General features: G+C 31.0%; 3 protein-coding genes, 2 long non-coding RNA genes and 1 other non-coding gene across 7 annotated transcripts; 1 reads left to right on the forward strand and 5 right to left on the reverse strand.

The window, feature by feature from the left end:
- Positions 1-8,042: 8,042 nt before the first annotated feature.
- Positions 8,043-8,669, reverse strand: LOC107953627 (uncharacterized). The gene is made up of 2 exons (XR_001699253.2): positions 8,513-8,669; positions 8,043-8,413 (listed from the first exon to the last, which is right to left on the reverse strand). It is a non-coding gene; the product is annotated as an uncharacterized lncRNA (long non-coding RNA).
- Positions 8,670-36,364: 27,695 nt separating this feature from the next.
- Positions 36,365-38,422, reverse strand: LOC121204930 (glycine-rich cell wall structural protein-like). Its single transcript, XM_041075770.1, has 2 exons — positions 38,263-38,422; positions 36,365-37,900 (listed from the first exon to the last, which is right to left on the reverse strand). The coding sequence occupies exons 1-2, from the start codon at positions 38,360-38,362 to the stop codon at positions 36,501-36,503; spliced, it is 1,500 nt and encodes a 499-aa protein (XP_040931704.1). The 5' UTR covers positions 38,363-38,422; the 3' UTR covers positions 36,365-36,500.
- A 4,234-nt stretch (positions 38,423-42,656) lies between these two features.
- On the reverse strand, positions 42,657-44,637 carry LOC107950009 (eukaryotic translation initiation factor 1A). 2 transcript variants are annotated; one of them, XM_016884761.2, is made up of 3 exons: positions 44,403-44,637; positions 43,456-43,894; positions 42,657-43,034 (listed from the first exon to the last, which is right to left on the reverse strand). In XM_016884761.2, exon 2 carries the CDS (start codon positions 43,883-43,885, stop codon positions 43,457-43,459), a length of 429 nt encoding a protein of 142 aa, XP_016740250.1. In that variant the 5' UTR covers positions 43,886-43,894; positions 44,403-44,637; the 3' UTR covers positions 42,657-43,034; position 43,456. The 2 variants fall into 2 exon arrangements, with proteins under 2 accessions (XP_016740250.1, XP_040931705.1); XM_041075771.1 differs by having other exon boundaries at positions 42,657-43,162.
- A 2,880-nt stretch (positions 44,638-47,517) lies between these two features.
- Positions 47,518-48,455, forward strand: LOC121204931 (uncharacterized). The gene is made up of 2 exons (XR_005900071.1): positions 47,518-47,719; positions 48,171-48,455. It is a non-coding gene; the product is annotated as an uncharacterized lncRNA (long non-coding RNA).
- Positions 48,456-50,883: 2,428 nt separating this feature from the next.
- Positions 50,884-50,990, reverse strand: LOC121205769 (small nucleolar RNA R71). Its single transcript, XR_005900844.1, has one exon. It is a non-coding gene; the product is annotated as a small nucleolar RNA R71 (small nucleolar RNA).
- A 15,250-nt stretch (positions 50,991-66,240) lies between these two features.
- Positions 66,241-67,239, reverse strand: LOC121204932 (mitochondrial pyruvate carrier 3). Its single transcript, XM_041075773.1, has 5 exons — positions 67,132-67,239; positions 66,893-66,994; positions 66,754-66,806; positions 66,611-66,684; positions 66,241-66,526 (listed from the first exon to the last, which is right to left on the reverse strand). The coding sequence occupies exons 1-5, from the start codon at positions 67,184-67,186 to the stop codon at positions 66,484-66,486; spliced, it is 327 nt and encodes a 108-aa protein (XP_040931707.1). The 5' UTR covers positions 67,187-67,239; the 3' UTR covers positions 66,241-66,483.
- Positions 67,240-72,089: the final 4,850 nt, after the last annotated feature.

The following is a 72,089-nucleotide window of genomic DNA, read 5'->3' on the forward strand; positions in this document are numbered from 1 at the left end:
AAAATTTTGACAAAATGCGTTTAATTCCAGACACGACTCTCAACAAGGTGCTCCCCAGTGGAGTCGCCAGCTGTAGCGACGTAAAAATTTTGGTTCGGGGTCGCTAATTGTGGTGATCTAGTGAAAAAGTTTGGAAACTGAAGTTCGATTTTAAAATAAACAGGGAGTCGCCACCGATCTTTTTTAGGTGTGATCGGACATCAAATAAAATCTTTTTTAGAAATTTTTTTTAAAACTTTTCTAAAAAAGAGGCAATTTTAGGTCCACGTCAAAATCCAGAGAAAATTAGGGTTCGGGAGTCGGTTACGCGCGAGGAAGGTATTAGCACCCTCGCGATGCCCAAAATTGGTATCTCATAAACACATGTTGTCTTAATTTTCAAAAATGCGAATTCAATGTAAAGTTTAGTTATGATCCGAGAAATTTTAGTTTATTCCGGTTTTTGAGAAGGGTATGCCGTTTTAACACGAGTCAATTGACGTTCACCCAACATAGCGATGAACTCGATGACTTAATGTTAAATCGGTACATTTCCTTGTTTATTGAAATTAATTAGCAAAACAAGTATATGATTTTCGAAATAATGCAAAGTAAAATAATATGAAATAAAAATCAATAAATGAAAGAGCTAGGAATATATTGAAACAAATAATCGAGGTGACAATAATATTAGAAAATAATAACCGTGCATGCAAGATCAAATGCAATGTTAGCATTGAATACGAGAACGTAATAAGAATACAATGAATACACATATGAAGATAATTAAGAGTATATACGTAAAATATTTATATAAATAGTAGTAGTGTTAGAAATATACTATACGTATAGTGTTTGAAGTACACATGAGATAGTAAAAAAAGGTACATAACTAGCAACAATAAAATAAAATATATACATATATGTGTAAAAAATAATATTATAAAAAGGGTACGTATACATGTATAAAATAAATAAATGTATTAACAATGAATATAATAGGGGTAAGAAAACAAGTATATACACAATATATATGTAACGTGGTACTAAGGATATATATATATACAATACAGTATTTAAAATAATATTTACGTAATACAAAATATAATATTAAAAGGTATATGTACATACGTAATATATAAATACATATATAATATAATGCTAAAATATTTACATAATATATATCATAATAATGTGGAAAACGAATATTAATAATGAATATAATAATAATAGTAAATACATATATATGTAATAGTAAAAATGTGACATTTTAAAGTAATTATACACATATATGTAACTAAAATCATATAATAATAATAACAAAATATTGATGATGTTAATAAAATATAGTAATAGATATAATACAAATAATATCTAAAATACAGTAAAACGACGAAGGTAATATAAAACAACTTAAATTTTTCAAAAAGGACTAAATTCGAATAAAAAATGAAATTTGGGGCGAATTCGGAATGAAAAATAGAAGAAAGGGACTAATTCGAACGCGCGCTAAACATTGAGGGGCCAAGAGCGTGATATCCCCGTTTATTAAAACACTGCGTAGCAAAGGGGGGACCAAATTGATGAACGGGCAAAACTCTGGGGCCAAATTCAAATATTAAAAACCTGATTGTAAAATAGCAAAAATACGGAAGGGCCGATCGCGCAATTAGCCCTTCCGCTTCAAAAAACACGCGGACCCTGGCCGGACGGGTCGGGTCGACCCGACCCGAAGCCCTACACGGCGTCGTTTAGCTTCAAAGGGGGGGTCCAAAACGACGCGTTTTGGACCCCTATATAAACTAAGTTTTTTTGTTTCTTTTCATTTAAAACAGGAGAAAGAGAAAAAAAAAGAAGAGGAGGGAGAGAAAAGAGAGAAAGGGGAAAGAAGAGAGGGGAGGGGGGAGCTCCGGCCACGGGGGCCGGTCACCGGACGACCACCGGAGGCTCGCCGGCGCTGGCGCCGGCCACCGCGAAAAGGTAAAAAAATTTATTTTTTTATTTTTTATTTCTTGTATTTTTTATATCATACTTTCATACATTTAACATATTTAATGTATGTATTTGTGAGAAAATAAACAAAAATGAAATAAATCTAGAACCACCTCTTGTTTTCGATTTGCAATCTTGGTGTTTTGTGCGCCGATTTGGTGGTTGTTTTTTTTGTGTTGATATCTATTTCGGACTGGTATTCTTGCTAGATCTACTGACTTTTTTTTTGAAATGTATGTGTATTCAATAGATCTCAAAATCAACCCCTTTTTACAGAAAGCCAAATAGGCTTTTATAGCCTTTACAAAATTGTATTTAATGTTTATTGTCTTGTCTTCTTTCTGGTCCTGCAGGGAATGGGTGAAGGTGACAGAGGCATGGTGGTACAAAGGAGCAGGTGGCCGACATGGTGGCATGGTGAGCTGGGGTGCCAGGGTATGGGGCTGATGGCTGGTGTCAGAACAAGTGGAATTAGGGTTTCCTCTCTGCTGATTTGTTTTGGGCTGCTGGGCTAGGTTAATTTAAGGTATTGGGCTAGTAGTACTTGGGTTAGGCTAATTGGGCTAAGGTTGTAAATAGGGTTTGAATTTTGGGTTGGTTGATGTATTAATTAGGCTTAATGGGTACTGAGCTTTGGGGGTGGCCTAAAATTGGCCTGTACACTAATAAATTTATTTTAAAAAATTCTCTAATATTATCAGCCCAACATACTATTATACCAGCCACTGTACCTTGAAGATGTTACAAGTACAGTCCAGTCCAGTCCAAATACATAAATGAACTAAGAAAATTTGAATTCATATTTAATATTCATATTTGAATTTGTTTTATTTAAATCTATCAATTGTGTTTTGGGTTATATCAATATAGATCGAATTGCATTTTCAAATTATTATGGGTTCAAGTCATATGAAGTTTAGAATATTTTGAGTCTACATTATTTTAAATTTAATTTTTTCTGAATTAAATCATTTCTGATTCGAATAATTTCGAATTATGTGGTTAAATTGTTTTAGATTTTTATTTTCCACATTTTGTTTTCCGGGTAACAAAATCCAGATTTAGATTAGTGAATAAATTATATGGCAACGTTTAACAAACGTCAAATGAAGAAAGAGAAGGAATCATAGGAAATGAAAATGAAGCATTGAAAGTCAAGAAATGAATGAAATACCTCGGGCGCAATGCATGCCATCCGACACGCTCTACCCTTTTTTCTTTTTCTCCTCTCGAAAATCTTCACCTTAATTTTATTAGTTTAGCTTAACGTGTATTTGTAAATATTTATTAGGAAATTTTTTTAAATAAATACACGTGAAAATAATTTATTTATTAAAAATAATATAAGAATCAAATAGAATCCCGTGTTTACCTAAATAGAATCTCGTGTATTTAAATACAGGTTAAAAAAGTTTAAAGTGTTCACCGCTTTAAGTGTGGTCTAAATTTAAGTCACTCTAATCATATTATTATTAGAGTTTTGCCCTCTTTTTGTAGTTCACCAAAAAAATATATAAGAACCGAATAAAGTTTAATTGAGATGTTGAAACTGAAAGTTTAAAATTTATAATATTTTAAGTTGAAATTTGATTGCGTGTAAATTGTATTTAATTTATATAAAAATAAAAAATATTTCAATAATAATATAAATTATTTTTAAAAAAAAAAAGAACGAATTTTTAATTAATTTTTAATTAAGGTTATGTTTGATAAACTGAAAAAATAAGTGTTGAAGTTAAGCTATAAATATGTTTAGTATTTTATTAAAAATTAAATATAGAATATAATTAGATTGATTGATAAAAGATAATATAATCTTAAATGAAATAAATTAAAATAACCATTGAATTTATTTTCTGTTAACTGAGAAGTAAATCCCCATCTACTTATCATTTTCTACACTTTTTTGTAGAAAAAAATATCTATCTAGTAGTTTTTATTTTGGGTTACCAAACGTGTTTAAAAAATTAAGTTGTTGGAAATATTAATTGTCAGTTGATTAAAATTTTCAATACTTTATCATATAGAACCTAAGTTAGTGACGGATTGACTCATGATATCTAGGGGTTTAAAGTACAAAATAAATTAAGAATATTTAAATTATTTTATTAGATTAGTTTAACGAGTTATCCTCAGGGTTAAATCACTCTTTGGGGCTAAAAAAATTAAAATCATAAAATTAAAAAAAATATATTCCTTAGGAATTTGAGTTTTTAGAAAAATTTTAGAATTTTATGAAAAAATTTAAGAATTTTATGTCTTTTTTTTTTACTTAAAAACTAGAAATTTCTTTAAAATATAAAAAATTTTATAAAAATGCAGAAAAAAATCCAAAAAAAAACATCATAAAATTATTTAAAACTTCATTAAAATTTTCCGAAAACCTTAAATTCCAAACAAACACATTTTTTAAATATTATGAAATTTTTTTAAAAAATATAAATTTCAAAATTAGATTATAATTTTCTAAGTTTTAATATTTTTTCGAGATTTTTTGTTTTCAAGAATTTTTAATTTTTAAGTAATTTTTTACCACGTGGCAATTTCATTGGTTGATTTAAAATTTTTAACAAAAAATCAGGTTGGTGTAACAATGCTATACATAATGAAAGTACAGGGGTCAAATATTGATAAACAAAATACAAATATAAAAGTGATAATTTAATTATACTACAGGGGCTAAAAGAGGTATTAAGCCAAAAATATATAATGATAGTAAAGAGATATATAACTACTAAATATTAAATAAAAATAATTATTTTTATAAAAAAAATAGGGAATACCTAATTAAACTTAGGTTAGCTACTACTTAACAAATTTTAACGCTTATATTTCGGATTAAATTAGACTTAGACAATTATGCATAATATTGATACTTAGACTCAACATAATTCTCATACTATTTTATAAATTATTGAATCTCGTGTAAGGTTTCTTCAAAAGAATACTATATTAATTGACAATGAATGATTTTATTTATCATTTTTAATATATTTTTATATAACATCTTGAACTACCCATATCCTCTCTCTGATGTTTAGATAGGAGGATAAATACAATTCACGTCCTCATATTCTGACAATAATACCAATATCAACCGAATTAAGACATCATCTTCAATATACTGAATAATATATTACTACTACTTATATATACAGTAAATTTAAATAGTGTCTATAGAGCAATTATTAATAAGCTCTCTTATATTAAAACACCACAATTGATAATTAATTTCATACATTTCAATAGAGCGAAATTTGTAATTTAAAATAGTGTTGAATAAATTTTTTTTGAAAAATCAAAAATCGAAAATCGAATCAAATCGATGATATTTGGATAATTTTTAGTTCATAAATTTAAAATTGAAATTATTCAAATCAAATAATTTTTTATTTTTATTTAATTTATAGTTAATTTTATTTTTTATGAAGTAAAAAAGTGAATAAATTAAATATAAAATAAAATAAAAATATTTTTTCAAAAAAAAAACATTATATAAAAGTTTGGGCTACTTTTTATTTACTTGAAAAATTAAATTTTTAAAGAAATATTTGTTAAAAAAAACTATGAAACTTTCTAAAAAAAATTATAAAAACCATAAAACAAAATTATTTTGTCAAAATAAAATCTAAAAATTCAGAACTCAAAATTAATATGAAAAAATCAAGAATCAAATTAAATTATCATGAAGGATTAAAAAAATCCAAAATACTTAAAAACATCGAATCAAACTGATCTCAACCTTTAGAGGGCATTTAGTAAAAATAGAAAGTTATCATTTTCCTATTAATTTAATTGGTTGGAATGTGATTCCAAAGTTTTGGTATACAAAAATTGATTTGCTTCTTGGAATTTAACATTTCATTAGGAGTTACTTTCCCACTAGTAATGAAAAGTGGTTCCCTCGATAATTTGTGGTAGAGTTACTTTCCTATGTAAATTGAAAGAAAAAAAAATATTATGACAAAAAAGAAAAAAATGCATGTTATTTGTTCTCTTGTTCTTTGGTCTCTAAACTTCAATTCATTCTTCTAAAGTAAATTTTATTTTTTATGATTTTATTCCCAATATGTAAATTCTACTCAACATATATATTCACAAATAAATATATTATATTTTCTTTTTTTTAACAAAATATGTTTATGTGGTATCACTAGGTAAATATATATTATTTTATTATAAATATTTTAAATCAACATCAAATTTTAGTATTAAAATAATTTAAAGCTATATATTTCATATATAAATACATTTGAATTTATACTTACATTGTAATGTAAAAAATTGCAGTTTGTACATTTTCATAATCTTGAGTTAATACATAAGCTGTTTTTCAACTGTATTTATGTTATAGATTCCATTAAAACATGAGAAGATTATACTTTCATTTAATAAGCGTAATTCTGTAAAACATGTATATCAAATAATGTAACTTTTTCAGTAATAACATTTCAATAAATCACAATCCATTGGAATCTAAAGGAAAACAATAGAGGGATAAATACTAAAATTATATATAAACTTTGATATAATTTTCAATGTTATACATCAACTTTAATTTGGTGTATTTGTATACTTTAAATTTTAATTTTGGTTCTATTTTTACATTTCACTGATCTGTTATTTATATGACACAATTTTCCATTAAGTCACTTATAGATTACTGAAATGACATTTTATTAGGTTAAAAATATAAATGTAAATTTAAATTATTTTCACTTAGATTAAATTAAAAAAATATTTTCTAGGGGGAAATAAGAAATGCTTTTCTCAAGTGCGCTTCTTTTTTTAATCTAGATGAAAATAATTAAAATTATTGTATATTTTAAACCTAATAAAATGTTATTTCAACAATTTATATATAACTTAACGAAAAATTATGTCACGTAGATAACGGGTCAGTGAAATATGAAAATTGAAACAAAATTAAAATTTGATGTATACAAATATACTAAATTAAAATTGACGTATAACATTATAAATTATATCAAAATTCATGTATAAATTTGATATTTTCTAAAAAAATATATATTAAAGCAGTCAGTAACTAATATATTAATAGTAAAATGAAGATTGGTTTATTTTAATCATGGAAACAACAAAATTAAAGCACATGTCCCCCTCAATCTAAAGTATAATTAATAGGGCTAAGTGGTCAAGATTAAGCACACCGAAAAAGGAAAAAAACGAATTAGGTAAATTGCATATTAATTTAAGAGTTTAAAAGTCAAAAACAATTTATGGATCTTATTTTATTTTAAGGTGTTTGGTTTCCAAACTAACCTACTATTTCTTTACGTATGCTCAGGTCAGCATGACCTAATAATTATTTTATTATAATTTATATTTTAGTTTATTGATTATTTTTATATATTTTTTGTGTTTGATTTATGTTTGAGATTCGTGGTTATTCTTCGCAATAATTTTATCTTTAAGATTCAAACCCTGTTCTCCTATTAAGAATGTAATATGTCTTAACACTACACTCAATACTTATTGGTGTATTTTTGGATTCAGAGTAAATGCAACTTAAATTATTAAATATTTATCTTGTATAATTCTTTAATTTTAATTTTATTGAGTGTATTTGAAGTTAGATTATCTCATTTAAATGAAGTTTGAGGGAAAAGTAGAGTCAAATTTAGGGGGCTGGCCTCGTCCCGTTAAAATAGAAAATTATTATTGAAGTTCTTTAATTTTTTTTTTAAATATTAAATTAGTAAAGGTAAAATTATACTTTGATCCCTTAAAATTATAAAAATTTGATTTAATCATTTAAAATCATAAAGATATATGCTATAAAAAAATAAAATTTCAATTCAGCCCCTAAAAAATTGTTACGTGGGGGAAAATTGAAAATTTTGTAGATGACCATTCGACAAAGTAAAGGCCCTCATTAAGAGGCCTAAAAAAGTTAAATAGATATATAGCTATTAAACCTACTTAATGACATTAAATTAAAGAGAAGGATTGATTTCTAAAAATTTACTAATATGATTATATTCTATCAATAAAAAATACTATATATTACGTCATTAAAGAGGAAAAATAAAAATTAGAGCATTTAAAAATTGACCAAAATTATATACTATTTCATTGCTGTAAATTTCATAAACCAAAAGGAAAAATTAATGAAAAAAAATCACCAGAAAAAGTAACAGCATGAACAAACAGAAGATGAAGAACATAACAGAGAAGAAATGCCTGGCTTTCCCATGTACGCCGCTCCATTTTTTTTTTCTCGAAACGATTTTTATATCGGCGGCCGGCCGACGTCGACGCCGGAAGTGCTTCAGTCAACCGCGCAAAGAGAAACTTGAGAAGATAGAAATTTTCCAGAAAGATGGTTGAAATTACTATAATCAATTTGTAAGCAAGCCATAACATCATATTTATTCTTCATCCTCTTCATAACTTTTGTTTTTTTTTTTCCTGGGATTATCTGAAACAAGAAGAAAACAGCAAAAGGTTATGAAATGATAAGGGAAAACAAAAAATGAAGAGATTATACAGGAGTTAACACAAAGAAGATGAGACCAACGTGTATATATATATGTTATAAAAGAGGCAGGAAAAAAAGGGAAAGGTGTTCCCAAGAAGATGAGACCAGCATTTCCCGTATTAATGTTGCCTTCATATGTAAACACAATTATAAAATGCGAATAGGATATATAACACTTTTCTTTAGTTGACAAAAAATACGTTTTTTTTATTATATAAATACATAATACTTTAAATAGTTAATAAGTTGTTTTCAGATTTTGAGTATCTAAGTTTAAATTTTATTATTTATATTTACACGTATATGTGTTCTCGATTTTGATTTTATTTTGATTTAAGTTTATTATGTGTGTGTCCTGTTTAAATTTATTTTAATTTAGGTTTAGATATAAATTGATAACATGTCAATTTGCTTGTGCCTGTTATTGTAATTTTATAAATGTAATACTTGTAATTGGTAATTGTAATTTGTACCTTAAAAAATCTTGTTTATTTTAATTTAGATTCACATATATTTTGATTGTCAAACTATCCATTTGTACAAGTAGTAATTTAATTCTAATTGTAGTTATATTTGTAAGGCTTTTTTTTTTTTGCCCTCCAACTCTATAGGAAAAATTATTTTAACCCTCAATTTAATTTTTCATCTTTTTTAGCCTTTGAACTTATATTTTTTTTGTCAAATTATCCTAAAAATGGATGGAAAAGTTTGTCACACCCCAAACTATAGGGGTTAATTGAAATAATTAATCAAGTAGTGACCTAGGTTAAACGGTTAAGTAGTTAGTGCACTCTTTAGAGGTCTTAGGTTTAAGCCATTGCTTATTCAATTATTTCCTTTTTATTTTTAGTAAATTAGGATGAAAATCACACTACAACAAATATTATTTGGAGTACAAATTAAATAAGAAATGAGTAGCAGCCCAATGATTAATACGCCCAAACTCCCCTTTACTTACCCAAGTTTGAGTCACCCCTTACCCAATTCCATTTCCTTTTATTCGGCAACAGGGGTAAATTACTTAACATCCCCTCAAAGTTTGAAATGCCTAGGTATTTAGTCCTATCCCTAATAGAGCATTAGAAGCTTTGCTTTCTTTTTCAAATCCAAGCATAATTTTTGCTCATTTTCCCTATTTTTTCTCCCATTTCTTTTCATTTTCTTCTTTGCATAATATTTTATCTATTGCTGAAATCATTTTTGTTTCCCGATTCAAGTCGTTTTCCAACCGAAATCGTAATCGCTATTACAAACATTCTTTAATTGTTGTCAAGAATCGATAAGTATGTCTCGATTCTGATGTTTGATCTAAAATCTTTATAGAATTTCTATCTAATGATAATCTTGCAATCGATTAAAAATTCTTTAATGGTTCTTGCCAAAATATTTTGATAATATCGTTGAATCTTGATACCCAATGTTAATACATACAAAATATATTGTTGAAGGACCTGATTTAGGTGAACCGAACCATTCTTGATCATGAGGAATGTTGTTTGGGCTCTCGATGAAAAGTGTGTGGCAAACTGTGTATAGGAATAGGGCCATATGGCCCCTCACACGACTATGTACCCCTGAAACCCTAGGCTAGTTCGTGAACCACATGGCCACAGTCCTTCCACACGGTTGTGCCCCTCATGTAGGTTAATTTTACAATTGCCACACAGTCACAATTTGTTACAGGCCTGGCCACATGGCAGTGTAACCCTTCCACACGGCCTAGAGCCTCTCACATGGCCATGTGACCCCTGATTTACAATTTTGCCTAAAATTTTGTGAATTGGTCAGTTTAATCCATGAATAGTCCCCGAACTATTTTTAATTTTTTTATCTCATTCAATTGAGTCCTTCATTTTATGAATAATGTTGGAATTCATGATCTAATTGACTAAATTGTTACTATAAATGCATGATATGTGATTAGTTCATGTTTATTGTCATTGGTTTACTGATAAACTGTTACTGTTACTTGTACCATTGTGTTTTCGATTGCATGATCGACATGACTACTATTACTGAAAAATGAATACATGTCATACATAGCCACTGCTACTATTAGTCTAAATACATGCTAAGTATGTCTACTATTTCTTTAATATACTGTACTGTTACTAGCATGCCATATTACATTGCATGGGGTGAGAAGATTGAAAAGAGTAAGTACTGGCAGTTTATTTGCAAACACTGGTGGTTTATCCACAAATTTATTGGCAGCTTTTATCTGCAAACTGTTGTGCATTCACAACCTACTGGTAACGTATTAACCTGCAAACACTTGTGGCTTATCCACAACTTTTACTGACAGCTTTTATTTGCAAACTTGTTGTGTATTCACAACTAATAGCAGCGTATTAACCTACAACACTTATTGTTCATCCACAAATTAGAGTGTCCAGGATATAAGAGTTCTAAGGAACTCTTATTGTAGAATGTAGCGGTGAGGTAGGAACTTTCTTAACTGTTAAAATAAAATTGCATTACATCGGCACTCATAAGCATAATCGAATGAACTATCAATTTTTTCTATGCTATATGATTGTTACTGTACTGAACACTGTTATTATATGCTTGGTTTATTACTTTGCACTGATTTTCTTGTGATGGAACTCACACTGAGCTTCATAGCTCACCCTCCCTTTAATTTTCATCCTTATAGATAACCCACCAAGTTAGGATACGGACACGACATCCGGAAGGTCTCGGCTCGATTTTAGTTAATAATATATTTTAGATTTATTATTTGGTCTTTTAATTATTCAGAGACTGTATTATTTTATTTTGAATTGTGGCATAAGACATATAATTTGGTTTTTATTTTATAGCTTGCATGACATTTAATTTGATTTTAGGACATCAAATTATGAATATTAATTAGTTATGCATGAACCCCGATTTCTATTAATACGTAAATAGATATTACTTTTTTGCTGCTAAGATATAGATAAAATTTTGAGTGATACATAAACTGGTAGTTAATCAAGTTTCCAAAAAGGAGTCACCATTACATAGGTTAGATAATTTAATCTAGTTTTCATAACTCGTAAGTTTTTCTAAAAACAGACTAAGTTTTCTTCTAAAACAAAAAAATATTTTAATATGACTGTTTTAGAAACTTCGATAGCTTACTACGCCATTACAGTGGCTAATGTAATCTTCTGAATTCGGGTTTAACGTTTAGGCCGGGTTGGGGAGGTTACAAAGTTAATGTTGGTTAACTTTGCTGATGTGGCATACATATGAATTGCCATATGGATGATATGTCAACATTTAATTAACTTTTTTAAAATATTAAAATATTAAAAAATATATTTTTATACTTTTATATAAATTTAATTAATTTTAATTTTAAAAATGAATTTTTTAAAATTTTTAAAATTATAATTTTTAAAAAAATTATTAAATGCTGACATGTCATCCACATAGCAATTCACTTGTATGTCACATCAATAAAGTGAAAAAACATTAATTTTTTCAACTATTCTGAGTGATTTGAAAAAAAAACACAAGTTTAAGGGCTAAAAAAGATGACAAGTTAAATGAAGAGCTAAAATGATTTTTTTTAATAAAATTAGAGGTTCACATAATCCATTATGCCGATTAATTACAAATTGTAGTTTGCACCTTAAAAAAATAATTCAAATGTATTCATGATATATCAAATTTTGTAAATGTGAAAAAATGTATTAATTACAATTTTTTACTACAATATAGCAAAAAAAAATATTTCCCATTATATGTATCTCCAAAATTTATTTCCGAAAATACATTTTTTTAAGGAGTAACTTGATATTCATAGGTGTCAAGTTATGTTATTTATGTTAAATATAGGCATAATGACTTATTTACCTCTCCAAATTTATAAAGAAAAAGTCATTTTAGTTATTCATTTAATTTTTCGTCTCTTTTAACTCTTAAACTTGTATTGTTTGTCAAATAACTCTAAAATGGTTGGAAAAATTAACGTTTGTTAACTTTTCTGATGTGGCAGCCCACATGTATGCCACATTAGCAATTTATTAATTTTTTAAATTAAAAATATTAAATATTTTATACTTTTTATACTTTTTTAATTTTTAAAAATGTTTTTTAATTTTTTTTTTACTTTTTAAAATTTAAAAAAAATCAATTAATTGCTTATGTAGCATTCACATGGCGATCTACATGTATGCGACATCAGCAAAGTTTAATTGAAAAAGAATGGTAAAAAGTCATTAAAAAACAACTCTCTCTCAAAGCCCTCTCATCCCAAACTCTCTCACAATCATTTCACTACGTGTAAAGTTTCTACAACTTAGCTAATTAGTTAAGTGTTCTTTTCATAATTCATGAAATAGTGATATGATAGTTGTCACTAGTTTTTGTAGACAATATTATATTATTACTGTGTTTTAGCAAATGTTGAAAATAAAATTTTTAGTGTTTTGGGGAACTAATGTTATCATATTATTGTTTTTGGGAACTAAGGATTTTGTGTTATTATGCATGGTTTCCATTGTAGTAAGTTAGTGTTAATTCTGAAATTGATGTTACATTTTTGGATTTTTTTTAAAGGTTGTTGAAATCGTAAGAATTATTATGTTGTTATTATTATTGTTACACTTGTTAAATATGTTCTATGTATGGTATAAAGAAGGTGTGTTATTGCATATTGTTGTCATTATAGTATAAGTTGGTGATAATTTGATTGGATTCTTTGTTATTTAGACTTGTTGAAATTGATAAATTTATTTTGCAATAATTGAAATGTAATATTTGGCCACCTCAAGATAGCAAATTGAATCTTGGCAAAAATCTATTTGAATAAAGATATGCATTTGACTGATGATAGAGTCATATTCCAATCAAACATGACCTTTAAGAGTAATGATGCCCTTGCATAACATGAAAAAGAGGATCTTGAGGAAAATCTAAGTATAGATCATCCCCAATCTATGTGACTCTTCAACTACATCCCTCGGGAGCATGGCCTAAATGTTCTCAACTCAATATGATGTCCATTGAAACTACAAATAACAACAAAAATTGATGATAACAATCAATTCATTAAATACTAAAATAGATTAATTGTAACACCCCATACCCGACCCCATCGTCGGGTTCGAGCTACAAGATGCCACATTCGTTGCTGGAGCAAATACAATCACAAATTCTATCGATTCAATATTTTATATGCACTAACATGTTCATTACATCATCATATTGTAATATATTATCTTGTTCGGGGTTTACCCGAGCTTACGAAAGCTTTTTGGATAACCCGAGACCATTTGAGGACAAAAATGCAAAGTCTCCAAACTTTACCAAACTAGTGTCGCGACTTTAACAACTAAGCTCTTGAACTATATATTTATCAATGTAAACTCGGATCTATGTAAGCTCCTAATAATAAGTGGCGTGGTTCAAACTAACCATAAATCTACAAACATTTTAAATATTTACCAAAGACATTATAAAAAAAACTTATAACCTAAAATACATTTTAAATGTTAGGTATAAATATCTTTCTACCTTCTTGCTAGTGGAAAAGATAAGGGATGAGAATGGATCAACACTGTAAAGACATTTGCACCTAAGCCTATACTTGTAGGAGGGTGAAGCAACCGTTCAATTTCTTTTTTTTTTATTGGTTGAATGTAGACCAGTCCAAGGACCGAGTAGTCCACCTGACTTGACATGGGCTGAGATTGGACAAGGATTTTTGCACCTTGGGTGGAGTCAACTTGATTTCAATTTAAGTAGTAAAAAATATTTTTAAATTTAAATTTTAATTATAAAAATATATAAAATATAAACTAAAAATGTATTTTTAATATTTAATTAATTTTTGAATAGTAAAACAATTTTTGGACAAGCCGGGCTAATCGAAAATGAGCATTGGCTTGAAAACCTTTTGGAACTAAGCCTCAGTCAGACTTGGTCCATGGAAACCTCTAGTTGCATGTTAAGGGCTTGATACAAGAATGCCAATATCGTGATCCCATAGTTGTATGTTTGGGCACAAGCAAGGTCCTTCAGTAATGGAGAATACATTGAATGGCAGAGACTCCTAGACTTCAGTCATAAACAGTCAACCAATGACATACAATATATACACTCTAACATACTAGTTGAACTCTTCATCGCTCACATTGTCGGCTAGTGGATGGCTGACTAATGTATGTAGTCATCCCTTGAAATTATCCTTGCCAACTAGATAATGGCCAATTAACCTCCTCATTTCTAGCTCAATGTCAAATTTAGCCACACCAATGACAATGACTCATTCAATTGGAAAGCCTATAACTAGAGTTACAACTTCCATGATTATCATTTCAATATAATGGAAGTGGAAGGTAAGAGTCTCCAATCTCCACATTTCCATCAAGACTGTAAGGAATGACGATTACATTGAAATACGAGGTACTTTGGCCACATTCAGAAACCCTGCTACATCTAGACAATTCTATATTGAGCATTCTCTTCCTTCGATATCACAGACTGTACGTTTGGATGAATTTGAAGATTTCGTTCCTTAAATTAGTAAATAACCGAAAAAATAAATCAATATTTTAAATTCAATATAATAAAAATATAATATTAAAATTAAATATTAATGAAAAATAAATACATAATTAATAAGTTAATAAAAAAATTCATATCAAGTTATCGTCGACTACTAGAACTATATGATTCGTTTTCTTCAACAAAGTCATAATAGTATGATTTGTTTTCCTTAACAAAGTCATAATAGGATTTAAAAGATTGATTTTAAGGTGAAAAGAAAGGATCAGAGAGATTTTTTGCTTAAGTACTTGACAACAATGGAGGCAACTTTAGTTTTAGTGGAAAAAAACAAATGGGGATAGAGGGCATTTATAGGTATGGCAAAATTTGTTTTTTTTAAGAGTCTTTGTTTATGATGGTTAGGTTAAGGAAAATAGCTAAAATTTAACATTAACTAAACTCGACACTCATGGGTGCCAGAGCTCCTATTAAGGCATTTATTGTTAGTACAAATCTCTAGTGAGGAAAATCTCGAACACACGAACAGAACTCGAATAGAAAATGAAGAAATAGGACAAGGCTCCAAGGCGTGTATCAAACCACTATCTTTAAGGTTATATTTTCCCTCACCTATCTTCGATGTGCAAAAGAATTTCAAGCAAATTATCTTCGATGTGCAAAAGAGTTTCAAGCAAATTAACCTCGATGATACAATGAAGCCAATGACTATTTATGTTTTGCATTGACGAGAATAATCCACTAAGCACTTGATAAATGTATTACAAGAAACTCAATTTCTACAATGAATTTCTGCTATAACTATTTATAGAACAATCTAATAATATTAGAAAATGAAGAAGGATAGAAAAAACTTTTAGAACTTGTTGGTGTGTCTTCCAAATGAAATCTCATTCCTATTTATAGGAATTTTCATGTCTCTTCATAGAGACATCTTTCAATAGGTGTCTTTATGAATAAATAAATAATAATTTATTTAATTTTATAACTATTCAAAACTATTCAAGTAATATTGTTTGAATAGTTATAATTTTTTTTTTTAAAATGAAATGATATAACTTCTAACAAATGATCAAAAGATTTATCTTTTGATTAATTACATCCATTCATTTATAATTATTGGAACACTATAATTTTTTTGAAAATGTTCCAACAATCTCCCCCCATTTTCAAAATATTTTAGATTTTGACATTCATGGAAACCAATTTGCATAAATGAAGGTGTCTTACGATTGAAGCTTCACTTAGTGAAAATATGTTAAAGTTAATCGAAATTGCAAGGTAGACTAAGCTTTGAACCAACTATTCCATTTGATTAACCAGACACATCTCACATAATGATTTCAACATCGGTCAATGCATAGTATCTAGGGACACTATAAGGCCATATGTCTGTGTCCTCTTTTCATGAGTGCTGTCAGAGTCAAGACCTTGAGCTCCTAGAAGCGACCAAACTTCCACTCACATAGGTAGATCTCATCAAGAGTGTTCGCGTAATTATAACACTCTAACATATTTATGTTATGGGTCCATTAAGAGTACATTACTCATCCTTCCCTTTTCATTACGAGTACCTAGCACTTTAATCTTAGGATGAATTTATTTACAGTGCTAACAGTCACATACTAATGATGTACTTTGTCTCATTGAACTCAAAACTTGATGTTATGCTAGCGTTGAGTCGAGTTTCCAACATGGGTGACTCTAATTAATGGGTTTGAGTCCCATCACTTTTGAGGTCATTTTTACTGCATCTCTATCAAGACTTTTTGTCAAAGGATCTACCAAATTTTCACTTGACTTCACATAATTAATAGTGACCACTCTATCAGAAATTAATTGTCGAGCATAGTTATGTCTTAATCCAATGGGTCTAGACTTTCCATTATATACTTGGTTATATGCCTTTGCTAGAGTAGTCTTACTATCACAATAGATAGAAATAGGTGAAATTGGCTTATGCCATAAAGGTACATTATAATGTAAATTTCTTAACCATTCTGCTTCTTTAGATACAGTGGCTAATGCAATAAATTCTGCTGCCATGGTGGAATCAGTAATATATGTTTGTTTCTAGGAATCTCAAGAAATGGCTCATTTATTAAGAATGAAGATCCATCCACTATTAGATGCATGATCTTCCAAACTTGTAATCCAACTAGCATCGAATACCCTTCTAAGACTAGAGGATATCCATTATAACACAATCTGTAGTTAATAGTTTTCTTTAAGTACCTAAGTACTCTATTCAAAGCTTGCTAATGCAAACTACATGGATTACTTGTGTACCTACTCAATTTCCCAACAACATATGCAATATATGGTCTTGTACAAGTCATTATGTACATAAGACAACTAATTAGACTTGCATATTTCAATTGATCAATTTTCCTACCAACATTAGATACTAATTTTATTTGAGGATCCATGGGTGTAGATGTTGGTGTACAGTTGAAAAGATCTAACTTTTTAAGCACATTTTCAATGCAATGTGATTGTGATAAAGCTATAGTGTTTTCATCTCGGGTTATTTTAATCCTAAGAATAACATCTGCTACACTTATATCCTTCATAGCAAAGTTGTTTGAAAAGAATTTATTTGTGTTTTCTATTTGTTCCAAATCCGTGCCAAAAATGAGCATGTCATCTACATATAAGAAAATTATGACACCTTTTCCATTTTCAAATTTGCTATATATGCACTTATCGGATTCATTTATTTTATAGCCATTAGCTAAAAAAAACATTCTCAAACTTTTGGTGCCATTATTTTGATGCTTGTTTAAGTCTATATAAATATTTAACAAGCTTACATACCTTATGTTCTTGTCCTAGAATAACAAATCCTTCCGGTTGTTTCATGTACACTTCCTCTTCCAATTCACCATTTAAAAATGCAGTTTTAACACCTATTTGGTGAACAACCTAATTATATATAGAGGTAAGTGATATTAAGAGTCTAATTGTAGCAATTCTTGCTACTGGAGCATAGGTATCAAAGTAATCAATACCTTGTTTTTGTGTAAAACATTTGGCTACAAATCTTGCTTTAAATTTATCAATGGTTCTACCGACCTTCATTTTCTTTTTGAAAATCCATTTACAACCTATTGGTTTGGAACTTGGTGGAAGATCAACTAGGATTCAAGTTTGATTATACATTATTGAATCCATCTCATCCTTTATTGCTTCTTTCCAAAAAGAAGAGTCTTGAGATTTCATTACCTCTTCAAATGTAATAAGATCAGATTTCGTATTATGACAATAAGGTATCTTATTGCATATACTTTCACTTTTTCCTTCTACAAAAAACATAATGAAATCTGGTCCAAAATCTTTGACCTTTTTAATCATCTTACTTCTTCTTAATTCTTAACAAGATTCATCATTATTATCAATTTGCTCCAATGGAATCTCATTCTCATTTGAAGAATGAATCAATTGTTATGGCTTTAATTGTCTTGAAATAGAATTAAATTTATTTTCATCAAAAATAGCATATCTTGATTCAATAACAGTATTAATTGAAATTGAATCATTTGGTTCAATTACCATGAACCTATATGCCTTGCTATTATGTACATATCCTATAAATATGCATTCAATTCCTCTTTCACCTAAATTTTTATGTTTAGGTGTTGAAACTTTGATAATAGCTCTACAACCCCAAACCTTCAAATAATTAATGTTTGGTTTCCTTTTCTTCTATTGTTCATAGGGGGTTATTTTAGTTTCCTTATTAAGAACACTATTCAATATATGACAAGCTGTTAGAACAGCTTCTCCCCTAAAATCTTGTCTAAGACTTGAATATGATAACATTAAATTTGCCATTTCAGTCAAGACTCTATTTTTCCTTTCAGCTATACTGTTTTTTTGTGGAGTGTAAGGGGCTAAAACTTGATGGACAATTCCAGTGGATTTAAAATAACTTGGATTATAGTATTCTCCACCTCTATCCGATCTTAAACACTTGATAAATGATTCACACTGAAGTTCAACTTCAGATTTATAAACTTTAAATTTATTAAGCGCTTCATCTTTTGAATGCAATAAATATACATAATAATATCTAGAACAATCATCAATAAAAGTAACAAAATATTTCTTTCCACCTAATGTAGGAGTACTATGCATGTCCCATAAATCACTATGTATCAAATCAAGCAATTTTGTTTTCTTTTTAACTTTAGGGAAAGGGTTTCTTGTAATTTTAGTCAATATACATGTATTGCATTTTTCAATATTATTATTAAAAATAGGAATTAAATCTAACTTATACATGTCATTCAATTTTCTATAATTCAAATGACCTAATCTATAATGCCACAAACAAAAAGATAAAACCATATAAGCAGAAATAGTATTTTTTATTCTTATTAATAATATTGAGTTTGAACATACTCTCATACATATACACCCTTTCCCTACAAAAATTCCTCCCTTAGACAAAATAAACTTATCTGCCTCAAAAACAAGTTCAAAACTGAACTTATTCAACAGACTTCCAGACATTAAATTCTTCCTAACTTCTGGTTCATAATATACATCATTTAAGGTTAAAACCTTTCTAGAAGTGAATTGTAGTTCAACAGACCCTTTTGTCTTTGATTGCTGAGGTGGAAGAATTTCCCATGTACAAGACATTGTCATTTTCACATTGTGTGAACTTTGTGAACATGCTTTTGTCTATGCACACATGTTTGGTTGCTTCGGTATCAATCTACCATGTATTATCATCTTATGCCACATTAATTTCAGATATCATTGCAATTAACTTTTCGTTATTATTAGCCTTAGAAGATGTTTTCTTCTTTAAAAATTGACATTCATTCTTGAAATGTCTCGGCTTACCATAATGATAGCATGAGCCCTTTTGTTTCTTTCTTAACATAGGTGCTCTATCAGTCTGTTTAAACTTTCTCTTGAATGGTTTAGTAGTCTGTACTTCCTCCATAACACGCACTTTGGCATTTTCAGAATTTAGGTTCTAATATTGCATTCGATATTCTTCTTCAATACGAAGATGGTTTGCCAAAGCCTCAAGAGATATTTCCTTTTTCTTATGTTTTAGATGTAATGCCTCAATCTCTAAAATCCTGAAAACTGTGTTAAAATTATTGTTCTGTGTATGTGACGTGGGTGTATGTTTGCCTTAGTAGTTTAGTGCTCTAAGAGTGTTTGGGAAGTCTTGGGTTTAATCATTGATCTTAGCAAATTTTTGCTTCTAATTGAATAAACCTTTGCTTGTTGTTAGTATACTTTTTAAATTTAAATGAGTAAAACATGGCAATGTAATGCCTGCTAGCTTAGTGGTAAGTGGCGTGTGGTGTGTGCCTAGGGGTTTTGAGTTCGAGCTACCCTATCCACAAAAGAGTTATAGTTTGCTGCTCTTGCAAGGTAGGTAGTTGGGGTTGACCGAAACTCTGATGGTGGGGTGGTTGAGTGGGGGGTGAATAGCCGATTTTGAGAAGGTAAAGGTGGGATGAGTTTGAGGAGTTATCAGTTGAGAGATATGAGGAGGATTTCGTGGAGGAAAATTAGGAATGTGGAGGGAGAGGGGTTGTTGTGCCGAAATAGGATGCTTCTCAACCTTGAGGGTTGAAGTAGGGTATCTAGTCATTCAGTCATGCTCCTAGTGCCGAAAGTGAGAGCTTGTTGCTTCCATATTGTTCGATAACCTTTTCTCTTTCTCTCGATTTTTGTCAATTTTCGTATTTTTCCTTGGCATACTTCTTTTGTGGCTACCTCGATACTGTTTCTTCCCTATTCTCTACCCTCTCATAAATAATCTTCTTGGCCGAATACCTCTGCCTTAGTGGTGAGCCGACTCTCTTCTTCATCTCCCTTAATCCAACGTTGTACCCCATTAGGGCGAGCATCTTCTTTCTTTGCCTTCTCTTTTCTTTTTCTCTGTGCCTTTTTTTTCATGTTGGAATCTTGGGCGAATGCCCATCTTACTTTGTCATTCTACTTTGGTTTGGTACGTGTGTTGTGATCTGTTTAGTTGGGCAGGATTCTCTTATCTCATGCTTGTACTTTTGTGTTGATCGAACATTGCAAGGTAAGCCTCAACGGGTTTTCTTTCCTTTCGATTCGTCACCTTGTTGAGTCCACTTCTTGCATTATCTCTTCCTGCCGATTACTTTTCTGTTTCCTTTCAGATTAATCTCTATTTTTTGTGCAGTGTGCGTTGCATCTTTAGTGTAATCTGCTCAGATGTGTTGGTAAGTGTGGTGCGATTATGATGGTATTATTATTACTTCAGGTGCGGGTCTAATATGGAAAAGCAAAACCTTTTGTGTAGGTAGTGGTCAAGTGGGTCGGCACTTTCCCTAGGAACCAAGGGTACATTTTTTAGGGACTTTTGGTAAGAAAACCATAATCGTTGGAACTCTATTAGTTTCCTTTTTAATCATGAGTTACTAACTGAGTGATCGAATTATGAATCATTTTTCAAGTATAAGAGTGTCCGGGGCACAGATTAACTCCAAATCGCAACATGTGTGTAATCACACTACTTCAATTGTGACACGAAAAAAGTCAAAAAATTGGTACCATCGATGCCACACGGGTGTGCGCTCGCTCGTGTGGTCAACTAAATGCATAAGCGCGAGCATGTGATTATAGAGGCCACTATGAGCGATCTCGTAGGTTTAGGCTGTTTTGGGCCATATTGGGCCGAAATGGGCTGTGAGGGCCTCATGGGCTCGTGGGCCCCACACAAGTAAACCACACGGATGTGTAGAGTTTTGTGGATCAGGTTGTGTAGATTACACGACCAAGGTCATTATTGGGCTTAATTGGCCACACAGGCGTGTGGGCCCATATTGGTCTTATTATGGGCTTTAGCCCATTTCCACTGTTTGACTGTTAAGGTCGCATGGATCGCCTAAGACAACTGTGGGCCTACTGATGAGTCAGTAAGTACACTTAGACCCCTTACTGATAAAATGGCTATTATACCCCTAGAGGTAAAATGATCATTATACCCTTATGCTATATTTGATTGTATTCGAGCATGACATTTTGCATACACGTATATATCATAACATGACATGTTGCATGGGGGTGGGTTTGATATATTTAGAGGAAGTGTACTGTACTGGCAGCTCTGCTGCATATACTAGTTAGTTTCGCAACCGGTGCTATATTCTGGAGTGTAGGGATAGGTGGGTCGATTTTATCCCCACGTGGAGTATAGGGTTGGACAGAGTGGAGTGTAGAGGATGGTTGGGTAGGACCTCTGATTGCATCTTTGATACTGTACTGAATTAGGCTAAGGCCCACACTGATACTGTTATCGTAGTGGGCTAAAGCCCACATTGATATTGCTACTAATAAGGGCCTAGGCCCAGACTGTTTACACTGCATGATTTACTGTTTGATAAATTAGAATTACACACTGAGTTTCTATAAACTCACTCTTCTGCTTATTTGCGCAAGAAATCCTTAGGCGAGTCTGTGCTGCGAGGGACTCGGAGATGGCCACACCACATTTTATGTTTTTCGTTTTTTATTTCTAGTAAAGGTAGTTTAATATGGGTAAATGATTTATATCTGGGATTTATTTACATTTTTTATATTTGGGAATTTCTTTAATTCGATTTATATCTGTTAGCAATAGGACTCGATTTTTCAAAAGGTGGATGACTTTCAACTACCATACTACGCAACTGGTTTTAAAAGCTTTCGTACGAACAATGTTTTTAAAGTGTAACACCGATTTAGTATGACATATGCTTTGCTAAACAAACCTGCGAATGTAGCAACATAAGTTAGCTACTCATAAGGATCGCCAACAAGGTTTAACACCAACGGACTTTTCCAATAGAACTATGGCTTGCAAAACTCACTCCAATGTGACATCATAGGTTCGGCCATAACGTCTAGGCCAGGTTTGGGGTGTTACATTAGACTTTTTTTAAAGTCTTCCCAAGATGGAAGAAGTTTGTCTATTATGGATGATACAACAATCATTTCATCCATTTTCATATCATATTGCTTAAATTGATTCAGCATTTTTTCAATATTACGAAATTGTTCCATAACAGAACAACCATCAACCATTTGATAATTATTGAAATGACTGACAAGAAATTTCTCACTTGTAGCATCTTTGGTCATGTATCTTGTCTCTAATATGTGGCCCATGTACATGTAATCAGTATTATCCCATTTTTGCCTTTCGCGGGTTGTAGCAACAAATTGTTTTCATTCTCTTCATGTCTTGAAGTATCCAAAACATATGCAATCTTCAAAGTTGATAATAAGAAGTGCATCTTTTTCTGCCATTGTCGAAAATTGCCAGCATCAAACTGATCAAGTTTGAAAAAGTTGAAAGCCAACTCCTTTAGTGTTCCACTTTCATGTGTTGTGGTAGTCATAATGAATTGTAACCTTAAAATTGTTAGTACAAATCTCTGATTAGGAAAATCTCAAACACATGAATGAAACTCAAATAGAAAATGAAGAAATAGGATAAGACTCTAAGACATGTATCAAACCACTATCTTTAAGGTTATATTTGCCTCCACATATCTTCAGTGTGCAAAAGAGTTTCAAGCAAATTAACCTCGAGGACACAATATAGCTAATGACTATTTGCGTTTTACACTGACGAGAGAATAGTCCACTAAGCACTTGATAAATGTATAACAAGAAACTCAATTTCTACAATGAATTTTTGCAGTAACTCTTTCTAGAACAATCTAATAATATTAGAAAATGAGGAAGGATAGAAAGAACTTTTAGAACTTGTTGGTATGTCTTCCAAATGAAATTTCATTCCTATTTATAGGAATTTTCATGTCTCTTCATAGAGACATCTTTTAATAGGTGTCTTTATGAATAAATAACAAATAATAGTAATTCATTTAATTGTATAACTATTCAAGAAATATTGTTTGAATAGTTATAATTCTTTTTCAAAAATCAAATGATATAACTTTTGACAAATGACCAAAAGATTTATCTTTTGATTAATTACACCATTCATCGATATTTATTGGAACACTATAATTTTTTTGAAAATGTTCCAACATTTATTAAGGTTATGTTTATGGTGAATGGTGAAATTTTAAATACATATAAACTTGACATTCGTAGGTGTCAAGCTTAGTAGAATACATTTATGAAGGTTAGGTTTAGATAAATGGTTTCACCTATAACTAAACCCGACACCCACAAATATCGAACTCTTATTAAGGCATTTATTAGAATTAGGTTTGCGATGAATGGTGAAAATTTTAAATATATACAAACTTGACAATTGTAAGTGTTAAGCTCAGTAAAATGCATCTATTAAGATTAGATTTAAGAAATGGCGAAATATTAATTAATGAGGAAATTGACAACCATCAATGTTGGGATCCTTTTGAACGGTAAAAATTAATTTCATATAACTTAGATATTATAGGCAACTCGACACTAATAAGCGTTTATATCTTTGTATGCTAATTATAATTAAAATTTTCAAAAATCATTATTAAATATAGATACATTAATTGATTTACACTCAACTTGAAACTTATGTGTGTGAATACTAATTAGTCTTTACATAACTATTATGTGTGAGATAAAAACTGTTGAACATTTTTTATAACGTGAAAGACAATTACAAACTCCGAATATGGACCGCCAGACAGACATGAAATAAAAAAAACCTTTGTTAATATAAAAAGAAACCTATAAATTAATATATTTTTTATTAAAAAGTGGCAGGCCTTTTTTGTTTCACACGTTGGGGTGGTTCCTCTTGTCAATGGATTTTTTAAGGGTCCCTTTTAATGACTTTAATTGCGTTAGGTTTGGTTTTCCTGTCTTCAATACTATTGCCTTGATTTAGGGGACAATGTTGATCCAAGGTTTTGACAAAATCATTTCTTTTTACTAATAAATAAATGTCTCATTAAAATAATATTTAAAGAAATATTTATTATTTGTGTACTTTTTAATTCAATAAAAAATATATTAAATATTTTTCTACTATTTTAATGATCCTTAACTAAATCTATAAAAAAACCCAAATAAAAATTATATTTAAATTACTTTAAGTACAAATAATTAACATATTTTAATTAGCACAACTCAAACTCTTATCACACTTGGAGCAATGAATACTATATATATTTACAATTAAAAATCATTTATATTATATTGTTATTAAGGGTTATCCCTACCTAATTTTATTCCAATCCAATAATTTACTATTAATTTGCTTGGTTAGAAGATTGTGTTGCTTATTTGTTTATTGGATTGTATTATGTTAATGGATACATTGCACGACGGTCTTCATTTCTTCATCTATTTTTTTTCCTTGTATGATCAATAGTGAACAAATATATATACCATGGAGTAAAGCCAAAATAATTTTTTTTTGAGAGGTGAGAAATATACTATAAAATTTTAATATATAGTTTACTTTTTGAACTTTCTCAAAGTATTTAGTTGGTACTTGAATTTTTTTTATCAAGTTGGCACCTAAACTTATATTCCGTCACACACACTTGAGATTGTTCAAAAAATTATACATTTTAAGTTAATTTATATATTTTAAAATATTTTTTAATTTATATTCATCACGTGTCATTATATGATTAGCCATCAATGTCACGTTAGCAAAAACTAACAGTGTTAGTATAAAAGAACCAACCTAAGTGACGAAGTATAAGTTCAAATGCCAACTAGGTACAAAAAAATTCAGGTACTAACTAAATACTTTTGAACAAGTCATAGGCAAATTACATATTAACCCAATTTATTGTTTTGAGGTTATGCCCTCTTCGCCTGTACAACCCTTGAGTAAGAATATAAAAAGTTAAAAAGAAAAAAAATGTATTATTTTATTGGCTTAATATATCATTTGATATTTGAGTTTAACATTTTTGTCTAATATAGTGCATGTGTTATTTTTTATTCTAATCCAGTACATGTATTTGAGAATTATATATATTTTGGTACTCAAAGATAATAATGCTAACTTTTTAGTATTTAATTAGGATTTTATGGTTGATTCAATGAAAGATATTTGTTAATATTATGATATTTAAATTTTTCATGATTTTATCAATAGAATAAATTTAGTGTTAATTACTAATTTATTTAATTTTATTTAAGTTGTCTAATACAATTCTATGGGTGAGATTTAATTTATTATATATATATTTAGAAAAATGGGTGAGATTTAATTTATTATATATATTTAGAAAAAAAACCTGATAAAATGAAGTAATTAATTAAAATATTGTTCACGCATTTATTCTCCTAATTTGACCATTTGTTTGTTGGTTAACCTGATTTGACCATTTTTTTCCCCAATATTCTTCGTGCTTGGGAATCTACCCTTTGAAATAAGAAGTTAAGAACACAAACAAAATCTAAAACCCTAGAAAAATTTGGGGGGGGGGGATTGTTAAAAGGAATATTGCCATCGTCTGAGGCATATATTGGGGGGGGGGTGGCACATGGGACGGTCATGGGTATGTTTTCTTCAGTATAACTTTTTGAAAAATCTGATAAAAGTACTATAGAGGTATTTATATTAAAAGTTAGATCATATTTTATTTTTTATTTAAAAAAATAAGTAAATTTATCCTTGTACATTATAACAAAGAGCAAATTAATCGTTTCTATTAAAAATTTTATTCATTTCCACTATTAAAAACTGGTATGGTTGATAAATAACTAAACAGTAAGACATGGCATGCCATGTTTACTTCATACTGACGTACTGAGACCTGTTTATAACAATAAGAATTGATGAAATTTTTAACAGAATGACCAATTTGCTTTTTGATGTAATATATAGGGACTAATTTGCCCATTTTTGAGTAGAAGGGCCAAAATACGATTTGATTTTTAATACAGGAGCCCCTATGATACTTTTATCGAAAAATTCCATTGAAATTTAACATGCTAACTTTTTTTATTAGTCCCTGCATTTTGTGTAAGTTGTGGATTTCATCCTTATAATTTAATTTAGTAAATTTTAGTCCCTATGCTTTTCGATTTTTAAAATTTTAGTCATGACCCAAAACGTGTAGTTAAATTAGTTTGGTTAAATCTTGTTATCAGTCTTGTACACTGTGTAAAGTTGTAGGTTTAGCACATATTCTCCAATTTGATCATTCTTAGTCCCTATACTTTTCAAATTTTGTGATTTCAATCTTGATGTAAATAATAGTCATTAAACCCATTAATGAGCCTTTTTTATGAGTAATATGTGAAAATAACAAGTTGACAAGACATTATACATGATAATATGTTTGTAATATCAGATTTTGGAACAGAATGAATTTAATAGCTACCATTTGACTATTACAAAAATTTTAAAATTCAAAAACCAAAACCAACTAAAAATATTAAATTAAAGTATAGGATTAAGCCCACAACTTACGCATAATACAAGGACTAATTGTAGAAGTTGACTAAATTAAAGCATTTGAAAATAATTTTTTTTGACTTTTGATGACAAATACTAAAAATAATTTCAGACTCTTTTTATAAAAAAATGGAAAAAACGTGTTTTTAAATTTAAATTTGAAAAGCGTTGGAAAATATTAAAAATGGCTATTTTCTTCTTTATAGCATTATTTATCCTTTAAATAACAAATCGGTTGAATTTAATTTAATTTAATTAATAAATTTTATTATAAGTTTGAATATTATCAAAATTACTTTTTTGTATGATTTTTATATAATACTTTGTTTTTTTAAAATTATTTTTATATTCAAATTAAAATATATAATTTATTACAAATAACATAAAATTCAATAGAATTAACTGTATTTACCTTTATAAAACAATACATTCAATCTTAACGTTTAATATTCATAAAATAACAATAAATTTTTATAATTTGGGAAACTAAAAGAATTAACTTCAAAAATAGTCATTTATGTATGTTTTGATTTTCTTTTTTTGGGTGAAAAGAAATGTTGAATTACATCAACTGCATAAAACAACCATTAACTTTATCTACTTGAAGTAAGTCTAAAATTTCCTTAGGAGCCTCATCAATGATTTGTAAGCTTGATTTCCAACTCAAACTAAGTTTAGCAAGATGATCCACTATCAAATTTTAATTTCTTGGAATATGCTTAATCTTACACTCCCTTTTCCTATTGCATGATGCGCTGAGTTCTTCGAAGCATAGTAATCCTTGAGTCTTCCAAATCTAAACCAGTGATGATGATGATCCGCCTATAGCCCTTACTTAGCAAAATAAAAATCCCATCCAGGATGCCCCAAACTTCAGCCTCAAACAGAGAGCATAAACCTAAGAAGCGAGTGAATCCCACTATCCAATTTCCACCATGATCACGAGCCACACCTCATGTTGCAGCATATCCAAAATCTCTGACCACAGCCCCATCAGTGGATAAGTACACCTAGTGTCATTTGAATTATTCGTGGAATTTGAACTTTGATTATTTTTTTTGTACCACCAAGATGTGATTTGTATTGACGAGCCCATCAACTAGAGACTTTCACCACTTCAGTTGCTGCCTAGGAAATATGCTGGAAGATGAATAAATTTCTATTCTTCCAAATACGCCAAGCAATTAATCCAAACAGACATGACCAAGTGAGATCATTACCCTGCAATCTTTCATGAAAACAAAGGTTAAGAATAAGCCAATCCTGAAAAGAGACAGAGAAAAATCTTTGTTTTAGCTGATCTGGAATCACAAGCATCCACACTCTTTCAAGGAAGGACAATCTCAAAGAACATGCACCAAATCCTCAAAGTCATGCCCACATAAGGTACAAGAGTTACTGTGACTAATTCCCCGTCTAGTACGTTCCGAATTAGTAAGAAGTCTTTGCTTAAAAGCTAACCAAAGAAAGACTCTTACTCTTCGTGGACCTGGATATTTCCAAGTAATCTTCCAATGCTCCTCTTGAGAGTTCCAAATATCCTCTTTCAAAGACTAATAGGCACTACAAACTGAGAAGACTCCTGATGCTGATCGGGCCCATATCACTCTATCCGAACCGGAATTGGGGTGTGGAGGGGGAATACTAGTAATCCTACTAATCACATTTTCATATACCCAGACACGAAATAGATCCAAGTTCTAACTTCCATCTCTCTAACACAACAATCCAAATCAAAGTTAACAAAAGATGGAATTTTTTAGATTAAAGGGCCCATAATTGGAATCCAAATGGTCTTTCCAATAACGAGCACTGGCACCATCTCCAATAGACCAAACTAAGTTCTCACGAAGAAGTGGCTATATCTTAGAAAGTGACCTCCATAAATGGGAGCACTGATTCCTACTAATAGAGTCTTGAAATTGTTCTTTCCAACCATACTTGGAACGGAGAACGCGAACCCAAAGCGCATTGTTTTTAGAAACAAGGCTAAAACCAATCTTCATAAGGAAGGATAAATTTTAGTCGTTCAAATGCCTGAAAGCAATTCTGCCCTGAGCCCGTGGTTGACATATAGAATCTCATCCTACTAAAGAAATTTTAGGATGACCATCTACACAACCCCAAATAAACTATCTAACCAATCTTTTAATATCAGCACAAACACCTTTCGGAATCATCAACGACTGCATAAAATAATTAGGGATGGAAAGAAATACTGCTTGAGCCAAGGTGATTCTTTCTGCTGAAGATAACTTTCTGGCATCCCAACTCTGCAATTTCTGCCTTACCTTATCAACAACAAAATTCAGAGTATTCTTGGTTACACTATCATGCAGAAGATGAACACCTAAATAAGTGCCAAGATTATAAGCTTCCTGGAATTCGAATAGCTGACTAATTTGATTATGGACATCAACTCTAGTATTCTTGGAAAATAAGATATTGCTCTTTTTAACACTAATTCTGTAACCCGAAATCTCACAAAACTAAGTAAGAATGCTATCCAATAACCGTGCTTGGTCAAGCTGAGCTTTACAAAAGATCACCAAGTCACCAACAAAGAATAAATGAGAAACTGCAGGTCCTGTGCGTGAAAGACGAATTGGAACCCATTACCGATTTTTATTTAACTCGAACAAGATGGCCCAACCATTCCATGCAGAGCATAAAGAGATACGGCGAAAGAGGACATCCCTGACGGATTCCTATAATCGGTTTGAACTTTTGAGTAGGTACGCCATTCCAAAGAATTTGCATAGAAGAGGCAGAAATAGCTGACATAATTACATTTCGTAAAAAGAGAAGGATCTCAGCCACAATCAATGAAGCGCTTATAAATTCCCAACTAACTCTGTCATAAGCTTTCTCCAAATCCAGTTTAATAGCCATCCACTTCATCCCCTTCCGATTGTACCGCATAGAATGAATGATTTCTTGTGCTAAAATAATGTTGTCAGAAATGTTTCGCCCAACTATGAATCCAGCTTGTTCTTGAGAGATCAGTTTAGGAAAAATCATCTTAAAATGATTTCCAATCACTTTCATCACCAACTTATAAAGAACAAAACACAAACTAATGGGCCAAAAATGACTGAAATCCTCAAGACTCTCTTTTTTAGCTATAAGCACAATCAACATATTATTCAAATTCGGCTCAATCGACCTACCAGCAAAGACATCTTTAACCCACTGGCACACATCATTCCCAAGGTTATCCCAATGACTTTGGAAGAAATAAGCATGGAAGCCATCACTTCCAAGAGCTTTCAATGGAGCCATATCGAACAACCCCCTTTTAATCTCCTCATAAGTGATAGCAGCCTCCAAAAAAGTAACCTCTAAAGGATTAAGACAAGGGAAGCCATCATTAGGAACATCCTTTAAGACAGGGGGAGCCTCACCATAGAGTCTTTCAAAGAATTTCCACCGCATTAAACTACAGGATGTCATGATTTGAACACCATTCCCCATTGTCAATATGTAAGGTTGTGATTCAGTTAAATTTCCTTCTCCTAACCGTACGACTGTAAAAAGAATTTGTATTATGATCCCCTAATTGAAGTCAATCGCATCGAGCCTTTTGTCTTCAAAGTAAGTCTTTATGGTCAAGAACTTTTTCCAACTCATGCTAAATTTCCAACTCCTTTTTAGCTAAATGAATAGAGGTAGAATGTTCTAAGGCATTTTGAATATTGTTGAGCGATCTCATGAGATTTCACTTGCGAGTACCCAAAAAGCCATACACATTCATGTTCTAAGCTTTAACAGAAAAAGTAAAATTATTTAAGGACTCAACCATATTACCTGCAAAGTTCCACTTTTCTCTGACAAAATTGGGGAAATCATTGTGCTCTGTCCATCCTACTAAAAATATGAAAGGTCTGCCTTTAGTTATACTAAGATCTGGCCTAGTAGATAATAAGAGAGGCCGATGGTCAGACTTAATGAAAGTGAGGTGATGTACTAAACACTGTGGAAAAATAGTTATCCAAGCATCATTTGCTAAAGCCCGATCTAGTCTGACAAAAGTACCACCTCGTTGCCAAGTGAAAGAAGGTCCACTATACCCCAAATCTTGCAACTCATAAGAATAAACAAAATTACCAAATCAATCACAACGCTTACCTATGGTAAATGGGCTCTTCTTATCTACAAGAGATAAAATGGCATTAAAATCCCCCTTAATTAACCTAGGAATAAATTGATTTGGGATTACAGATTTTAACTCTTCCCAAAGAAGCTTTCATTTTGACCTATCTGGACTGCCATACACAAAAGAATAAGAAAAAAATTATTGGGAATAAGATTATCAATACGTAAATAAATAAATTATGGATGATTTTGAATAATTTGAATTTGAATGAAATCCTTCCACCCCACCCAGATACCACATGAAAAACCAACGACTTCAATCTGATGTGAGTAATTAAATCCCAATTTCCCAATAATAACATTAGCCTTTTTACCACTCACTCTTGGTTCAACCAAGCAAACAATATCAGGTCTGTGCTCCTCATCGTATTCCAGAAAAGCTCGAATAAAATGCTAGCACACCCTTGACAATTCCATGTAAAAATTTTTAGATTTAACCCCATAATAAATTGATTTAATACTAAGAAAAGTAAAGTATAACAAACCCCAAATTAAAAAAAATACATAAAAAACAAAAGAACAGTTAAAAAAACCTTACTGTCCAGGGAGATTAACTCTCTCATTCAGCTCATCAGATTTAGTGAACATTTCAGAATCAAATTTGTCTTTGGAAAAAGCCAAAATGCTCTCTGCAAGTTGTTCCATTAATTCCTTTAGTGACACACGTTGAGATCCAGAGGTTTTGAAACGAGTGTTATTACCATGAAGAATTTTGTTTTGTTTTTTAGTAATTCCTCTGCCTTTGTTTCTAAATCCCTTTCCCGAACTGGAGAAAACCACCGGAGACAGACCCAGTGTGTTGTTCAAAGAAAGAGCACTGTTTTTGTTATTGGAATTTTTGCTTTCATTAAATACCACCACTGAATGCTTGCCGGAATCAAAACTTTCCACTTCCACTACCACTTCATTTCTGTCACGCCCATCAATTTTCGATTTTGCCTGAAAAGTTGAAACCTCGCATTCGATATAGAGACCCATTTCAGCGTTAGTTTCGCTTTGCAATCCTACCACCATAAGGGATTGACTACAACTACCAGCAGCAATAGAGCTATACTGGGCTATTAAATCTGGACCAAGCTAATCCAATAGACCCCGGGCCTAAATATCTAAACTATGCCTAAGGCCCAAACAATTGATCGACTCTTTAGCAACCTGTAAGTTTTCATTAATACTATTGAGAGTCAATCTAGACCCCACATTTGGCCCAAATTTCTTTTTAATAATCGAGCCAAGACCAATAATAGAGCCCACCTCCTTTAACTTGCCTTTGTTACTATTTTTTTTACTTAATTCTATTCTGTCGTTATGATGGGAAACAGATTTTTTCCTGAGAAAATTTCCATTTATAATTTCTTTCCCTTTAGAACGCCAAGAATCAGAAAAATTTCCCTTGTAAACATCTTTGTGCAAATCCCTATTATTTAGGATCCTAAAACGAGATCCTTCCTTTCACTCTCTTGATTACCTAATGAATTCAGCATATTTTCTCTAAATTTCTGCCTTGATTTCCTTTCTACGATCATCCACGGCCCATAATTTTCGTCATTCTTCTCTGAACCGTCGACGATCGTGTTTCGACTCTTCGATGTCATTTTTCTTTTCACCATTGAGACCAAAATTTCTAAAGGTACAAAAAGTTTTCCACATGACATACTTCCCACAATGAAAGCAAATTGTAGATAAATATTCATATTCCGCATTCTGTTTTTGACCATTGATCAAGATTTGGGAAACCAAAGGCTTTTCCAAGTCAACGTAAACTGCCATTCTAGCAAAGTGCCCCCTAGCTCTGCTATCAGTGTTCATATCTAACTTGATCACTTTTCCAACCATTTTCCTTATCTCTGTAATAATTTTATGGTTGTACAAGTAACTAGGTAAGCTAGGAAATCTGCTACACGCCATCACAACACTTGGTAAGCATGTGTGGAGTCAAAAGCTAACGTCCAAGGCTAAATAATCAAATATTGGCCAAAAATGGTCCAAGAACCTTCAGAAAAAGCCTTTTTACAATCCAACTTATTTTGAAATTTGACCAGAAAATATCCTTTTTTAATATCCATCATATGTAAAGGTACTGAGGGTCTCCACAAGTTATATATTTTATTCTATAAAACCAAAAATCCAATATTACAACCAAGAAATTTTAAAATCACGGTATTCTACATACCTTAAATGAGGATTTAGTGAATCCTATCCGAGAAAGTTATAGAAGGCACGCCATTCACAATTGATTTCTGAATGTCCCCATCCAATATATCAAGATCTTCTTTTCCTTCTGATCCATTAAAGGCATCATTTGATGATTGGCCGACGAGCTTATCTCTCCACGAGGTAGGTTGTTCCGAAGACAGATTGATCATCATGTCATTACTTGTATCACCATTTTCTGCTCTGAATCAAACCTTTTTAGAAATCAACTCCTCCGCAATGGATTTTTCAGAACCAGAATTTTCATAGAGAGAAGACATTTTTTTCTGTATTTTTTTATTTTAAAAATGATACTTTGAGATGAAAGTAAAGCTAAGCAAACTCTAAGAATAGAAAACTGTGTTGGTTGTAAAAGATGTAAAGTTGCTTGTCTAACAGATTTATTGAGCATTCGAGTTTATTTATGGTATGAAACAACTTGAAGTATGGATCTAGCTTATTGGTACGGTCCAGAAAACCTTATACTTTCCTTGGTAGTTTATGTCACCGAAGTTTAATTGTTATGCAATGGTTACTAATATTAATGATGTGTAATCATTTCAAATAAAAATTTTAGGTCAAATTGCATATCTAATCCCTATACTTTTTCTTTAAGCAGTTTTATTATTTTTCGTTGGGTAAAGTGCAAAAATAGTCACTAAACCACTGACATCATTCTATTTTGATAACTCAACCATTAATTTTTCTGATTTAATCATTAAACCTTTTGAAATTAAATATTTTAGTTACTTTCCTGTTAATTGCAGTTAGATGAATAATAGAAAACTAACGTGGTTTTTTAATTAATTTAATAACAAATTTAGCTCTCTAATATTTACACATTTTATTAATTCGATCCTAAATATAACAAATTTAATAAATTTAGTCTTCAACATTTACAAAATATTTAATTATTTATCTTCTAGAGTAAATTGGGAATGAAACGTTTGATTAAGTGGAAAGGCAATTATATGATGACTAAGAAGCTAGGTAGAGCAATTTCAAACTTGTCTTAGAAGGGTCAGGAGCTATTACAACAGAAGCTCAAACAGTCAAAAATGGCGTCAAAAGAGCATTACTTGTCAATGAAAATCAAGGTTCAGTGAATCCAATCAAAACCTTTCTTCTTCCTCCTCTTTGTTTTTCTTTTCAATGAACAGCAATCGACTTTAGTGCTCCAGCAGCAGCTGGTAATTATTTGAAAAGACGGGAACTTTGTAAACAATGAGAGCTGAATTTATTGAATTCTTAAAATTTTGAACTAAAATGAGAAATTTTGTAAACATCTAAGAGTTATTGTTGATTATTTTTTTATATATAGGATCAAATTAACCGAATGTATAAATATTATATGGCTAAAATTATTATTAGACATATAAAATGTTCATGTCAACTATTCGTCATTCATCTAACGATAACTATCATAAGAGTGATTGAAATATTTAATTTTAAAAAGTTTAGTGAGGAAATCGAAAAATTAATAATTAAGTGATTAAAATTAAATGGAATTAATAGGACAAAATAGCACAAAACCAAAAAAAAAAAAGGACTTGTTTTATAATGTACTTTTAGGAAAAGTATAGGGAGTAGATGTGTAACTTGACTTGAACTTTTTGTCTGAAATGGTTATTTAACATGTCATGTCTACTTATTGTTATATATTTAATAACTTAGTGATCAAAATGTTACATATCAATAACGTTAGTAACTTATTTCGTAACAAATTAAAATTTGTTAACCAGTGCATAATTTAAATCATATATAAATGTCTATTTCCAAATTTACTCTAACTCAAATTATGAGTACCAAAATAGTTATTAGTAATACCCTTGGTTTAGAAAAACTCTCTCTATGTCATAGGGTTAGTAAATTATCAACATTTCGTTACTCATCTAACAACAACTAATGAGAAAGTTTACCCACTAAATCAAAAAAATTAATAGTTCAGTGGCCAAAATAGAACAAAAACAATAGTTTAGTGACATTTTTATAGTTTACCCAAACATCTTTTATATTATATTTATTAGCTGTTTAAAATTTTATTTTTAATACTTTACCTAATAGAGTTAGTGTCGAGTTGACTTATTACACCAACTCAATTGCACACTTAAATAATAGTATAAATATAGTTATATTATATATTATTATAAAATCTCTTATTGAATTAGTGTCACACGTTAACCCAGCACCAAATCAATTTTAAAAAAAAATTAAAAATTTATTTTAAAAAATAACAAATATACCTATAATAATATTTTTTTTATCTAATTTTTATATAAAATCGATAAACAAATCAATTTAAATCACTACTTAAAATAAATTACTCTTTTTTTTAAAAAAAACCATATTCGTTTGAAAAATTACCATTCATTTCTATATTTTTTACATTATATTCTAAAATGGTTTTTTTTACATATTTTTCAGCTGTAAAATAATAATTAAAAAATTGTAAATATATAGTGTTTCTATTACAATTTATAAATAAACCCCCCTAATTTGGGCACCTAAAAAATGGTTAAACTTTTATCACTATAATTTTTAATTACTATATTTGCAATTATTTTCCTTTTCATACAGATTAAAAATTGAGAAGTGAATGATAAGAAAGTTTAGAGAACTCTTTTTTGGTTTTTGAGTATCATCAATTTATCACAATTAATATATAAGAGAAAACTTGAAAGGAACTTATATTAAATTAAAGGTAGTACATTATACATATTATTTTATTACAAGGTAAAACCTTTCTTCAGATATATAAATTTTTTTATATATTTATATTTTTTCTTCATGTAAATTTTATCATGGATTAACTTCATTATATGCATTGCCGCCAGGGCTGCCACGACGACCACCATTATATTTGTCATTACCACCACCTTGTCCTCCATCATATCCACTATTGTCATGTCCTCCACTACCACCACTACTGTCGCCTTGTCCTCCACCATGTCCGCCACTACCACCTTGTCCGCCACCATATCCACCACTACCGCCATGTCCTCCGCCACTGCCACCACTACCGCCTTTTCCTCCACCATGCCCTCCACTACTGCCACCACTACCACCGTGTCCTCCACTGCCGCCACCACTACCGCCTTGTCCTCCACCATGTCCACCACTACCACCACTTTGTCCTCCACTATATCCACCACTGCCACCACCGCCGTGTCCTCTGCTGCCGCCACCACTACCTCCCTGTTCTCCACCATGTCCACCACTGCCTCTACCACTACCGCCATGTCCTCCGCCACCGCCATCACTGCCTCCTTTTCCTCCACCATGCCCTCCACTACCGCCACCACTACCACCATGTCCTCTACTGCCACCACCACTACCACCTTGTCCTCCACCATGTCCACCACTACCACTACCTTGCCCTCCACCATATTCACCACTGCCACTACCTCCTTGTCCACCACTACCGCCATGTCCTCCGCCACCACCACCACTACCACCTTTTCCTCCACCATGCCCGCCACTACTACCGCCATGTCCTCCACTGCCGCCACCACTACCTCCGTGTCCTCCACCACTACCACCACTACCACCACCCTGTCTTCCACCATATCCACCACCACCACTGCCGCCATGTCCTCCCTCGCCGCCACCAGTACCTCCCTGTCCTCCACCATGCCCACCACTGCCTCCACCACTGCCTCCCTGTCCTCTGCCACCACCACTACTGCTTCCTTGTCCTCCACCATGCCCACCACTACCTCCACCACTACCGCCATGTCCTCCGCCACCACCAGCACTGCCTCCCTGCCCTCCACTATGTCTACCACTACCGCCACCGCTACCACCATGACCTCCGTTGCCACCACCACTACCTCCTTGTCCTCCACCATGCCCGCCACTACCGCCACCACCACTACCACCACCATGTCCTCCACTGCCACCATGTCCTCCGCCACCACCACCACTACCGCCTTGTCTTCCACCATGTCCACCACTACCACCACCACTACCGCCGTGTCCTCCGCCTCCACCACCACTACCACCACCACTACCGCCGTGTCCTCCTCTATGTCCACCACTACCACCGCCACTACTGCCGTTTCCTCCGCTTCCACCACCACTATCACCTTGTCCTCCACCATGTCCACCACTACCGCCTTGTCCTCCACCATGTCCTTCATTACTATTTCCTAGGTCCTTCACCTCGTTTGGCTGGTGATTGAACTGCTCAGCCACTATCTCTGCAACAACACGTTCCATTAACATTGCTGATTATTAACCGTAGAAAGCCATATGCTACTAAAACAATCAACGAATCATTAGATCAAAATCAATGTTTCCGGATTTTATTACTTACTCAGGGTAGTCGCCTACCCTTAAAGCTGCAACACCCACAAAAATATCGGCTATAACAACGGTATTTGCACTCATAAATTGCTGTAAATACCATTACTACACTAGAACTCGATACTCACACTTGATGTTCTAAAAGTATATAATTCTGAATATAATCAATGAACAAGATGATGAGCCATCGTTCACTGCGAATATATAACATTATACAGTCGCATCTCAGTATATTAAATAACAGACAGACAGTAACCTTTAGTGGTTTCATCTTTGGATACTTCAGCTACTGCAGGCGAGGAGATGAAAAAAAGTGCGAAGAAAAGAGCTAGGAAAATAAACAGCTTGAAATTCATATTTTTATTTCTCACAAAATTTAACAAGTCCTAGTAGGTATAACTTTGAGCTTTGGGTTGAGGACTATTTATAGTGCAAGGAATTTATATTTACCTGCAAATAATAATAAATATGATATATCACCGAACCGCATACATGCTGAGTAAACAAACAAAACAAGGCTCCATAAAAAAAGCGGTGGCCACTCGGCAATGTAAGGCTTAAGTTGAAATTTTTGAGATTCTGATATAATATATTTGAGTAGGAAGTAAAGGCATGTGGAGTGAAAGAGGTGAGGTCCAAGGAGCTTAGAACAAGTTTCACAATGCCCCCCAATTTACTAGTCCCACTCTTTAATTTTGTTTGTACTGTTTAGGTCAACTTGGTTTTCCCAATGTCTGATCTCAGCAAATTGGAAGTATGAGGAACAACTCCTGTGTTGTTATGTCTTTGCGCCACATCGCATGCAACTCGTAATTTAGAAATTTACTCTTTATTTCCTTTCAGCATTTTGTTATCAAAAACTTTACTTCCTCCATATAATGCTACTTTTCAGTTTTCACACACTGATACCATTCACATTTAATTAAATATTGAATTTGTTTTTCACCAAAAAAATATATATATTAAATTTTGTGTAAAAGACACATGTTTAAATATTTGAGACGATAATGTTGAGACAGAATGTCATGAGCTTCGAATATGAACCGTAAAATTAACATAGAAAAATACTATAATGGGAATAAAGATGGCAACATGGCAGGTTTTCTTTTGCCACTTATTGAGGGGGTTATCTCTCTTTCAAGATAAGTCTTCAAAGTGTCGTCTATTGAGTAGCCAATTAGACCCTCAAATAGTGAATGTATTGGGCTTTCAACACTACCAAGGCACTCTTTAACATCGTGAACTCATTGGGCTCTCCTTGGAGTCAGGAGACAAAATTCTGGGCTAAAATCAGTATAGACAGCTTGGGCATAATACCTCTACTATTTCAAGGATCAACTGCTCAACGAACTATATTTCGAAAATTTCTCCCGAAAGAGAGCCGACTCCCCTCAACAGTACCTAATCTCTATATGATATACTCCTAATATAGTTTCACCTTGACCTAACCTGAAATTACGTATTAATTTACTTACTCGACTAATAGATTACAAATTTTTTTTTGGCTTATATACTAAAAAGGCCCTTAAACTACTACACTTTATTTAAACAAACCCTTAAACTATTCTAGTAATTAAATAAACCCTTAACTTATGAGTTTTACCCATAAATTATTTTAATATTAAAAAAATATTTTAAATTTCATGCTCTTATCAGAATTTTTGTTTATGCAATAGAAATTATATACACTTTAACATCAAAATAAAATTTAAACGAATAATTAAAATTTTGAAAAGATTATTTAACTGTACCATATATATAAACACTTTCAAAATATTTAAAATATTATTTTACTTTTACTTTCAAAAAATATTATTTTATTTTTATCAATTAACTATTTTCATTAAATTTACATCAATATTAAATCAGTTTAAATTAAAATTTTATTTTAATATTAAAATGAAGGCATAGATAAAAATCATAATTAGGACTTTATTTAACTGTAAAAATAATATAAAGGCTTGTTTTAACAATGCACAGTAATTTAAGAGGTTATTTTAATATATTAGCCTTTTATTTTTCTATATTTGCTATCAAAATAGAATGATAATTTTTATCTTTATTAACTTTTAATTGTTTTTTAGATATAATTATTGTTAAAATAGTTGATTGAGTCTTAGTTCTATTAGTATGGGTATTGTTATCAATACAGGAGTATGTGAGTTCGAATGCGTTGAAGCGCATCATCCTTTTATTTATGGGTTAGGGAGGGGTTAAAGGTAATTCTAGATATTGTGTATATCCGAGTAGATATGATCAGAACCTATAAGATTATTCAAAAAAATTATTGTTAGAACAAATATTAGTATAAATTTTATTATCATGTATCTTAAATATAACAGTTCGAATAAAGGAATTGAACCAATTGACTTGGAAACTGCTTAAAATTGGTAAAAAATTAAAAATCGAGACAAAAATTGATAGCTGAATAGGTTGAACCGGTTTAATATTCGTTAATTTTTTAAAAATTTTATGATATTTTAATTAATTAACTAATTAATTTTGGTCCAACGATCGAACTAGTTGAATCGAGAACATGTGGTCTGACTTATTCAACCACTAGTCCAATTATTAAAACATTGAATATGACACTATGAGATTTTGGCAATTAAAACATTGAATATGACACTATGAGATTTTGGCAATCTCGAAGTGCCGCATCGTCAAACTTTTATATTTTTTTCAAGATTAAGGATTAAAATGGATCTAGTTATCAAGTTCAAGTGTACCAAAGTGAACTTAATTACCAAGTTCAAAAGCCATAACTTATATAAATCCCAAAAAACTTGACAAATCGAGCCAAGTCAAAACATGTCAAGTTTGCTGATTGAGTTTTAGCTAAGTTGGCGTCAGCATTGTTGCCAGTGCGCTGAAATGCATTATCATCTTATTTAAGGGTTGATGAGAGTTTAGGCATTGTATCAAAAAAGAAACCTCCAATTTTACTATTTTCTATATAATTAGATTTTCAAGATTTTTAATTTATTTGGTATTTAATCTTTAAATCGATAATTTTTTTATGGGAGAATCTCTATATCTATATATAAAAGGAAGATACATGACACCTGTGGCACACGCATCATGCTCTTTTTCTTTTCCATTTGTTTATTTTATAAAAATGGTTAAATTTTCGTCTGGTCTTTTTATTATCTTTAAATTTAAGATTTAATCTTTATATTTAAATTTATAATATAATTAGATTTTTATATTTTTATATTATTATAAATTATTTCAAATAGTTAATATCATTAACTTTTCAATTAAAATGTTATGTTGTTATATCTAATTTGAAAACGTATTTTTAAATCTAAAAAATACAAGGATTAAATTATTGAAAATAAAAGTAGGACTAAATTCCAAGTTTATAATGTGTAGAGAATTAGAGTAATGATTGTTTGAACAGGTCCGGATTAGCCGGTCGACCCGAGTACTAGTTCAGAAAGAGGCATCAAACCGATTGACTTTCAAACTGATACAAACTAGTTGAACTAGGCTAAAAGATCGATTAAACAGATTTTTTTTATTTCTATGGTTTTTAATGATTTATTTAGTTCAACCTTACGAACAATTATCTTGACTTGTTTAACCATCGATTTGGTTCTAAAAAACTTGCTTAAAATATATTTTAACTTTTAATTTTTTTACTCTATAATTTAATACAAACAAATAATTAACCCAATACAAAATGTAAATAGACCAGACTAGTAACTCCATATAAAAGGAAGGTCCAAACACTGACACATGGGTTTACTATTTTTTTTTCATTATAAATAAATGATTAAATTTCAATTTGACTCATTTATTATGTTTAAATTTTAAATTTAATCATTATACTTTAATTTTTAACATAATTTGGTCTCTAAATTTTTATAATGTTATTAATTAATTTAAATAACTAATATCGTTAACTTTCGGTTAAAATGTTACTAGGTTATATTTAATATGAAAGCAGGATTTAAATTAGAGGTATTAAATTCTTAAAAATAAAAGTAGAGAGACTAAATTTCAAATATACGAAGTGTATAGAAACTCAGAGCTATAGTTGTTTAAACTAGACCAGAAATTGACAATGGTACGGTCCAGAGAGAGGCATCGAAGTGTTTTGCTCGCTAACTGGTACAAGCTAAAAAACTAATTTAATCTTTTTTAATGATTTATTTAATCGAACAATAAGATTCAATGGCCTGTCCAGTTCGACCACTGATTTAGTCTTGAAAATCTTATTCAGAGTATATTTTAATCTTTAAATTTTTACCCTATAATTTGACACAAATAAATAATCAATCCTACACGAAGTTTGATTCAACATACTAGTTATCTTTTAATGGTATGGTTTATTTTAAAAAGAAATAAATATTCTTATATCGAATATATTCTGTACTTGCTCAATCAAATATTAATATATTAACGCTATTTTTTTATAGCATATTTATTGAGTGAGTTTTTTTATTCTAAATATCACATCAATAAATATAATAAAATAATTTTAACAATTTTTGAAAATAAAATTAAATGAACTAAAAATTAAAAATACTTAAAAGAAATTTTAATCTGTTAAAAAATAGTAAGTATATATTAAACTAATCTAGAAGTTTTTTATTTTGGGTACATTTGCAAAAACACAAATTTATAGCAGGTGAAGCTAATAAAGACTTTGGAAGCAGAAGCTGTACATTGTTTTAGGGCAGTTTAACATTGTTTCTTAAAAACATTTTTGAAACAAAAAAATAATCTTGCTTACTTCTAAGAAATAATGCTAAACAGACCTTAATCTCTTTCTTGAGTTTCCAATTGTCTATGTTGTGTTGTTGAATGGAGATCGATTGAAGGAGGTGCTGGATATCTCAATTGGATGGAATTTCCATCCTGCAATGGTTTGACCAATGTTGAGAATTCTTGGAATTCGAGGTTAGGGTGCTGGTGGAGGATCAAGGTCGAAAGAGTGAAGAATAGACTGATAGAAGTCATTGATTCTTATGAGAGCACCCATCAGCCTGGCATTGAAGGAAAAGGTGCTCAGCTGTTTCACTGTGATAGACACAAAACGGGCAAGAGTTATCATTCAAAGACAGTCGTAGATGCCAGAGATTCTTCCAGGCATTTTGCAGATTAACCGTTGTACTTGTCTGACAGGGATGGTGATAGACATTTTTAACCTAGAAAATACCCTTATGTTTACATCTAACAAAAACACGACAAAATGCTGACAATAAGCTTACACTATCGCCATGAAAATTAAATTTGAGAATTCAAACACACTTTCAGTTTCAATGAAATTAACAACATACACATCTAACAATGTCACCTTCACCATTTATAGAATGTCTAACTTATGACTTATGGCAGGTATCTCACTTACTGTAGTCATATATCTCCACAGCATCCAGTATATCTCTCTGTTTCTAACAGTTTAAACACAAGGCTTCAAGCATGACCCCATTATAGTTACCTTAGATTTTATCTATATCTTCATCTTCGAACTCGACATAATCATCTACACCGCCTTCGTCTTCCTCATCAACAATGCCTTCATTGAGACGGGTGTTCTCCGGAAGCTCACCATAGGCCTTCAATAGCCTTGCTTCGTCAGGCATGTACTTAAGGATCACATCGGCCTTGTCATCTTGATAGTCGCGAAGGCCGACAAGAATTATATCACCAGCAGCAATCCATACCTTCTTATGCATCTTCCCGCGGATGTGGCAAAGGCGTTTAGTACCATCGATGCACATTGCTTCACACCTGCCGTTGCCGAGCATACGAAGCACTTGGGCATACTCTTGCCCGTCTTCCTTGAAGACAAGCTCACGCTTCTCATCGTCTGCTTCGTTCTTTCCTCTCTTTCTGTTCTTTCCTCCTTTTCCCTTGTTCTTCGGCATGGTTTCTCACTGTTTTTTTTTTTGAATAAGAAACAAACAACACAATTCAGCAATCACCAAAGAAGCTAAAGTTTGACATGTATTTTAACACAACATAGACAAATGTATAGATAAAACAGACATAAAACCCTAAACAAACTGGAAATTCCAAAATTCCCATTTCATAATAAAAATTTCTAGTGCTGTTGATAATAAAATTTGTGTAAAAGTTACTTCTTTTATTTAATAGGCAAAAGAACAGTTCAAATTTAAATCAAATATAATTAAAAGAAAAAAAAAAGAAAAAAGAAATTAGGAAAATAATTCAAGTATATATGAACTTAAACAAAAAAGAAAAAAGAAAAACAGAAACGGGGTAGGAATCATGCTTGAATTAAGTATTATATGATGAATAAAACAGAAGCTCAATCAATCATCAGAACATAACGCTAAAAAAGTTAAAATTTAGGGGAAGGGAAATAAAATGGAGAATTTCATCAAGATCAATTTAGGGTATTAGTTAGAAGCAACTAATTACCAGAAAATTGAAGCCAAAGATAAGCGAGAAACGAATCAAAGATGGTGAAAAGAAAATTCAAAAAGAACTTTCGCGCTGGTGGTGCTGAGTAAAGAGGTGAAGACAAGAGGCAAAGAAGAAGAAGAAGAAGAAGCGAATTCGAAACCGGACTCTCCGCTCACTCCCCCAACCCTAAGCTTAGCTGAGGACAGTCTCACGACGAACCAACGTTTGGGTTTTAATTTTGATTTGGGCTGATCCGAGTTTATCAAACCCTGTCTAATCTAATAATAAACCCAAACGGTTGGCAATAAATTGTGGGCTCAAGAATCGGTCTTCCATATTAAATGGCTACTGAATTTAAAGGCTCAACAATGGAGTGCACCAAGGGAGAGTGAAGCAGTAATTTGAGCGTGAAGTGGAATATTAGCTTTCGAGTATTTTATTCATTCTTGAAAATTTAATTTATAATTGTTGATGCTGTGATCAAATAAAGTGAAATTTAGGTCCCGTTTATTTGTCACTAAAATATTTTTTGAAAAATAATTTCTGGAAAATGATTTTATTTTTTTGGAAATGATTTACTTTTCTGATGTTTGGATGAATCTGTGTAAAATATTTTCTGTTATTTGGTAGATTTCTTAAAAATATTTTTCGGAAAAGCTATTTTTACATATATTAATAAATTTATATATATTAATATATTTATATTTTAAATTATTTTTACATATATTGTAATGATTTATGTCGAAACCCTTTTTATTTTGAAAATAATGGGGATCGACTTTTTTAAAACAGAAATGTAGAGTCTCCACCAATCTATTGGTTTAGGTGTGATTGGGCTACCTACTAAAATGTTTTGTTCCATTGAAAATAATTTTGGTTTATAAAATCAAAAATCAAATGGGTTCGGGAGTCGGTTACGCATTAAGAATGGTGAGCACCCTCATTACGCCCAAAAAATTGGTACCATATTGACTCGATGCTATCCTTATATCAAAATTTTTCAAGGGAAAAAAAAACTTTCAGAGCATGGTTCTTCAAAATGTGTAAATAATTTAAGTTAACTGTCAAAAGTCTCTCGTCTCAAATATATGCAGTATCATACTCAACACGATTGGATACGATCTTTTATACCTTTAAAAATACGATTGATTTTTGACTTTTGAAAACTTGTACACTAAAATTATAAAAGGTTATCCAAATATTTAACTCACCGAAAAAAATCATACCCAGCACGATTGAGCACGATTTTTCGAATTCCCAAATATTGGATATTGCCTTATTTCAAAATTTTTGAATAATAAGGAAAATTGAAAATTCGCTCAAACACGTTTATTTGTTTTAAAAAAGGTAGAACACTTAATGTATTGTATCGAAACATTTACATAGAAAAGGATCAATGAACAGGAAATAATATGATACAATAAGCCACAATTTAATAAATCCAACAATTATGTACAACGATTCTAAGTAAAATATAACCAAATTCTTAATCATGAACGGAGAACAATTGATAAAACAGTGACTAAATAATATACCACAACAATAAATGTAAAACGACCCACAAAACATGTACAAAATAAAGCGGAAATTAGCAAAGGATGTAGTATAAGACAATTTTATAATAATTACGAATTAATGAACATATAATATACATACTATATGAGTAGATTAATTTACATAAAAACTAGGAATATATAATTATTGAAATAAAACATTTGAATCAAATAATATGCAAAATATTAAACACAAATTCATTTAAAAAATGACAATATGCATGATAACTTAAATAATATATAAAACATAAAAGAATAACAAAATACATAATAAGATATAATGTATATATAAATAAATTTGGGAATAATTATTTGAAAAAATAGCATGATAATAATGTATGAAAAATTAAGTACATATATAAATTATACATGTGACAAATTTTAAAAATATAATCATATACACAAAAGGTAAAAAAACTACATTTATAAAATACATAAATTTAGTGATGTATATTTATAAAACTATATCTATGAAGGGAATTTTGAAACAAACGATATATAACATAATTTTACATGTAAAAAATTGATTTGGATTGATGGTACATATAAATAATACATACATAAGGATAATAAAATATGAAAATATATACAATAAGTAATTTGTACAATTTAAAATATGGTCCTTAAAAGAAATATATTATACACATAAATAACTTTAAAGGAAGATATATACATAGAAAAATATTTACATAAAGTTTTATGAAATTAATAACATGTACTATAGTAAAAATAATTTAATATGGGCAATGTATATATAAAGAAATTTTAAAAATAATTGTATGTCAAATATCATTGAATTAAAATATAAATTATAAGATTAACCTAATTTTATCATGGATTATATACGTAATAAATTTAAAAACACAATTATATACAAGTTCATTAAAAACTATATGTATAAAAAATATGACTTTAATAATGCATGTAAGTACTAGATATATGCTTAATAACAATTTAAATGATACATAAAATAGATGACTTTCTCAAAAATATATATATATATAAACATTAAAGTATATGAATAAATTCAAAAGAAATTATAAAATAACATAAAATTAATAGCATACTTAAATTAAAATGAATTTTATTACAAATAATACACTAATTATTAAAATGATAGAATAAACGAGAAAAGATTATAATAATTTTCTTAAAATAACATTCAATTATCAAAGCAACGTGAAATATTGCAACCAACAATCAAACATGTAAAAGAAAATGTATGTGCATTAAAATAAAAAAAATAAGACTTAATTAAAAAAATTGAAGCAAGAAGAACAATTTACAAATAAAATAATTGCAAAATAGGATCGATGTGCCATGCGCACAAATGTGCAGGGACTGAAATTGGAAATATCCCGCGCCACAACGCTGCACTGAACTGCGGACCAAAGTGAAAAGGCACACAAATTATAAGGCCAAATTTAAAAAAACAAGGTAAGCAAATAGGGCGCAAATTGAAGGCTTCGCGCGAAGGGAAGGATTTGTCGCGCAAATTCCCTATTTTAGAATGGAAATGCGCAGATCCGGCCTGCTAAATGGGTTAACGCGCGGACCTTTCCCATTATAAATGGCACTGTTTTATTAACAGGTTTTCAAAACCTTTCTTTTCCTATTCCCTTTTCCAAACGCAGCCATCATTTTGGCCAGAAATCATAGCCCTAAAATTGATTTGTTAGGGCTCATTCCAGCGACCTCCAAATCCATCATTTTCTTTGGTGATCGGTGGTGCACCAACGCCGCCCAGAAGCCGTCAAAGGCCCTGCTCAAGGAGAACAGGTAAAACATTCTATTTTTCCTTTCTTAAAAAAAAATAAAACTCTTAGTGACACCCCTGGATCCCCCTTTCAACTTTGATTTCAACGAAGTGAACAGAGGTCAAGGGCTGATTCACAAGGTAAGACTTGCCTTTCTCTCTTCTTTGTTTTGAAACGCAGATAATGCAAACAATGGCAGGCAAATAAATGAAAATAACAGGAAAAAAAAATTAAAAAGACTAAGGAAAATCACCTTTCCAGAAATTGTTTTTTTTTTTGAATATGCGTATAGTGTATGAGTGTATGCTTACAGTGTGCGTAAGTTTTTTGCAGGTACATTCGTTGGCTTTTATAGCCAGATTTACAGAGTAAAATCAAAAAAATAAAATTACATTTTCTTGCTGTCAATCGCTGTAACTTCTGTTAGCCTCTTTCTCGTGCCTTCCTTTGCTGTTTATTTTTCTTTCTTGTAGGTTCCGTTGACGTGAATGTACGGAGGCGCACCTGGGATGTACGGAAGCAGACGTGCGTGAGAATCCCTCGTGGGAAGCCGACCCTTTAGTTTATTCCAGAAGATTCTGGCATTCTCAGGCTGCTAAAATTATTTTTGGGTGTATTGGGCCTCGGGTTTGAGCTATTAGGTTTGAGGATTTATTCAATTGGCTCATGAGTTATTGGACTTTTATTGTATTGTTTTTCATTTTAGTTTTGGGTTTTGTAAATGGACTTTGGCGCTATGAACAATTTGGTCTTTCATTTATTTTTGTTTGGTTTTATAAATATATTTTTTTTTGGTTTTTTTTGTTTTTTATGGGCCCGGGCAAAATGGGCCTATTACAATTTATTTATAAATAAATAATCAAATTAAATATAATAATACTCAATTATTAAGTTAGAATATTAACCGTTATAAATTGAAAACAACCAAAATCAAATAAATTATTTGTAATTGTGTTATAAAAAAATAAAACAATGATTGAATAATTATAAATTAGCTTCCAAACCACAATTAATACTAGAAATTAATAATATTATCCAAATGCATAATTAGTAGTACATCACATGATAACAACAACATTGTCCAAGTGCATAACTAATATTACACCGCATTAAAAGTATCAATATCTTCAACCTTAAGAAAATTTTTGAAGTCAAATTTTTCTATGTTTCTTACTTTTAACTGAAAAAGCTTTGGCATCTGATAAACTAAAAATGTAACATATTTTAATTCCATGCTTGGCATATTTTTGGATAATTAATGATGTAAATTAGTAGATTTGATGCTCATAATCCCTTAAATTCATGTTTCTATACTTAGGAGAGCATTTGGGAGCAAAAGGAGCGAAAAAGGGGACAAAATCGGAGTTTTCAGGATCCACACTGGCAGGCCACACGCCCATGTAATCCACACGGGCAGGCCACAAGCCCATATTGCAGCCCGTGTCGATATCACTCCCTGTTTCCCAAACACGCAAAAAAAGTCAATTTTTAGGGTTTCTAAGCATTCAAAAGTCTATAAATACATACTAGAAAAAGATCTAATGGGACACGCAGAGTAGAATGCAGAAATTACTCGAAGGAAGCCTTTAGAATCATCTCAGAAGTAGATCCACTTTAAGATTGAAGATCTCCATTCAAATTTCTCTCAAAGTTTATTTGGGTTTTTTATGTTTTGTTGTTTTTCTAAATTTGAGATGTCTTCTTTTTACATTATGAACTAAATTCCCTAGATACCTAGGGAAGATGAAACCTAAGACGGATCTTATTATTTAATGTTCTGAATTTAATAATAAACACTTGTTCTTGTTCTTAATTATGTATTCTTAATTCTTATTTTAATATTTTCAGGATATTAATTCAAGTTGATGTGCTTATTCAGTGGAGCAAAAGTCCCTGTTTAGGAGTAGATCTATCATAATTAAGCGGAGTTGCATGCAACCCTAGAAATAATGCGACATAAATCTGCCAGATTAGAGTCAAATCTAATAAGGGAATCCATAGATCGAGTTAATGCGACAATAGGGGTTTTAATTAGAAAGAGATTTCAATTAATTAACCTAGAGTCAGCTGTTCTTAGTCTCGAAAAAGATATTAACATAATTTAGGGATTTCTACGGATCAAGACAAGTGAATAAATCATTTGATTCAGAATCGGAATAATAAGTGCAGTCTAGGTGGATTCTTACTTGGGGATTGCCTTTATCTTTGGTTTATTCGATTATTTTCTTCACTCTCTGTCGCGTTCATTAGTTAATTAGTTTAGTCAATTTTTAGATTAAAATAAATTCCTTTTATTTTAGGTTAAATAATAGAAAGATAGTTAATACTAGTACTTTTAGTCCTTGTGGATGTGATATTCTGGACTCACCATAGCTATACTACTATTTGATAGGTGCACTTGCCTTAGTCGTGATCGTAGTCTAGTTTAGTGATTCATAAAATGATCATCAAGTTTTTTGGCGCCGTTGCCAAGGACTAAGATATTAGGAATGCTTGATTTTTATTAATTTAGCCATTTTTATTTTATTTCATTTTATTTTTGTTTTAGTTTTATTTTTAATTACTAATTTTTTTTCTTTTGTTTGCTTCTGGCAGTTTCTTGTAGTTTATGACTAGAAGAAATCCATCAGGACCTTTACTTTTTGATAGTGAATTGAAAGCACAGCTCGCAGAAATCGTAAATAAATAAGGCGGAGTCTACAGTATACAGAGGAATAGCACGAGGACGATACCAATATTACCGAGAAGATGGCTGAAAATCAGAATAATCCGTTACCTCCTGTAGTTGCCGCTAATCTTGTAAATCAGAATCCTGCTCCTCATACTATGTATGATTATGTTAAGCCCACTCTCACTAGGGCTGAATCGAGTATTGTTAGACCTGTCATTGCTGCAAATAATTTTGAATTGAAACCTAACACTATACAAATGATTCAACAGTTTGTTCAGTTTGATGGTTTGCAAGATGAAGACCCAAATACTCATTTGGCCAATTTCTTAGAGTTTTGTGATACTTTCAAGATAAATGGCGTTTCTGACGATGCCATTCACCTACGATTATTCCCTTTCTCGTTGAGAAATAAGGCTAAGCAGTGGTTGAACTCCTTACCACGAGGGTCCATCACTACTTAGGATCAAATGACCGAGAAGTTTTTATTTAAATACTTTCCACCAGCTAAGACAACTAAGTTGAGGAACGATATCTCGTCCTTCGTGCAAATGGATTTAGAGACTTTATATGATGCATGGGAGAGGTATAAAGACTTATTGAGAAGGTGCCCTCACCATGGGTTACCTCTATGGTTACAGGTTCAGACTCTTCATAATGGTTTGAACCCTTTAACTAGGCAGATGATCGATGCAGCTGCTGGTGGTACCATAAATAATAAAACACCTGAGGAAGCTTATGAGTTCATAGAGGAGATATCACTGAATAACTATCAGTGGCAAGTCATCAGGACAAAGCCTAATAAAGCAGCCGGTGTTTTCGACCTCGACGTGGTCACCATGTTATCAAACCAGGTAGAGCTCTTAAATAAAAATATTAATGGTTTATGTGTTTCTACGTAGGTACATCCGGAAATGCAGTGCGATGCAAATGGAAGAGGAATGAACAACATAGAATATCCATCCTACAACCGTAGCATACAGAACGAACAGATCCACTATATGGGTAATAATTCTAGACCTTAGAATAATCTATATAGTAACACTTATAATGCTAGTTGGAGGAACCATCCCAATTTCCCGTGGGGTGGTCAAGGATATCAAAAATCGCAACCCCTTCCAGGCTTCCAACAACCACCTTACCAGTAGAAAAAGAAGTCAAACCTTGAGGAGATGCTAACAAAATTCATCTCGGTTCAAGGGCTCAAAAATTAAATTGGTCAACTTCCTAAGATGATTTCAGTATGACCACAAGGTAGCTTACCGAGAAATATCGAAACTAACCTAAGGGAGCAACTTCATGTGATTACTGTTCGAGATGAAGAAGGGTTAGTTGAAGATGAACCAAAATCGAGACAAGAAGATATTGTAGGTAAAGGTAAGGTTGAGGTGAGCCACAACGAGCAAAAACAGGTCATTAAGGAATATAAACCTCATGTTCCATGTCCAAATGCGACAAGCAAAGACCACGCAAATGAACAATTTGGTAAATTCCTTAAACTATTGAAAAAATTACATATTAACTTATCGTTTATTGAAGCTCTTTCGCAGATGCCAATATCGTTAAATTTTTAAAAGAGCTTTTAGCAAATAAGCGGAAGTTAGATGATTCGTCGCACGTGCACTGGAGCTAAATGTAGTATGCTCAGCCATTTTGCAGAATAAACTACCCAAAAAATTGAAAGATCCAGGGAGTTTTACTATTCCTTATTTAATTGGTAGTTTAAGTGTTAATAATGTTTTGGCTAATTTAGGGGCTAATATTAATGTCATGCCCTACAAAATGTTTAAGCAACTAGGTCTTGGGAAACTCAAACAAACTAGGATGAGCATTCAATTGGCAGATAGAACAATTAGATTTCCTAGGGTATTGTTGAAGAAGTATTCGTCAAAATTGATAAATTCATTTTCCCAGTTGATTTTGTTGTTCTAGACATTGATGAGGATAGTGATGTACCATTGATTTTAGGACGATCTTTTTTGGTATCTGCTAAAACTATCATAGATGTTGGTACAGGTAAGTTAATACTTCGTGTAGGTGATGACATGATTCAACTCCAAGCTCGTGATTCTGTTAGGATATCTAGTGATCGAGATGATATTACGAGCTTTGTTAATGTTATTAACCTCGTAGCTCAACATTCTTTGCAGGAAACACCTCGAAAAAACGTGATAGAGCCACAGTCTAGTTTACATAACAAAAACAGAACAAATCCTGAAGAAAGAAGATTACAAATCGATAAACTAGATGAATGGCGGACACACGTCAAGGAGAAACCCAGAATACACGATGAACCAAAGCGACTCCATCACGAGCTTAAGGATGAGACAAACTAATTTAAGATTGGGGATTAGGTATTGTTGGATAAAACGGACCCTCGAATCGCCACTTCAGAGCATAATGCAAATGGAGAAACTCCTTTTACGGTACTGAATATTTTCCCATACGGTACAGTCGAGGTAAATCATTCTAAATTTGGCACTTTTAAGGTAAATATTACTTGGCTAAAACCTTATGTTAATAATAGAATTGATAGTGAGAAAAAGGAGTCTCAACTCCGTGAACCACCTTAACCGTGAGAATACGAGCTAAGTTAAGATTAGACTTTAAATAAGCACTTCTCGGGAGAAAACTCGAGTGTTAACACTGCTAATTTTCTTAAAATTATTTCAAGATTTTTTTAAAAATTAATTAATTTTCAAAATCTAAAAAAAAAAGTGTTTTTGACCAACATGGCCTGGCCACACGGGCGTGTGGGATCTCACATGGGCATGGGAAAAGCAAAAGAAAACACACACGGCCTGGCGACATGGCCATGTAAGCCACACGGCCTGGACACACAGGCGTGTCCTAGGCCTTGTGAAACCTGGAGCTAATTTTTTTCAAAGTCAGAGAGTTACAAGGCCTAGCCACACGAGTGTGTAGAGCACACGACCTGGGCACATGGGCGTGTGGGATTTCACATGGGCGTGGGAGAAGAGAAAGAAAGCACACACGGCCTGGCAACATGGCCATGTGACCCATACGGCTTGGACACACGGGTATGTCCATGGCCATGTGAAAACTGGGTTAATCACCCCAATTTTATTTTATTTTATTTATTTTTAATTTTTATATTATTTATTTTTAATTTACTAATTAATTAATTAATTTAGTATTCTTATACTTATATTTTTAATTTTTTTATATTTTAATTTTTTATATACTTTTATTATTTTTTTATTTTGCTATTCCTATTTTTTTCTTTTTTTTCGTATTTTTTTTGCTATTATCATTACAATTACCTTTTAAGTTTATTGATATTATTGAGTTTATTATTATTATTATTATTTTATTTTTTTAACTTTCTTTTTAATTTTGTTTTAGTTGTTTTATTTTTTTTCTCTTCAACTTATTTTCATTATTATTTTTTGAAAGATTTATGGTTGTTTCTAATCGAGTTATAACCTTTTAATTTTCTTTATTATTTGTGTTTATTTTCTTGTTAGTTTGCTCGGAATCATGAGTTACATTTAAATTTGACTGCAATTCCACTTTTCACTATTCTGAAGATTTCATCCAATATTCAGGGCAGTTTCAATTTTCTCCCTCTCTTATGATATTCTGTTTATACTGTGATTATATATGTTTGTACATTGAGGACAATGTACATCTTAAGTGTGGGGAGGTTATCTATAGAATTATTAGAAAATCCCTGAATTATGTCTTGTGTTTAAGTAATTTTCTCACATTACTATTAGAATGAATTCTTATTAATTTATGATTATCGTTGATGTGTTTTAGATTAAATTCATAGGTAATTGTGCATTGATTGTTTAAACTTTAAGACACTAGAGAATCAAGCATTATAAGTCTATTTTCAGAATAAAAAAATTTTAGGTTGTTTCCCTAAATTGAAGTATTATTTTGAAGTTTGAAATTTGCAAGATTGACATCAAAAGCCATAATTTTTGTGAGATTTTGAGCCTTTAGAGCATACATTTTTTTTCTTGCTCACTTTATTATTGGTTATGAATGTGTCAATATTGATTTGTTATTCTAGAACTTGCTTCGATTATATATGTCAAGACCACACATTTGATTTAATATACTGAGATGATAAAGGCACCTAGGTTTTAACCCACTTATCCCATAAAAAGCCTACCTTCATAATTGACCATTAGTGAACTCCTTTGAGCCTAACAAATCGTTTCTTGATTCACCCATCAATATTAACCCGTAACTCTTTTTATTTATTTATTTGTTGTTCCCTTTTTATTGACTCCCTTTTTGTCGGGATTTGATTTGGTTAGCTGCCTAACTATGTTATGTTATTTCAATTGTTTAATTTTATCTTATTATTCATTCAAAAAAAAGTCAAAATATATATACATATATATTGATTATTATTATTTCTTTGTTCTAAGCTTAAGTAGTTAATTTCATATTCTGTGAAGAAGCTCTTGCTATTCTTTAATAATTTCGATTGATGTAATTATTCAGCATTAGCTTATTTTTCTAGTTAGGCAATTGATCAATTCAATCTCGATTCTAGCCTTCTTTTTCAACCTTTATTCACACCTTTAAACCGTGCTTCATTACAACCCTATAAAGACATTTTGATTTGTGTATCATCTCATTTTATAGTGGTGGAGATTTGATTTTCATGCAAGCCTATGGTAATAACTTTTCATGTTTGACTTTTGAGTGCTTAATTTTTAAACCTTAAACACTTTGAGTGATTTGAGTGAATTTTTAGTAAGGATGTTAATTCTTGTCGGTTTTCAATTAAAGGTAATTACTTAGATAAGGGAAATACCTATGTTTTCATGTTTTAAAATAAAAGTTTGACTTGGATTGTTTGAATCTTTAATGGTCTTTTAGTTGAATTATCAATGTGTAATTATTTACGAATTAGATAAAACATTATTGATAAGAATTATGAATTGAGAAAGTTTAATTTTAATTGTGAGTTGAGGATTTTGCTTGAGGATAAGAAAATGTTTAAATGTGGGGATATTTGATAAACCATAAATGTAACATATTTTAATTCCATGCTTGGCATGTTTTTGGATGATTAATGATGTAAATTAGTGAATTTGATGCTCCTAATCCCTTAAATTCATGCTTCTATACTTAGGAGAGTATTTGGATGGCAAAAGGAGCGAAAAGGGGGCCAAAATCAGAGTTTTCAGGATCCACATGGGCAAGCGACACGCCCATGTGCCAGCCCATGTCGATATCACTCTCTGTTTCCCAAACACACGAAAAAAGCCAATTTTTAGGGTTTCTAAGCATTCAAAGGTCTATAAATACATACTAGAAGAAAACCTAAGGGGACACACAGAGCAGAAAGCAGAAATTACTTGAAGGAAGCCGTTGGAATTATCTCAGAAGCAGGTCCACTTCAAGATTGAAGATCTCCATTCAAATTTCTCTCGAAGTTTATTTGGGTTTTTTATGTCTTGTTGTTTTTTATAAATTTAAGATGTCTTCGTTTTACATTATGAACTAAATTCCCTAGATACCTATGGAAGATGAAACCTAAGACGGATCTTATTATTTAATGTTCTGAATTTAATGATAAATACATGTTCTTGTTCTTAATTATGTGTTCTTAATTCTTGTTTTAATATTTTCAGGATATTAATTCAAGTTGATGTGCTTATTCAGTGGAGCAAAAGTCCCTGTTTAGGAGTAGATTTATCATAATTAAGCGGAGTTGCATGCAACCCTAGAAATAGAGCGATATAAATCTGTCAGATTAGAGTCAAATCTAATAAGGGAATCCATAGATCGAGTTAATGCGACAATAGGGGTTTTAATTAGAAAGAGATTTCAATTAATCAACCTAGAGTCAGTTGTTCTTTGTCCCGAAAGAGATGTTAACATAATTTAGGGATTTTTACGGATTAAGGCTAGTGAATAAATCGTTTGATTCAGAATCGAAATAATAAATGCAGTCTAGGTGGATTCTTCCTTGGGTATTGTCTTTATCTTTGGTTTATTCGATTATTTTCTTCACTCTCTGTTGCGTTCATTAGTTAATTAGTTTAGTTAATTTTTAGATTAAAACAATTTATTTTAGGCTAAATATAGAAAGATAGTTAATACTAGTACTTTTAGTCCTTGTGGATATGATATTCTGGACTCACCATAGCTATACTGCCATTCGATAGGTGCGCTTGCCTTAGTCGTGATCGTAGTCTAGTTTAGTGATTCATAAAATGATCATCAACCTCGGATTCATGACTCACTAGATAATCAAACACAGAACACAGGAAGTCATCATCAAATCCTTCTACCTCTATCGACATCACTTTTTCGTAAAGATGAGGTGTCTTATCCGCAGTAAATTGTTCCAAAGCATTAGCAATTTTGCCAAGTTGTTCACCCACAAATTTAATTTGTTCATTGTCATTTTCTTGAGCATTTTTTCTTTTACGTTTGGATGTGTCAGACGAAGATACTTTTGTTCTTACCTCTTCAGTCTCTTCATTGTTGTAGTCTATAGGCACTGAATCTTGGTTACCATCATCCAAATCTATGTCAGCAAATGTTTTGGCAAAATTCCCTGTTTCCATATATTTGCCAACAACTAAAGCCATTTCATCATAATGATCAATGCTTTTATTCAAAAATGGTTCATACTTCTTGTGTGCCTATTAGATATTATACACAATTAGAATAACAAGTAAAAACAATTAAAATATACTTAACATATATATACATATATTACCACCACTGCTGCATCATACGTCACTCTATCACATGTGATCATTTTAAGTTATCATCCCATCCAAAACCACTTTCACCCAGAATTGTACATATAATTTGCCATTGGTTTTTTAAAACCCTCAAATGATTTTTCACATGCTTTGCATCGCATTGGACTTGAAATCTTTCAGAAATAGCTTCGGCAACTCGACTAATAGAAACTGCTTTGAAAGTGTTAGAAGGCTTATTTCCTTTCTGGGCCTCCTCTGCTAGAATTTCAAGAAAAAGATGTTCCATCGGTTTTGTCCACCTGAATTGCTTGGAGGTCCCTTCTTTGTTGCCCTTACCCATTCTGCATTAATAATTTTCATTGTCAATCATTTTAATATCCAACAAGCTTAAACATAATAAATTCAATATCGAACAAAATCTAGCAAACTAAAATTTCAATATCATTATCCAACCAACATTAACAAAAAAAAACAATTTTAATACTAAAACATACATAACCTAGAAACAATAACCATAAGCCCTAAACCTACCTAATATTTTAGCCATATAATCAATCCATATAGTTTGTGCAATTTCATCTCTCTTAGCAGACCATTCTCTTGCTTCTTTTCTTACTTCTCGCTCCATAAGAGTTGATATTATCAAATCAGATTGGTATTATCAAATCAGACTTAGGATCCTCTATAATCCTTGATTAAGTAAATCACTAGGATCAATTCCCATTATATGATTATGAATGATACAACAAGCCAAAACTATATCTACTTTAGTTTGAAAATTCCAAAATGGTTCAGCATCTAATACACGAAACTGTTTCTTCAAGATTCCAAAAGCACGTTCAATAGTAATTCACAATGATGAATGACAAAGATTAAAGAGTTCCTTTGCATTTTCAGGCCCCTAAGAGCTAAACTCTTTTAAATGATATTGGACACCACGATATGGGGTAATATATCCATTTCGGATGCCATATCCAGCATCAGCAAGATAATATTTACCTACAATTTTACAAAACATAATTATTACTAATAAATTATGAGCTTAGTAGAAATATTTGGTATTTAATGATTTATAATTCTTACCTTTCGGAATTCTTAATCCTCTTGGGCATGAAATTTCATCACTTAAAATACGAGAATCATGTGCACTACCTTCCCAACCAGCTAGAACATAGGAAAATTTCAAATTAAATGTAATGGCAGCCAATACATTTTGTGTCGTCCCCCCTTTATGGCTACGAAATCTTCCTTGAATGCTAAGTGGAACGGATGCACGAACATGAGTTCCATCTAATGCTTTAATACAATCTTTAAAATAAGGATAAAACCTTGGATTGTTTCTAATTTCACTAGGAGTTGACCCATCAGGTAATCTAATAACTAGCTTATACAATTTCAAAATAGCTCTCAATACAACCCTAAAGTAACGGTGAATTGTCTCAATTGATCTATAATATCTAGATCCAATCACTCGAAACTTTTTATTATGACCAATTATATGTAAAAATATAACTACTTACTCCCTAATATTCACAGATTTAGTTGACTGTAACAAATTATTCCTACTAAGAATATCACACAAACTAAAAAAGGCTATCGGTTTCATCCTTATCACATCAATACAATGCTAGTCACCACTATATAAAATACTATTAATATAATTTTCTCTTTCATAATTTCAATTCGCACGAGGGTGAGAAGCAATTTCCTTCCTAGTTTTAAATTTTTTAATCCAGAGAGCCCCAAAGGCTAAAACTGAAGCCGCGACTCCGACAATTGTATTTTGATCTTGATTACGATCCATCTACACAAAATAATGCTACACAAATATTTGATCACTACAAAAAAGATGCAAACTTTTCATAATATCACATATATGACTAAAGTTACCATGACTAAAGTTATCATGACTAAAGGGAATGGAGTTAACTAACCAACCCCAACTTATCAAACAAAACAAAGTTTAGTACAAAACCAAATAAAACGCAGCAAGAGCATATAAAAAATAAACCAAAACCTCATCTGATTCTCCACTTTTAGCTAAACTTGGGGTATTTTGTTAACATTAATAATTAGTTACTATCATAGTACTTGGGGTATTTTCTTCATTTTAAATTTAAGTTGAGCTCAACTTTAAGAAAATAGTTGGGTGAATTGAATACAAAAATATAGAAAATTGAAACATTAGATTAACTTTTTGTTGGTTCAAAAAAGAAAAAAGAAGAAGAAAGAACAGAAAAAGTCAAATCTCAAGCAACAAATAATCAAATCTAGTAATTACTCTTACATCAAAGGATTAAACAAATTTGAAACCACAAATTGTGTTGCATATTTTAAACCAAAAAAGTTCAGTCAAAAACATCAACTTATCTCAAGAATCATCCTAAAAAAAGATGCAACTAAAACATTATAAAACCACGTCAAATATGCAGGCTAATTATTCAAGAATTCCTCTACTAATCTATGCAATCAAGAGGCTCTACTAGTCCCAGTTACTCAAGTAACCAAAGTTGCTAGTTTGTACTTGTTGGCAATGGCTCCTACTCCTACTTCACGAGATTCTTGACTATTCTACCCGTTCCTAAACTTCCTATTCAATCTGCTAAATGATGTTGCAATGGTGGAGGGGGTATAATTATTTGTGATTATTCTACACGCCTTTCTGCAGTGAAGATTGCAGACAAGAACAAATCGAGATAGATGAAGCTAAAGAAAAGAACATGAACCTTTCTTCCTCAATAAAAGCTATGAGAAAGAAGGGCTAAAGGGAGTCTACATCTCTGAATGAAGCTCAAGGTTACTCTATTCGAACTAGCACAGTTGCAGTTGCTTAAATCACACCACAAAGGAAATAAACAAAAACATATCTACCATATATATATATATATAAAACATACTGCTACAGTTTTAGCTCTGTGAATGTTATATCTATATGAGGATATGAAATTAGCCTGCCTAGGATCTACTCTATGATATGGCTCCTTTTTTCTTAATATATACAAATATCTTGTTCGTGATGTTATTTCCAATTATGATAATAAATTTTTTAATTGTTCTATATGTGAAAGTTAATGAAGAAGAAAACAAGGACCATATACTTTCATTTGTCTTTTTTATTGCATTTATTCTCATGACATAATATAAATATAATACCTTTCTTTTTTTAATATTTATGAATCATAATTATGGCATATAATCAAATTTAAAAAGCATGATTACATCAACATCAAGAATATAAACACGGAAAAGGAATGAATAAAGAAGGCATTTAAAAACACCATAACCAGAAATAAATGGCCTTAAACAGCTTAACTAAAACTTAAAATTTATCCAAATAGTATAAAAGATTGAGAGCAGATCAGTCAAAAATGAAAAATTACAAACATTTTAGAGACAAAATTGATGGGATTCTTGAAATTTATACACTTTGAAACATAAAACTCCATCAAAATAAAAATTCAAACTTTTAGCACAAAACTCGGAATTATTTGGGTATTAAGCAAAGGAGAAAGTTGCAAACTTTTATGCATAGAATAAGTGAAAAGATGAACTTTCCTTTTTTTCCTTTCTCTTACCTCAAGAAAATTGGATCCAAGAAAGATCAACCAAAAAAAAAGGTTAATCACCCATTTAATCCCTGACCTTGAAAGCTCCAAGTAAGCAAAAAAAAAGTTAGCTTTTATCAGTTTGATAGAAAGAGCAAAAAAAGGGAAGAAGGCAAACAATACAAGCTTTCAAGCACTGTGTATATATATATGTGTGTATGTATATATTTTTTTCTTTTGTTAATAGTGAAAGTTGGTAAGGTTTAAACTGTTTTAAGGCACTAATCAAGGTTGCTTGTTTTGCCTAAGGAAGATATAAAACAAAGCAAAGCAAAGCTAAAAGCACCCAAAAACTGAAGCAAAAGTAGTGGAGAGGGGTTGATGAAATTGAAACATGGTGTCCTAATATAAGCTAAGTTTTAATTTAAGTAATCCCAATTCAACCAGAAGTGATTAGAGAGACTTCAAAACCTGACACTGTAATGACTAAAAAAAAAACATTTCTCTACTTCTCGTAGAGACTTAAACATGCATTTCATGAAATTTGGCTCAAACATAAACCCAACATAAAAATCTGAAATGATATTGCAATTACAGAAGCACAGGCAAAACCCTGAATCGATAGAATTTACCCAAACCTAAAAAAAATTAAAAATAAAGAAACAAAGAAAGGCATAAAATTTCAGGCATAAAATAGGTAAAAATGTGGACAGTAAATAACAAGAAGAAAAAAAGAGAGCCTATGCCATACCGTAGCCAAGACCTAGCGAAGAAGAATGAGATTTGCCTGAGAAAGAGAGAAAGAAAAGAAATGAAACAACAGCATGAGAAGAGAAGATATGCGACGGAGTAGAAGATGAAGAACGGAAGAAGAAGACTTTTACCTGGATGAAGGAGGAATCGGAAAATGTCTTACAGAAATGAAATCCATAAGATGTTTTCCCTAAAATGTAAGGCATTTTACCCGTTTCTTGGAAAACATTTTCCATTTGGAAAATGTTTTCAGTCAAACAAACATCGGAAAACCAGGAAAACATTTTTCGAAAATTGTTTTCCTACAAACAAAAGGAACCTTACTGTTGTGGTGGTAATTCACTTAGCTTAAGGCAAGACCCAGAGTTATTGTATGTGGTAAACTGAGATTGTTAATGATATCACCATTGAATTCATGAGGTTCTTGGAAAAATTGGATTTGTAAACCGTAACGAAAAATAAATTTAAAGAAAATAGAATTTTAAATTTTTTTTCAAAATAATATTTTGGTTGTGATATATAAAGTAATAAATATTTAATTAAAATTATATCTTTTCGATTCATCTGTTAAGTGTAAGCTCGCTCCGAATCAGAAAAATTTTCACAAAAATTATCAGTGGGTTAATAAAAAAATCTCTTTTCAGATAATTTTCTCTCTTTTCACATAAAACTTAATCACTTTAATATTATAACATTAAATTTAATTTATTATTAAATTAATAAAATACTTTAAAAATAAGTATTAAATTTAATTTAATATTAAAATATTAAAATAATATTATTTTTGAAATAATTAATCTGAAACCAAATTCTTTGGTAAAATCCCACTAGGAGTGTAACTCTTTTATGGCTCAACCACCGAAGACCAACCATTGCAAGCCACTAGAACACCGCCAACACAGCCGTGTTCGATGATGCAGTTGCGACATCCTTTCGAAATTTCGAGCCGGTTCAGTCCAGGTCAGTTGACGACCTAGCCAGTCCGATCTAGCCACTGGTTGGACTGTCGGTCTGATTTCACATATCAGGCCGGGTTCGACCAATTTTTGGGTCTTGATTTCAGTTTTAGGCTTTCGAGCATAATTTACGATCTTAGATCTAAATTTCAAGTTCAATTACCCATTGAGTCAATTGTCTGACTTGAAAATTAATTTCCAATAATATCATATTAATTTTAAATAATTTGATTAATTTAATTTTACTTGATCAAAATTATTTTTTCCCAAAAATAATTTATTATTTCAAATTAATTTTTCAAGAAAATTCTTTAATCAAATTTTCTAGTTGAACAATTCTCATGACTTCCTAATTTAATTCCACATTGAATAACTCGACCCAATTAAATTATTTCCAAAGTAGTAAAATTTTCTTCTAATTCAATGCAGTCCGATCGAGCTTTTGTTTAGCTAGAGAAGGGACCAATCAAACATATACAATTAGGTTTTAGTAATTACAATTATGTCTAGAAGCTTCGTTCCAATAATTTGCAATTACTTAATCATGGAGTCAGTCCACAAGAAGTATCATGATTGAAAACTCCTAATTATATACTTTTTACGAAAGCAATTCATTAAACTACTTTGTCCAATGATCTCGTCATATATGTGTTACCCTCATATTATATTCTTGATTCATTTGAGTTAAATTCGTTCACTCAATACAATCCTATTTTATCTCATTATTACCATTGTGTCTTCTTAATGATTAATATGATCGTTGTCAACAAATGATTGTGATAAATTGCTCGTTCGAGAATAAGCGACCCGTGGTTACATTCCATATTTATCAATCCACACAATGTCAATGAAAGGATATTATTAACTCTTTAATTGAGTTATGAATACCATTGTTTCTAGTAAAGCCATGCCATACACAAATCATGTATCCAATGCCGAGACCATTTTTAAATCGAGTTTCGGAAAATGGGAATCGACTTTAAGAAAAACGAAAACGGGAGTCGCCACCAATCTTTTTAGGTGTGATTGGATCACCTTATAAAATGTTTTGTTTTAAAACATTTAATTTTGGTCTACGAAAGTTGAGAAAATGGAGTCGGGAGTCGGTTACGTACGAGGAAGGGTTAGCACCCTCGTAACGCCTAAAAATTGGTACCTAATTGATTATCAAGTGTCTTTAATGTCGGAAATTTGAAAGTTTTAAGATGCAAACCTCTTTTAATTAGAATGTCTCAATTTTGAAAATTAAGGCTCACTTATTTCAAACGAGTCAAAACATCACATCCAGTAAGTTAGGACGCAACATTTTAAAACCTTCGAAACTAAGCTCGTCTTTCGTAAATTTCTATCTCGAAACAACAAAACGCCATATCTAGTAAGTTGAGACACTATGTTTTGAAATCTCGAAATAATTGTTTAAATTTTGAAAACTCAAAATCACTTAGAAAGGTGCTTGACTATTCGAATTCAACGAGAAAAGTCGCAACCCAGTAAGTTAGGGCACTACCTTTCTCGAAGGTTCCAAACATCAAGCATTGCTTTTTACTTTTTTTAAAAAAAAACCTTGGAATATTATTTTAAATGACGTTTTAGGATGACATTTTAATGCATCATGAAGCATAGATGTACAAAATATTCTAACATTTCCATACAAACATAAATAATATCATTAAGACAAAACTAAATAACATGAACATACGTTTAATGAAAAAAAATCATACTAGGGTAAATATAAGATAATAAACAAATAAAAACATGATTAAACTAAAAGAAAAACATAATACATGCAAAAATTATACAACAATATATATCATAAAATAGCACATAAAAGAAATAATTAAACATAGCATATAAAAAAATGAAACTATTCACAAATAAGATAAATGACAAATACAAAAAAAATGAATAAATAGAACATTTACAAATTATAAAAATATAATGCAATAGTTCAAAATACATGAAATGATAATATAATATATATATATATGCATAGAAAATATATATTTGAAAATAAACTATATAAAAAGGTTAAATATTATAATATATAAAACACATAATCAAATGTATAAAAGATAGGAATAAATATACATATTTGAAAAATGAAGAAATTAAAATAAAAAAAGGTTGAAAAACTAAGATAGACGAAGAATAAAATAAGAACAAACTACAGAGAGTAAGAACGCAAGAGGGAGAGAAATTTGAGTGAATGCTTTGAAGAATTCTTATTGCTTCCCAAAACTCAAGTGATTTACAATGAAGGGAGAGGCCTCTATTTATAGTTGAGCCTCCCCAAATCTAACGGTACAGATCAATTACATCAACGGTTAAGATTAGAGGATATCTACAAATTAAATCTCCAAGATTACAAGATCATATCTTCAAGATTGCATATCATATCTAAGATTGCATATCCTTAAAGATTATATTTCCATATGAGTCAAGCTTATAGATGGACCTTAAATCTTTTCAAGTAATGGGCCATTCTGATTGGGTCAAATTATATGTTTGTAATTTTGTACTGGACTTGGACTTTATTTTATTTTTATTTTTGGGGGGTTTATTATTTTAAATACTGAAATGGGCTAGGCAAAAATGGGCTATTACATCCAACATATCAGCTATGGGCTCGATCATCTTTAGAGCATAAGCCTCCACTTATATTAAAGCACATGAGTTGTATATGCATAGTCAGTGACAAACTCAGGATTTGGTAAAGCACACCATGAACGCCACAAGTGAATTAATTCACAAACGGATTCAAAATAAATTCATCTTGGGTCCAGTCCAATGTATTATTCTACCAATGAATACATCTATGTCTCTTCCCATGGAGTCAACTGCTCTGATTGCCATGACTAGTCATCTCCCTAATTGGAATTGCTGACAACATAATAATTCTTCTCAGTATTTGAATCAAATGCTCACTTTAATTCTTTTACGAGATTATGGGCTCATTTAGATTACCTACTGAAGAAAGTTGTCTTTCTCACAATGTAAACGTTCTTACAATGTCAATTATCTTCAGTTTGAACTTAGACAATCAATGAACTAATATTTGCTTGACACAATTTCACTATGCATACAAAATATAAGAGACAGAATTATAAAAGATATAATAGTGAAATGTAAAATTAACTTTATTTATTTTTTCATCGTTCAAATAAATAAAAAAGGTAGTTACATGTTTACTACAACATGGACACATTTCCCAATAGAGACATGATGGTAACAGTGAGTGTTCGGTCGAATCTAGTAAAAAAATTTCGAGTTAATATAGTTGACGAGTTATATTTTATCATCCTAACTCAATTTGATTTTTTTTTAATCGAGCCGAGTCGAATAAAGTGAAATTGTTCAAGTTACAATATAACTTATTCCATATTAGAACACATAAATTTGAAATTATAAATATTTGAAAACTTTTTTTTTAAAATAATAATACTTTATCATATCACTAGTTAACTTATTTAGGTCCCCAAAATTATTATTCTAGAAAATTTTAAAATTTTTTTACTTTATATATTTTTTAGAATTTTTTTGAAATTTTTATAATTTTAAAAATATATATATTTGAAATTTTATAAATATTTTGAATTTTAAAAATTATTTTGATTTTTTTTTGTAATTTTTATCGAGAAAGAAGTGAATTTGCTTGTTTTCAAACTTGATAGGGACTAAAAGGGCATTTACACTAATCTGTTATTCGAATTGTAAAATTCAACTTGAAACTTAAATTATTTATTCAAGTTGATTCGAATAACTCGATTCGATTAACTCAAAATTTAAATTTCTTTCAATTTATTTAAATTAAATTGAGTTTTGGTCATTTATCAAAAAAAATAATTGACACCCTAATAGTATTTGGAATGGAAAAGTTGTTTTAAGGGGTTCACCACGAAGAATGGTTCTCGGACTTGATCACAAAGAGTCCAATCGAAGGATATTGACGTATTTCAATCAACCCAATCAATATCACAGAAATACTCAAATCCGAATTTCAGTGGATCTTAAGCTAAACTAAAACAGCATAATGCATCATATACACCCTCAATTTATGCATTCAAATTGGATTTGTTAATGAAGACAAAAGTTTGTCACTTATTCAACCTGAAGAGTTCACTCCTTTTTTTATCAAATTCAATCAAACAAGTGTATCTTCAACATTCTTCCCCAACACTCGACTTGTGGATCAACTCATACCTGCAACATTAAGTTTACGATAAAATTCTTATCTCTACCAACTTATTTCCTTTATTTTCAGCATTAAGTAAGTGGGAAACTTACTGAAATTTACGTGAAATCTGGTAAGAAGCAGTGGCAAACATAGCAATGCTAACACCGAACAGGTTCCAGTTCTTCTGCAATATTCTCAGAATTAATGGTTTGCCATTACAGCCATAAAAACATAAAATCAACCTTATACGTACGGGGGTAATTACAGTGCTGTACTTTGCCCAAACAAGTCCACTGCATGCTAGAGCTGAAAAAACCATTTAAAAAATATTCATATTCAATACAAATTCAAACAATATGACCGATAATCTTCCCAAGAATTCAGGATTAGACCTGCTTGTTGAGGGTAAGAAACAGTTTCAGCTGGCTTTGTTGAAATGTCAACAACGTTGGCAATGTTGACAGCCCATTTGAAAGTTGGAGCCCAGAAATGAACTGTGATTAGGGAATATTGCTAAATAACTCAGATTCAGATAATCATAATATAATGAACCCAAAATTGCAAAACACACATAATTATTAATTAATCTAATTAACAGTAATTAAAAGGATGAAAGAAAGAAGGAACAAACTAGTTTTCGGCCCCGCAGGATGGTTGTAGAAAGCTTGGAACTTGGAAGATGCCATCCTACCTTTCTGCTTGATAGGAAACCTAAGTTAATATCTTACCATATACACTTGTCTTTAGACAGCTAATCAACTTATTGACTTTATATATATATATATATATGCGTGTGAGACAAGTTTTATTATATATATATTTGAAAATATTTAGAATTTTTATATATATTATTGAATTTTTTAAAATTAAGATTAAATTGAGAATATTTGTAGATTTGGAAGGTTAATTTTTTAAAAGTAAAATATGTAAAAGTTGTGAGCTAAATTTCTTATCACACCAATTTTTTTAACTGTTACGTCAACTTACCTCAAAATGACCAAATTGTGTAACATGAGTTACTTAAATTACAATTTTTTTTATTTTATTTTAGGTATAATTGAATGGTATCTTACCCTAATATATTTTAGTCTTAGGATGACTTAATTGAAGAGGAAAGTTCGGGGTAGATGATAGTATTAGTTAAAACCCCAAATTAAAGCTTTGTTATTAAAGTAATAAAAATGATCTTTCAAATGATCTCATATGCTTCTGACTTCAAATGGCATTTCTTTATAAAAAAATGCACTAAAATTGTTTTAAATGACAAAACAAATACGAGGATCAACTCTGGAATTTATTGGCAAAGGTGAATCTGAGGGGAGGAGTTGGGGAGGCAAGTTCTTGGCCCTATATATAGTGGAATTACATTTTCTTCACTTTTAAAAGTAAATTTTTCAATATAATTATCTTATAAATAAAGAAATTTAATATATAATAAAATTGTACTTTTATCTTTCTTAAAATAAAAAAAAATTATTTAATCCTTTTGAAAGTGTTAGAAAAATATGAACTTCACACACACAAATATATATATATAATAAGAATAATTAGAAGCTACTATTTACTATTATAAAAGGATAGTTTAAATTAACAGTGATCTAATTTGGTTAAAGTTTATTAGGCTTTAATTATTACATAAAGTATGAGCCAAATATATGTAGATACTTTAGTAATTAATTTCTAATTGATGATATGTTAATTAGAAATTAAAGTTAATGTACAAAGTTATAAATTAGGGTTATGATCCCAAATTACACATACTAACTTTTTTTATCTCCTATCTTCAGAAAAGAGAGAGTCATTATCTCTAAAATACTTGTGTGTTAGTTTGAAAGATCGAAGCCACAAGACTTAAAGATTTCAACATATTGATAGATTTTAGTACGCTTTCACATTTAATTTTGTTATTGTCTTATTTTTTATGTTATGATACGACAAATCCTGATAGATTAAATTTTGTATCAAAATTTTACTATTGTAATATAAAAGACTTGGACATGCAATGCTGCAAAGAAAATGACACCAACCTCAACCAATCAAAGGCAAACAGCTTTTATCACCTTACTCGCACATTTTATTTTTGAAAACAACACCCAAAGAGTGTCATTAAAAGAAGGCTTAGATATAGTAATTTTAAGGTATAACCATAAAAGCTACCATTGCTCTACAAAACTATTCTCTCAAGCTATAATCACATTTTCTTTCATTAACTTAAAACATTGAAGAAACTTCCATAGCATAAGCTCTAACACTCCGTAAAATTCTATGATTCACTTCAGAATAACATAATAACAAATCACTTAGATTTTTTAAACAAATATTTAATACGTAAAATACTAATTGATTAAGTTTAACTGATTAAGTTTATAATTGTGAAGTTATGATTTTTGCATATGAATGAGTTAACTTATGCATTGTTTTAGTGTTGTTCACTTAATAACAGCTAAATAGGAGAGTTCACTAGTGGCATTTTCGTATAATTCAACAGGGATTAACATTTAAAAAAAGAACATACCAAGAAACTGTCGGTAAAGCAATGATATTAAAAGTACAATTAGCACAGAAAAGATTCGAAAATTCACTATAGGAAAAAAGACTTTTAGCGGCGTTTTTTTTTTTGCCTTTAGCGGCGTTTTTAAGAGCCGCTAATACTTTTAGCGACGCCTTCCCAGCGCCGCAAAAAACGTCGCTATATGCAACGCCACAAAAATTAGCGGCATTTTTTAGAAAAAATGCCGCTAAAGACCAGGACCTTTAGCGGCGCTTTTTTAAAAAACGCCGCTAATTTGCCCAGTTTTGCAATATGTATTTTTGCACCTATATCCAACCCTCCTGCAAGAAATTCAATCAAAAACAGCAAATATACCATGAAATCCAACCAAAACACGCAAATTTAAATAATACAAAATTATACGAAAAATATATTATATAAATTGTAAATGAATATTCAAAATATTCTTAAAATAATGTTAAAAGTTACAAGAAAACAAATGGCTATGATGGCGAATTTTGAAATTGCTGGAACATAGTCATCATAGACTGAAGCTGTTGCTGGAGTTCATTGTATTTCCTGTTCTGCTCCGCCTCCCTCGCTGCTGCCTCCGCCTCCCTCGCTACTGCCTCCGCTCTAAGTTGAGAAATTTGCTCATCTGTGCTAGCTTGTATCTGAACTATCTGATCTTTTAACCTCTGAACTTCAGCTTGACTTTGACTCCCGGAAGGCATGTATTGGTGCGAGGTGGATCCAAAATATTGGGTCGGGTTAACACCAGATCCTTGAAATCTAACCCGACCATACGTTTCAGGACCCAAAACTTCATTAATAATTCTGTTATCAATATCCTCAAAATTAACAGAACTATCAGTCGAAGCAGTCGCTTCATACTCTGCCTTCTTATCTTTTAGTTTCTCCTAATAAATCAGTTAAAGAGTTAGAAACGAAATATATAATAAAAAGGAATACAACATAACATTATTTAAAATAAACTAATAAAAACGACGAATTAAAACATTATAATTAAATATTATAAATATTTATAATGAATCAATTTTTATTAAGTAAATATACCATAATTTATGCAGCCTCAGATGACATCAGAGTTCCATCTTTTTTCCTGTGCGTAATGTCAAAAAGTTGAAGGCGTCCAACTTTTGACCAGACGAGGCTTCCTACAATATAGTAGTAAAAATATTATTTAATAGTAAAAAGTTATTAATACTTGATAGATTTAATAAATCCATAGTACCGCGGCCTGAGCTACACAAGCAAAACTTTTCGACCCTACCGTGTGCGTAAATTTTTGTTTTTGCCTGCTGCTTGTTCCAACTCGCTCACGGTCCTACATAATGAAATTATTATTACGTATATAGTAAATACTATAAACCGAAAAATTTATAACAGTTTGCAAGTACATAATACCTCTCCTTTCTTCGAATTCTAAAATCGAACCGCATCTTCCCATTGGTACCTCAGCATTCCCGGTGGGACATTTTGCAATTTTTCTTCGAGGCTTATGGGTTTTTTAAAATATTCCTTTTTCAAAATGCTTTTATTGTCTCTCCATTTTTTACCCAATGCCTTCTTAATATAGGCATCAGAGACCTCTAAAGCAAACCTATCCTAAAAAACACAAGTTTAGGAAGTAAATATAAATGAAACTTAAACCAAAGTATTATAATTACATTAACGTTTTGTTACCTTAATATTAGAGAGAGCTTGATTTTTATTGCTATCAGGCATGTTATGCCATGATTGTAGTTGATGGGCAACATATTGGCATTTCGTGCTATAATGCCCAAACAGCCTGCTAAAAGTTGAGCTTCTTGTCCAACAGGCTGACCATGGCTGTTTCTAGTTACTTTGACACGCTCGACAGAATTTAAGTTATATAAATCTGTTAGGAGCATACGTCCTCGACCTCTGCGCGTCCCACCATTTACAGCTGAAAAATAATAAATTATTACTATATTGAAATTTAAAAATAAATTAGTAATAAATTTAATACAATTTGTAAAATAAACTTAACATTACTTTGAAATTCCACAGACTTGTCAAGTGTCTCCGGCACGCTTGAAGATCCAACAACTGTCTGCTGTTCAGTACTTACTTCTTCTGAATTTGTAGTATTCTGTACAATACTAAGATCTCTCAATCTTCTTCTAGGCATTTTTCCTGCAACACATAAAATAGATAAAATTTTAGTAAGAAATAACAACAATAGTAAATATAAAATAGTTAAATTATATAACATGACCAATGTTAAAATTATAACATTACATATAAATAAAAAATCATAAAATCTTACTACATCATAAATCGTAAATATCTTCGTCTACATCCTGACGAACCCATTGAAATTGTGTACTAGTACTAGGGATATTTTCATCTAAGTCTTGTTCTGGAAAAGGCAAAGTTTCTGATCTTTCAATGATGTCATCTCTACTTCCATTCCCCATGTCAAACAAGTCTCTAGGGGTGTTTCAGAGTACAACGTACCAACCCTCATCAATTGGATCTTTCGAGTAAAAAACTTGTTTAACTTGAGAAGAAAATACATACGGCTCGTCTATCAAATGTTCTCCACTGTGAATTAATCGAGAGAAATTCACCATTGTAAAACCAAACTGATCATTTTTAATTCCGCGAGCAGTATTAGCATCAGCCTAATCACATCGAAATAAGACAACTTTCCATTTTCCATAATAATCCAACTCAATAATGTCGGTTAGAAGTCCATAATACTCCACATTTCCCTCGATAGGATTACTGTCCCTAGCACTAGCGTAACTTGTAATTAAAGAATTAACAACTACTCCACAATTTTGAGTTCTCCTCAATCTCTCGCGATATTTGGTATGAAATCTGAATCCATTCATGATGAAACCACTATATCTTTTTACTACTCGATTCGGACCTTGGGAAAGCCATTTAACTTCGTCATTAACGACATTCCCACTCCAAACCTATTGCATCGAAAGTAAATTGAGTAATTATAAATGTTATGAGAAAACATTATTATTTGTCAATAAAATGTTGAGTTGCATACCGTTTGGCTTAACCATTCATGAAAAGATTCTGCGAATAACCTA

Source organism: Gossypium hirsutum, chromosome A08, assembly GCF_007990345.1.
Source record: "Gossypium hirsutum isolate 1008001.06 chromosome A08, Gossypium_hirsutum_v2.1, whole genome shotgun sequence".
Classification (NCBI taxonomy): domain Eukaryota; kingdom Viridiplantae; phylum Streptophyta; class Magnoliopsida; order Malvales; family Malvaceae; genus Gossypium; species Gossypium hirsutum.

Bases quoted from the DNA above. Each gene is read 5' to 3' on its own strand.
- LOC121204930 (XM_041075770.1), bottom strand. From the start codon at position 38,362: ATGAATTTCAAGCTGTTTATTTTCCTAGCTCTTTTCTTCGCACTTTTT. The intron at 37,901-38,262 runs GTTACTGTCTGT...GTGTTGTTGCAG, and splicing joins CAAAGATGAAACCACTAAAG to AGATAGTGGCTGAGCAGTTC.
- LOC107950009 (XM_016884761.2), bottom strand. From the start codon at position 43,885: ATGCCGAAGAACAAGGGAAAAGGAGGAAAGAACAGAAAGAGAGGAAAG.
- LOC121204932 (XM_041075773.1), bottom strand. From the start codon at position 67,186: ATGGCATCTTCCAAGTTCCAAGCTTTCTACAACCATCCTGCGGGGCCG. The intron at 66,807-66,892 runs GTCTAATCCTGA...TGGTTTTTTCAG, and splicing joins TTCTTACCCTCAACAAGCAG to CTCTAGCATGCAGTGGACTT. The intron at 66,527-66,610 runs GTAAGTTTCCCA...TTAATGTTGCAG, and splicing joins CAGATTTCACGTAAATTTCA to GTATGAGTTGATCCACAAGT.